General features: G+C 38.5%; 2 protein-coding genes and 1 pseudogene across 6 annotated transcripts in view; all 3 read left to right on the plus strand.

Moving 5' to 3' along the window:
• Positions 1-8,336: 8,336 nt before the first annotated feature.
• On the plus strand, positions 8,337-41,065 carry LOC131235675 (vacuolar protein sorting-associated protein 55 homolog). 4 transcript variants are annotated; one of them, XM_058232956.1, is made up of 6 exons: positions 8,382-8,414; positions 20,056-20,111; positions 20,196-20,247; positions 32,764-32,803; positions 33,068-33,152; positions 40,630-41,065. In XM_058232956.1, the coding sequence occupies exons 1-6, from the start codon at positions 8,397-8,399 to the stop codon at positions 40,811-40,813; spliced, it is 435 nt and encodes a 144-aa protein (XP_058088939.1). In that variant the 5' UTR covers positions 8,382-8,396; the 3' UTR covers positions 40,814-41,065. The 4 variants fall into 4 exon arrangements, with proteins under 4 accessions (XP_058088941.1, XP_058088939.1, XP_058088940.1 ...); XM_058232958.1 differs by lacking the exon at positions 20,056-20,111 and having other exon boundaries at positions 8,337-8,415; XM_058232957.1 differs by lacking the exon at positions 20,056-20,111 and having other exon boundaries at positions 8,382-8,418; positions 20,198-20,247.
• A 5,735-nt stretch (positions 41,066-46,800) lies between these two features.
• Positions 46,801-47,434, plus strand: LOC131235376 (small ribosomal subunit protein uS4y-like; annotated as a pseudogene).
• A 19,687-nt stretch (positions 47,435-67,121) lies between these two features.
• Positions 67,122-72,089, plus strand: part of LOC131235521 (luminal-binding protein 4-like) — a 9,154-nt gene continuing 4,186 nt past the window's right edge. The window contains exons 1-2 of one of the 2 annotated variants that reach the window (XR_009166187.1): positions 68,943-69,253; positions 70,414-70,498. Coding sequence is in view for 1 of the 2 variants with exons in the window: in XM_058232716.1 (XP_058088699.1) it covers positions 67,211-67,464 (254 nt within the window). In the remaining variant the exon portion in view is untranslated. Of the gene's footprint in view, positions 67,465-68,942; positions 69,254-70,413; positions 70,499-72,089 lie in introns of those variants that run through there. The other variant, XM_058232716.1, reaches the window with a different exon arrangement.

The raw sequence follows: 72,089 nt of genomic DNA on the forward strand, positions 1-72,089 counted from the left end.
ATTGGCTAATCCCCCTGCCACCAGCCATTGGATGTTGGTCGGTGCTCTATGGGCCCCACCATAATGTATGTGTTTCATCCATGCCATCCATCTATTGTAATAGATCATTTTATGGTATGAAAGAAAATTGTAGGATATCTCAATCTCAAGTGAACCCCATTACAAGAATCTGTGTTGAATGAACGTTGACCATTAAAAACGTTTTGGTGGCCATAACTGAGTCATCGATCAAGCTGATATTTATTTTTTCCTTTCATCTGGATTTGTATGACCTAATCAACAATTTGGATGGAAAATAAACAGTTCAGTGGGCCTTAGGAGGATTTTAATGGCGGATATCCAATCATTATTCTTTTATTGTGGTGTAGTACACCTAAGATTTATATCCATATCATTTTTTCTATCAATCCCTAAGGTGACCTGTAACACTGGATGAACGGAATGGATGAAACACATATCGCGGTGGGACCCACAGAGCACCGACCACCGGCCACGTGGCTGGTGTCAGGGGGAGTAGCCAATCCGTCTCTATTTGCTTCATTGCATGTAAAACTTATAAATTCCTGCACATACCACAGCGGTTGGTATTTGGTGCTCCTTAGGCCACCATGATCTATCTGTTTCGTCCATTCCGTTGATCTATTGGTACATATTATTTTAGGGCTTCATCATAAAATTTAGAGGGATATAATTATCATGTGGACCACATCATTGGTAGTAAATAGTGTTTGGATTTCTACCATTAAAATTCTCCTATTCACGAACATCACGACGGAACTGCTAGGATCGTTCGTCTATAACTAGGTTTTGAGATTCACAACAAAGCAAAAAAAACAATTGATCTGCTAAGAAGATGAAGAAATGTAGCAAACCGCAACTTGTTTTACCTGTTCAAAAGAAAAAAGATAAGTACAATGCATTCCTAATTAAAAACGAAGAAGACAATATCATACATCGTTGTTATCCGGATAGACAGGAACACATACCAGGTACTCAATGAGAGGGAAAGCTGATTGTTGAAACGGACAGACATAAGTCTTTATAAACATTACGCAGTTGCAGGTATATTGATTTGTTAGTCCTGTGGAACACCTAGTGATTTCAACCCATCCATTTGCTGTTATAGGTGCCTATGATGGCTATGGAAGATAGCTAGTGACATTGCCAGACGGGGATTGATATGTAGTTGTAATGACGAAAACGGTCCATGTGATCTCAGATATGGCCTACCATACATGTGTTTGATATAATCCACGCCGACCAGTTTTTCCGTAATAAGGATTAAGCCGTTCAATCCAAAAATGAAGTTTCCACCACTATAAAGTGGATCACAATACAGAGAAACCCATTATACGCCACTGCCACCATTGAAGGAGATGATAGACCCAACTCCTACATCGCGAAATCGTCCGGGTCAACCCATAAGATCAGCCACCTGGTGTGATGGATGGTGCGGATCTCCTGTGTTGATCATGGTGAACCCCACGTGGTGCTTCGGAATACCCCACACGGTTGCATATGTGATTTACTTCCAATTGCAGATTGGTTTCACATCACTTCACGCCTGTGTGCAGGAAGAAATCCTGCAAGAAATCCCCCTTAAAATTCAAACGACGATAATTCCCTGATAGGGGTAATTCCAACAATTTCACCTGTGCATTGAGAAATCAAACAGCCCCTTAAAACATTCACAAATCTCATGCACTTGGCTTGTGGGTCCAAGTTGATCAATTCGAGATGTGATCTCAGCTCGATGTCCCACGATGGATGTCAAGCCTACTAAGATGAGCATATTTATATAATATTGGGTTTAGTGGCCCACTAACAAGCGGTATAGAGTTTGTTTGTATAATTGGAGCATTTTTGAAATGAATTGGGTAACAAGATTTGTTGCGTGCAATGATTATGGTTTATATTAGCTAAGTTCACAGTGTGACCTATTCGCAACTAGCAAAAATGACGATTTAATCATAATCATCCTAAACCATTGGTTCTTAGGCTAAAAGGATAAACATGTTAGTTTGGTTTGTTAATAATTAAGATATGACCCCTAATTGTCTCGACTTTTGGTAGGTCTTTATTTAGTTACGGTTGTCTTTATTAGTTAGTGATAGATCAGCTAGATTTGAGCTATATGTGAACAAATTATGTGGCTAAACTCAATGTTTAAGTGATCGGGTGGATTCATTGGCTTCCTATAGTTGATTAATCAGATTTGTGCAGTTCTTTACTGCTACTATCCGTATATAGGCTAACATCGAGTGTTAATGGTCAGTAAGTTATAACATAAGTTAATTATAATGAAAAATTTTAAGAATTTTTGGAAATCAAAAATAGCGAAAATCTGGGACATTACATCGTTACTTATTAGACTTGGTGAACGGGTTAGCTAACTTCCCAAACACCAAATCTGGCTCATGGAGGAGGTTTTCTTTTTTTTTTTTTTTTTTAAAAAATAAAAAATAAAAAAATGGTTAATCTGATTCAACGAGCTACAATTATGCACATGGTATCAATGCATACATCAAAGAGACGATCATGTCCTTACAATGACGATCATCTAATATAACCATATACATCATCTCACATCATACATAAAGAAGTACAATCATCTCAACAATAATGAAGGAAATACTAGCAAAGCTCCACCAACTTATGCATGTACCCTTCTATTGAACGTTTCCTTAAAAAGGTATGAAATATCGGTTTGAGCAAACCATGACTCAATGAGTTCACGACATGCTAGGAGTAAAACATGTCTTATCAGGGTGCTCTCATAAAACATCCAAAACTAACATATGTACATGTTATCAACAAGGCATGTTATCATAGGTGAGCATGTTATCAATCAAGCATGTTATTATAGCTAGACATATCATCATTGATGCACAGGTTGCATGGATAAGAAGATTACCATAAACGTGTACATTATCATGATCAGGCAGGTTTTCATGAGTGAGTACATCACCAATCACATGAATTGTCACAGGTGGACATGTTATCATGAACATATCATTGTAGATGAACATATTACCATAGATAGTCAGTTTATCTATGAACATATTTTCACAAATAGATGTACTACCATAGTTTATTAGATGACCATGTTATTAATGTTAAGCATACTACTCAAACAAGTAACCATGAGTTATGAAAGTAGCAAGTCACCATGTGCAAGATGATTAAATTCTATATTATAGTATAAGGCATGATATAGAAAAGAAATGACAAAGCTGGCATATGGTGTAGTTGGGATGGTAGTGCACATTTTCGTAAGTCGTGAGATCCATTACAAGGAACTTCTATCCAAACTAGTCTGTTACCCGATTTGGATAGGTAGACTCAATGCGGTAAACTCGCGATCTCAGGTTAGTCCCATACCCAATTGAAATCGTAGTTGTTACAAAAGTACACATGATAATCTAGTTGCGCACCACCAGCCCGAGTGGATAGTGGATGAATGAATGCATGAGTCAAATGCTGAACATCCCTCCTCTAGACTAATACATCTCCACATTGTGTAATACATCTCCTCAAGAATCACAAAGATATAACACATGTGTAATCCGATATCTTCACACAAGTATGTGACACAAGTGTGAGACCCTAATTTATTTCACCCTCCTGGCCTCAATAGTCGAAATACTACCCACCTTGACTGGACACATGATGGTAGGTAGGTCATCACACCTCTTCCCTTGCCGGTCCCAACAATGGAAATAACTCTTGCACATATCCTATTGTGCTCACCCCCACTAGACATACGATGGAAGAAGACCTAATTGACCAATCTTAGTGGCTTCATTGGAGGATAGGCGTCTCCAATCATGGGGTTGAAGCCCGCGGTGGCAATGACGCACCCTTCTAAAAAACTTTTTCGGCAATGTCAATGGGTTAGCTATCCCGAGGCCTCACATATGTCATCAACTTGCCCCCCATGTGGCCATCATATATATATATATATATATATATATATCAATCACCAACCAATAGGGGTGTACATTGAGTCGAACCGAGTCAAGCTGGCCTTAACTCGACTTGGCTCAGCCACTGGCTGAGCTTAGCTCTCACTCGGCTCAGCTCGGTCATTAAGCCTGACTGGCCAGCTCGGCTTGGTTCGGTCAGCAGCTCGGGTCGAGTTCACTATTGAGGCATTTCCACAAACACCTGAACTACAACTTTAAAATCCCACTATTTTACAAATAGAGACAATGGTTTTACAGGTATTTTTTCAAATACCTTCTAAGCAACATAAAAAACTAAGAAAAACAAAAAGAAAAAGGGTATTCGTTTCATGTACATACCTTCCTTGCCACCAACCACATTTTGTTAAGTCATTTTATCAAATAGTCAGTGAGCAACATCAATGGCAAAGTAACTGAGTCACCAAACTGGTTCGATCCGAGATCGATTCGAGCTAGATTCGATCCGAGTCGAGTCGATCTGGGGCCTACTTGAACTCGGCTTGAACTCGTTTTCGAGCTCTAAAAATCAGCTCGACTCGGTTTGAACTTAGCTTCAAACTGAGTCGAATCAAGCTTTTTCGAGTCGAGTCGAGCGAGCTAACCGAGCTAGCTCGGTTCATGTACACCCCTACCAACCAACCACCAACTCCTCTGGACTTCATCCAGGTCTATTAACCACTAAGCGGACCCAATAACTGCCACATAAACACCTAACCATGTAGTACATCCCAAAATCATAATAGTATGTCCATACCCTAACTCCTTTGGATCTCGTCCAGGTTTGTGAACCATCATGGAGCCCAATTATCATGCATCTCCAAAACTCATGCAAGCATGCTATGGATCCTCTACAAATTGCCAAAAAAATTTACGTTACCAAGTTAGGGTGCATTTTTAGAATGTGCAACATCGACATAAGATAATAGACTCACAAGTCATAAGCCATCATCCATATGAATATCAATTTGGACCCTTAAACTCATCTTAATACGGCCAGATCACGACCCTATTACCCATAAGCAATGGGCCTTGGCTTGGGCCCAACTTATGTTAAATCATAGGTCCCATGGAACCCTAAACCCTGAACCCCATTGTGTATAACCTACACATTTCATTCCACCTCCATCACGCATTGGCTGCACAATAAATAAAATGAATATTGTATGTGTAAGCCGCACATAGACATCATCATACTACCACTATGTATCATTATACACTCGTGTATGTGTATGCCATTATAATTTCATCATACCATTACCATGCATCACATACCATCTTGGGAAAGTAATGTGGGCCCACCACGACCTGTGAATGATATTCACCATTTCCATCAGTTTTTTCAAACTCACGTTATGACATGAGTCCGAAGCAGACCCAAAACTCAAGTTCACCGTGCCAAGAAACAGCAAGGGGATAGAAACACCAACCATTCAAATCATTATGGGCCCACCATGATATTTATATGCCATCCAAACCGTTCAAGAGGTTGCTGCTGGAAACAGTAGGGATGAAAATTCCATCCATTCAAACCATGATGGCCTACCATGATATTTATATGCCATCCCAAACTGTCTGGGATGAACTGAAAATACAAAATACTATCCTGATCTTGAAGTTTTGCCCCACCAAAGGTTGCAATGGTGGGCGTTTTCATCATCTCCACCGTTTTCTGTGGCATGGCCCACTTAAATTTTAGATCTGCTTCATTTTTCGAATCATCCCCTAACATGGGCTTCCAAAACTGATGGATGGAGTGGATGTCACACAAACATCGTGGTGGGTCACTACTAACGTAGCTTTCGCTACATGAATTCATGGGGCAGGTGATGATGTATGCCTGATGTGGGCCATGAGGTGTATTGTTTAAGGCCAAAATTAGGCCGTTTAAGATCTCTGAAAGCGGTGGCGACCATCCGATCAAAGTTCTTGATCTTCGAAATATAGGCCCACTGAAACCGGCTTTAACTTGGTCCCGAGCATTGCACAAGAATTTTGCGTAGCAGCACATTCAAATCCTGCTAGATCTAACGAACGGTCCAGATCAAGCAATTGGTTGTCCAAGTTGCCGGATGTGATCTTAGGGACACCTGGACATACAAATCTACAGATCCAGATTGTTCATTATATCCAGCAAGCATTTTGTGGGCCATATATAAGCAATCCATAAGCATTTTATCATCTCTTTTTTTAGAGCCATCCGTTTTCCAAGGGTTTTTTAGAGCCATTCGTTTCCCAAGCAATGAGATGGTCAGGATCGCCTGATAGAACACTTAATTTGTATAAATAGTCTTGCCAGTCCATTTTATAATGCACTAATCATATGATTATAACCATTCCATCAATGTGATTTTACATATTAGCCATGAAATGTGTTCTAGACCTGATGGACGGTCCAGATCAATCATTTGGCTGTGGGTGTCAACGGCCAGGTTAAGGCCGGGCCAAGCTATGTAGAAGCCTGCCTGCATTTTTTTTAAAATTTTTTTAATACGAAAGCCCATACCTGAATCGGGCCTGTGACAACCCAAAAAAGTCCAACCTGAGCCCATTCCGAAATACTAGTGCAGGCCCCGGCGCGAGCCTCAGTTCAAACTCGAGCTCAAAAGAAAATTTCTAAAACAGAGGGACTTTTTGTTGGGCCCACCTCTACCTCTGGCTTATCATATCCCATCCCTTCATTTGGTGGGCCTGTTGGAGAGAGAGAGAGAGAGAGAGAGAGAGAGAGACCTCTACAATGACCAAGGACGCTGCAGTAAGGTCGTGGGTTGGTTGTGGGAGATAAAAGAAACATGGGAATGGTGGGTGTGATGTGAGAAGAATAGGGTGAAGACATGGAATGGTAGGTTGGAGGTTTGAGAGAACAAATGAAGGTGAAATTGTGAGAGGAAGCTCAAACTCGTGTTTCTTTTAATAGGAAAGCCCCATTGGTTTGGTTGTCAGGACGGGTGAGCCATACCATGGTGTTTTTATGAAATCTAATGATCACCAATGTCACCCTATGCTATGCCTAGGTCCCATAAATCAACCCCCTTCATTTTTAAGGTGGACCATATGATTGGAAATAATATACATGGCAACATTCACCCTCCAAACTATTTCCTTTGTGTGACTTATCTAAATAACGAATGGTCCTAATGTTTGAACAGGATGTATAAATTTTGGCGTGACATCTAATAGTTGAAGTGTATTTTATATAATTATCATGGTGAAGCCTATAACTATTAAGTGTAGACGTCTCCCTTCTAAATGTTTCCCTTACTGTGGCCCACTAGAATCACCAGCTATTTTGATTTTTTTATTTACATAAACGTAGAGTGGAATTCAAAAATCCGATAATCAGAGTGGATTCCATCTACCATTTTAGATTTGACCCCTAAAAATTGAGATTGGACATACCTCCGGTAGTAGTTGAATACGAACGAGCGGACCGGGGGCTTTTCGATTTATTAGCAAGCTCAGCCTGATTTAAAATCGGGCTTCGAATTTAAGACCGAGGTCGGCCCTGCGATTCAAAGTCCCAACCTACTCCTAGTCAGGCCTAGGAGCCCGACGGGCCAACTCGGCCCATTAACACACTCCTCCCCCCAACTCCTCCCAAAGAATTTTAAGGTCACGATGAACTAGCCAAAATGCATGGGCTGATCAAGACCGTTGATGTACATAAAGCTACCGTGGATTGGGAGATGCTCTAAAAGTACTTCAGATCAGAGGTTCTTAACCCCATTGATCATTGGTCCACAGATTGATGGTTAATGGAAATAAAAGTAAGGTCTAGAAAAAATACCAAATATTCTATGTCCATGATTCTCTAATATGGAAAAATATTTTAGTTGTTCCTGTTTACACTGGGTCCACTAGATTAACGGTCCTGATCGAAGAACCATGGTCTGAAGTTGCACGGATTGGGTGCATCAGGATACAGCAGGAGAATATATTGTACACAACCCGCATGAAATTTGACCAGTGGTCCTCACTTTCCAGCAATCCAGACCATTGTCCTATTGGGTCCCACCATGGCTGTAGCGTGTACCGAAAATCTTTCAGATGGAAAAGAATCGAGGGACCAATCAGGGCCTTCCTATAGTTGAACGCGGACTATTGCTGTCTTTCTCTTCTAACCGTTCGATCTGCTGGATCCAAACATAAAGGTAACTATCACGCTACCGATCGAGTAGATATTTGAGAGTAGTACATCAATGGCGGTGCAAAATAAACTAACGGTTCCGATTAATTAACCATGGTCGCAATTGTCCAAACTGAAAATGCGTGTGTAAAGACGCAGGACACGTGTCATCAATCGAGTAACGGACTCCATTGTAAGTAGAAAAGAAAGCGAGGGCGTTACCGTAAAATACTCTATTCCTTCCCCTCTTCGACTTTCTCATTCCCATTTCATTCTCTGCGAGCTTTTTCTCCTTCGAAGTCGCAGAGATGGCGATGACGATCGAAGGTACTCTCTCTCTCTCTCTCTCTCTCTCTCTCTCTCTCTCTCTATTTTCAATTGCGAATTTTCAAATCTTCATTCGGAAATCAGGAAACGTGCGTTTAGTTTCCCGCCCGTCTCTACTGGACGGCGGGAGTCATGCGCGCATCCACCTTCGGTGCGCACACAATCATTTACCAGTTCGAAAATTGCATAAATATAATTGGGTATTATCTCTCTCGTTATTCACATCTTGATTCTAAAACGCGCGTTGGGATTCCCGCCTATCTTTATTAGACGGTGTGGGGATGTGTGCGCACCCACACTGTGCGCATTCAACCTTTTCAGTATTCGGAAATTGATTAATAATTAGAATTTGGTATTTATTCAAACTTACATCGCTATTTTGGAATTCCCGCAGCTTCCTTTTCTTGGGCCAGTTTGGGAGTACGGGCACGTTTCCCTCAAAAAGATACATTTCCATGTGAATGTAATTTCAAGGAGGAAATTGTAGAAATGGAAAACCAATTTCATTGTTGGGCTTTTTTTTTTTTGGTTGTCTTCCTTCCCAATTCCATGGAAAGTCTGATGTCTTTTTCGTTTTGGCAACATCAGCTCCATATCAACTGGTTGTGATTTTTGAGATATGTGGAAATGAATCACTCGAAATCGGGAAAAAGAATTGTTGGTGGGCATCCAAGATTTTCACTAATAATGACTAAGGGGTCAAATGGGGCAAGTAGTAAATGATTTACTAGCAAATCATTTACTACTTGTGTTTGGATGCTCCATTTTGCTTGTAAATCATTTACTACTTGTAAATGATTTACTAGCAAAGCCCCCTTCTCATTTACCAGCTAAAAGGTGAGTTTTCTTTTTCTAGTAAATGAGGAGATGGCAATGGCTCTAATTTTTTTGAATGAAAGCCTATAAAGCAGATTTCATTTACCATTTACATGCTATCCGTAAATCATTTACAACTTAAAGACAAGATCCGTGAAATGATGGATCTTGTCTTCAACAGTGAATTGTGGAGCTTTTCTCTAATGTATTCTTACATCTTAATTGGTTGAGATACCAAGTTGAACAATGAACTAATTGGAATGTTTTTAAGGATGCTTGCGTTCATGTTGACCTATATGTATTATTGTATTGGTGGTTGGGATTAACTTCAACTAAAAGACTTGTACTTGTGGCTTTTCTTTGTCATGTATCTTGATTTCAAGCTGTGTTTTTTCAGGGTTTCATTATGTGATTTTAAGCGCAAAAGGTTTATTTGATGCTTTATATAATAATGAAAACTTATTAATAGATTTTTTTTTTTTTTTACATGCGCACACACCCCACACACTCATGCTGGTGGAATTTCACCACCTATGGGTACTCGAACCCTTGACCGGGAGTTGAACCTCCTGAGAGTCTATCACCCGGGCAAGAGTAAGGACCCAACTTATTAATAGACTTGTTTTTGAAGGCGTCACCAGGAACTTCACCTTTCTGACTTTGTCTTCAAAACATGACAAGGTTTTTGCTTTGAGGGGAACATTATTTGGAAGTCGGAATGCTTTTTTGGGTTTAAGCTTGCATTGTAAATATACAATGTATCCATGTTGACTTGAAATTGATGACTGGCCACAATTTTGAAAACTTTTTTTTTTTTCCTTGAGTTGCTAGAGTTTAGAATTTTGGGCAAATCTTTTTAGACTTATTATCATCTCAATCTCTTGGCAATGTTATTCTTTCATTTGCAGTCAAGTTTTTCAACTTGAAGTTTTGACAATGATTTCATCAAAATCTTTAAACTAATGATATAACCACATTTAGCTTGATTTTTATTAAAATAATGTCCAACAATGTGTGGTAATAAGATATCTCACAATCATCTACTGAGGAATGATAGAATAATGAATATTTGATTGTCCTATTTTTAGATTTTATGAATATTATTTCTGATTATTTCTACACTTTGTGCTAAAGGGTATAAAAATCCTACGATTTTACAAATTGCAACGTACGATTTCAATCCTCTTGCGATTTTGTTGTCTAGTTTGACTTCAACATTGTCCTTTAAAGATCTTCAAAATCTTCACTAAATGAAGACCTCAAATAATTAAAGCTAGAACTAGGCAAAGGATCCCTATCTCTTATAAATCTCTAAGCACAACTTAACATGTGGGGTGTGCCGATGGGCCGTTAGACTCTCAAATTGGGCTTTTTGGGCCATATCTTCATTTCATGCTTCTTGTGATCGTTCATGGTTGCATTCTTCAGTCAGGCATGCTGCTCTCCAATTGGCTTATTATAGCTAAGTGGCCAACTTGACTTCTTGCTTTGTGCATTGGCTGCTTGGCTTCCCTTACTAGGCTGGTACTTCAACACCATATCAGACTCCTCCAAGTAGTCATGCCAATGTGCTTGCTCTAGTATGTCATTCTTATACTCCCTAGGGAATCTCCTTGTACTCCTCAAGAAGTAGCTTGCCTATCACAATTAAGGTATCCCAAAACAGTTATGTAACAATCGTTATGCAACGATAATGGTGGTAACCACTATGTGTTATGGGTCGTAATGGCTACAATGATTGTTATAGACAAATTGACCCGTAAGGCTTATAATGGTCCATAACGGTTCGTTACTGGGTTGAAATAGGTTTTTTCAAAAAAAGAAAAGAAGAAGAAAAGAAGAGAAGTTGTAACGGTTGTTCTATAATGGTAATAGCATTGGCCATTATTGCCACCATTATCTTTATGGAATACCTTGATCACAATCCCCTTCTCTTTCAACTTCAAGGCTGCCACATTCTCTATCTTTTGGGGAATTGGTTCCTCCATCACAACACCCTTGTCTTTTACTTTTGGGCTTCATGTGTGGTCTTGTCCTCTTGAGACCCACGATTAGCCACAAGGTTTAGACACTATGAACCTTGGCTTTCCATATGCATACGAGAGGGCCACTAAGTCCCTCATCCATATTGTAGGTCACCTCTAGAAAGGGCATTGAAATCACCTTACCTGCACATTGGAAATCCATGCCAAGAATGTTTGGGACTTAGTTTAGTGAAGCAACAAATAGACTTGCCTTGCTACCTTACATACTGATGCATAGTTCCACATCCATGGCCGCACACCTTTAATGGTTCTGGCTTTTAAGTTTTGAGTTAGTCGTCTTAATCCAACTGGAGTCATTCACAACCACTAGACCTAATCATTTCCTCCCTTGAGACAAAGTTATAAGTCACCCTTGTGACCATTGTGGCTCGAGTGTGCTTCTCATTGATGTATACGTCCATGTACATGATGTACCGTTAAATGAGTTTGCCTAACTTGTTTTCCAAATGTGTTAAGTAGTTGAATTGCCCACATCCTCGCCTCCTCAACCTCATCTTTAGCTCAAATCGAATTTAAGGCTCATCTTACCCTTGCCAATGGTTACAGTCAAGTGTGAAGCAGCTCGGGCTTCTCTCCTTTCTCTTTGGCTTGCCCCTACCTTCTTGTGACCTCCTTAAGTCTTTCCCTTGGCTGGACTGTGCCTCTCCCATGGCATTTCTTTGTTGTAGTGATTGGCAAAGTTGGACTCGAAGGTGTTATTGGCCCTAGCGAAGCTCCTCTCCATGAGCTGCTTGAGCATCGGTAATTTAGATGCTAGATCTTGCACCATAAAATTGCAATTCCTACTCTACCCATGGCTGAAGGCCATTCGTGAATAAGAGCTTGTCCATCTCTATCATGTCCATGATATCCAACATCAATGTTGTGAATTGCTTCACATAGTCCCAAATTGATGTAGTATGTAGGAGTCCTCTTAAGACTCTTCCTCGTTAAGTACTCCATGATCCGAGGAAAGAATTGCACCTTCAACTCCTCGAGCTCTTCCTAAGTCTTGATGGTGTAGGAACCTTTCTTAATGTTGCCATGTCTCCTTCGGGACTATAGTATCACATTATCAAAGAAGTAGACAATTGTTATATGTACTTTGGCCACTTTGTCCTCCAACATAGAAGCTCAAAAGTACTACTTCATTTGCCACGAGATTCTCCAGCTCCTTCGCGTCCCTTGCCCCATAAAAGCACTTAGGGTCAAACCTTGAGCCTAGTGACTTCCCTCAGAGTAGGTCCAGTGTTGGCCATGGCCCTCTCTAAGATGATGACTAGTTTGTAGCTCCTCAATTTCCTTCCTTGATGACTCGGACCCTACAATTTGGGCCTCAGGCACCTCAATTGTACTCACCATGTTGTCTCTTCTACCTACCCGATTGCTTTGGCATGAAATTGTTGGGTGCTCTCCAAGGTTCTGAATCTTTCATGTCCTTTGACCGTGGCAAGCTCTAACACACCAATGGGATCCTCTAGCGCACCAAAGTTCGTTCTCACCAAGGTATCCCAAATCGGTTATGTTTCGGCCGTCACGGCCGATACGTAACGGTAATGGCATCAACCGTTATGCGATTCGGCCCCGAAACGGGGCACCTCTATTTTTTGGGTTCGTAACGGCCGTTACGGGACCGTAATGGCCGTTACGGTACCGTAACAAACGTTATGGTCCATAACTCTAAAGAAAAATGCAAAAAAAAAAATGGTAAAAAAAAAAAGAAAAAAAAACATACCATTTTTTTTCTTTTCTTCTTCTTCTTCTTCTTCTTCTCCTTCTTCTTCTTCTTCCTCTTCCTCTTCTTCTTCTTCTCACCCTGCTGCGGGTGCGGCCCGGGCCTCCTCCTCCTCCCTCTCTCTCTCTCTCTCTCTCTCTCTCTCTCTCTCTCTCTCCCCCTCTTCTTTCCCTCCTTTTCTTTTCGGTTTCCCTGTCTCCCTTTTTTTTCTTTTGAAATCGGAAGCAGATTGACTGGTGTACCACTCACCAGTATAGCTGCTGCAGGTACGTGTCATGCTAAGACGAGCACTGACACTCCTCGAGCTTCGAGTTGTACGAATGGTTCAAAGGAGGTCAAAGTTACAAGGGCTCCACAGTGATGTATTTATTATATCTACATCGTTCATCTATTTTTAAATATCATTTTAGAGCATTAGCCAAAAAATGAATCGTATCCAAAGATCGTCTGGACCACACCAAAAATAGCAGTGGAGATGATGATTTTCACCGTTAAAAAATTCGTAGGCCCACCATAACGTTTATTTTCCATCCAATCTGTTCAAAAGGTCAAAAAGACATGAATGAAGAGGAAAAACAAATTTCATATTGATCCAAAAGTTCTGTGATCCCAAAAAGGGTTTCAATGGTAGACGTTAATCCCCCACTGCTTTTTGCAGTGTGGTCCACTTGATAATTAGATTTGTATTATTTTTCGTGTCAAGCCTTAAGACGAGCTTGTCAAATGAATGGACGGTTTGGATGTAACACATACCTCATGATCAGACCCACATGACTTGCTTGCGTCAAATGAATGGACTGCGTACGAGTTACGCAGCACGTCGCACAATTTAATAAAATGTACACGTGCCACATGGGCCCCACCATGATGTATGTATTTTATCCATGCCGTCCATCCATTTTGCCACATCATTTTAGGTTATGATTCAAAAAATTAGTAAGATCCAAATCTCAGGTGGACCACAACATAGGAAACAGTGGTTATAGAATGCTCACCATAAAAAATTTCTTAGGGTCCACTGTAATGTTTATTTTCCATCTAACTTGTTAATAGGGTCACACTGACGTGGATGAAGGGAAAACACACATGTCAGCTTGATCTAAAACTTTTGTAGCCCCAATAAATTTTTAATGATAGTCGTTTAATTATTGTTGTTTCTTATGGTGTGGTCCACCTGAGCTTTGGAACTGCCTCATTTTTGGGCTCATGCCCTAAAATTATTTGGCAAAATGGATGGACGGTGTGGATATAACACATTCATCACGAGTGGGGTCCAATAAACTTTGACACTCGTGTGCTACACTTTACAATCCGAGTCCTACCTAATTCGGGCCCTTAAAAAATTGTACACGAGACATGTATTAACTTAAAATTTACCAATTAAATTATGGATTGTAATTGGTAACTCAAAATGCCAAAATCAAATTGTTTGAATAGTTTTAATTGTTAATTTGTGGACACTTATTTTTTAAAATAGGGCCTTTTGATTTTTATTTTTTTTCGTGATTCACTATCCAATAAATGTCCACCAATTCACAAGTGGGATGATGCCAATAAATTGCATGAATTTGAGGCTGATTTGGGGCATGGATTGGTCCTCCAAGTCAGCCCCAAATTGGCAACGCGATCTACCTGAATTTAATTTCATTTTTTAAAAGAACTATTGGGAGAAATGATATCAAATTGTTAAGTATATAAATTAGATATTTAGAAAATTAAATATATGAATTTTGTAGTCAAATTCAGGTTATCTGGTTCATAAATTCATCAGACAGTCCGATACAACTTCTCACCAAAGAGTGGACCGTTAAACCACCATAAATATGTTCCAATTTATAAATGAATGCATATTTGGAATGCTAAGAATATTCCAGATTTAATCCATATTTTTTTGGTTAAAAAAAAATTTGCACCGTTACGGGCCGTTACGCCCCCATATCGCCGTTACACCCCCGTATCCGTATCGGTATCGGAGGGCACCGTTACACTAACCGATACCAATACGAGATACCTTGGTACTCACCTTTGAGTTATTGGACCCATCCCTCTTGTAGTGGTTGGATGGATCATGCCTCTTCTCAACATTCTTGTTCTCAAACACCTCCCATGTTGACATAATGTTTGCTGAATAGACTAGGCTCTTGTACCAATTGTGACAAACATACTAACTCAACTCCCTCTCTTGTACGACACCTATGCAACTCCCAATTCTACTCAAGTCAACCTAACTCCTACTTGCACTATTTAGTATTATGTCTCAAGGACTTAGTGAGATTGCTACAAAACATAATGGTTCACCAATAAAGTGGATGAGAATGTACTTAATGAGAGAAGATTACAACTTTGAGAGTTGAGTCCCAAATGAGGGGGATTCCCCTATATATAGACCTAAGAACTCTCTAGACTGTTTACATTATTGGCTTGTATTGTGCCACGTGGTATTCATATAATGACCAAGAATTCTCTAGACTCTTCCACCTAATCCTAGCCAGTGTTTTTAGTATCATGTGATATCACCAATATATCTCATGATGTATCTTTTATTCCACTTGGGCGATACAAAACACTAGCTTGAATATCCATTTTTCATGGTATTGTGCAATATATCACACGATATCATGATATATCATGGATATCGCGATATCGTGCGATATATTCACACTTCCCCTTGATAAATTCTTAATGTATCGTGCGATATATCGATACTGAGTGCAATATCGAAAGGGATAAAAGGAAACTGAATTGTTTTGTATGGAAAATCCACAAAAATTAACAAAAATTGATTTTTTTTTTTTTTCAAAAAAAAAAAAACTTCTTCCTAGTACATCGTTAAGCGATTTCAACCAATCCACTCTAGTTTATTGGAAGAAAATCTTTGAAAGTTCTTCGAAATTGTGATTGGAAGCTTCTTGAGGCTAGATTTTAAAATGTGTGTATTTTTTAGTTTTGATTTTTTTTTTTTAAATTTTTTATTTTTTGTTTTGTTTTGTTTTTATATGTTGTAAATAGCGTCAAAATGGTAAGAAATCCATGAATCTTCATGTTTTGCATGAAGAATTATGGATTAGGAGCTTTGATTTTCAGATTTGGGAGAAATGGGCAGACTTGTAGAAAATTAGGAACAAATAATTTTTTTTTTTTTTTTCCATATCGGTTGCAATATTAGTGTCCAAACACGAAATCAAACATGTTTATGACTTAGGCCGTGTTTGTTAATGCTGAATTTTTGCACTTAACACGGAATGGGAAAAATTTTCCGTGTTTAGTGGTATTTGTTAACGCATTATTAACGCGGAAGACGGAAAGCGCTAAGTGGTTTCTCACTGAATTCTTTCGGTGATAGGAGTCTAGCTTAATGGTGAACGCGGAATACGCTCCGTGATTTTTCATTAAACAAAAATTTTTTCTTCCAAAAGTATCCCTTCCCAAGTTACTACGGCAACCTTTAACCTGTGAAACTTCTTTATGCCCCACCATGATTTATGTGTTTGATCCACACTGTCCATCAACTTTTTCAGATAATTTAAGGTGTGATCCAATAAAAGAAGTAGGTCCAATGATTTATTGGACCATAAGGTGGGGATTGAACGTCCACCGTTAAAAAACTTCTTAAGAGCTGGAGAAGTTTCAGATCAAGCCGATATTTGTGCTTACACTTCATCCATGTATACATGACCTAATGAATAGGTTGGATGGTAAAAAAAACATCTCAGTGGCCCTTAGAAAGGTTTCAACAATGGATGTATACAAGAATTTTTTAACGGTGAAAATCATTATCCCGCTGCTATTTTTGGTGTGGTCCACTTGAGCATTTGATCCGCATCATTTTTGTGTTCATGCTTTAAAATAATATGAGAAAATGGATTGATGGTTTGGATGTACAGATACATCACGGTGGGCCCACCCACAAAACTGCCCGTTCGGAGCTAGGGACGGGTGGGGGCAGTACGCAATCCGCGTCCTGGACAGAAGACGGGAACGGATTGGTTACTCCCACTGCCACCTGCCAATGGCTGCTGATCGGTGCTATGTGGGCCCCACCATGATGTATATGTTTCATCCATGCCATCCATCTATTTTTATATATCATGTTATGGTATTAAAGAAAAAATGAACTATATATCAATTTCAGGTGGACCACATTACAAGAAATAGTGTTGAATGAACATTGACCATTAAAAACGTTTTAAGGGCCATAAAAGTTTTGGATAAGATTGATATTTATTGTTTCCCTTCATCTGGGTCTTTATGAACTAATCAACAGATTGGATGTCAAATAAACAGTACAGTGGGCCTTAGAAGGATTTTAATGGTGGATATCCATTCATTTTTTGTTCCTGTGGTGTAGCCCACCTAAGATTTATATCCCTATCATTTTTTGTAACAAGCCCTAAAATTATCTATAAAAATGGATGAGCAGAATGGATGAAACACGTATATCATAGTGGGGCCCACAGAGCACCACCCACCAGCCGGCTGGTGTAGCGTGGAGTAGCCAATCTGTCTCCAAGTCAGGGATGGGATTGGAAGTGGATTGGCTGGTGTATTGACGTCAACAAGTTACTTGGGTCGCATCATGATGTATTTGTTATATCCAAACCGTCCATTCATCTTGTGAGCTTGTAGTAAGACTTGAGCCAAAAAATAAAATAGATCTAAAGATAAATTGGACCACAGTACTGCAAAAAGCAGTAGGGGATTTAACGTCTACCATTGAAACCCTTTTGGGGTCACAAAAGTTTCGGATCAATATAAAATTTGTTTTTCCTCTTTATTCATATAGTTTTGACCTTATGAATAGATTAGGTGCAAAATAAACGTTACAGTGGGCCTGCAAATTTTTTAACGGTGAAAATCATTACCCGCTGCTATTTTTGGTGTGGCCCATTTGAGTTTTGGATATGATTCATTTTTTTGGAAAATGCTCTAAAATAATCTCGAAAAATTTATAAACGGTGTAGATATTATAAATACATTATTATGGGCCCATGTAACTTTGATCTCCTTTGATTCCTAAAACTGAGACCTCAAGGAGTGTCTTGCACACAACACATATCTACACCAGCGATATAGCTGGTGTGTGATACGGAAACGGATTGGCTACTCCCCATCCTGGTGGGTGATGGTCAGTGCTATGTGGCCCCATCATGAATGTATTTCATCCATTTTTACATATCATTTTTTTTTCTCTATCCAAAAAATAAGATGGGTATAAATCTCAGGTGGACCCCACCACAGGAAAATAATAGTGATTGGATATCCACCATTAAAATCCTCCTAGGGCCCACCGTACTGTTTATTTGACATCCAATATGTAGATTAGTTCATACATGTGCCCAGATGAAGTGAAAAAACAAAAATCAACTTCATTCAAAACTTTTATGGCCCCCAAAATGTTTTCAATGGACAAAGCTCATTCAACATTATTTTCTGCATATATCCCGACAGATAAACAAACACCTTATAGAGGAAGAGGAAGGGGTGACACATAATTCAAGGGTCCTTATGGATGCTGAGCTTGATCCAACAAAGAAATTTCTGTTGCCTCCTCCTATATATATATATATATATATATATATATATATAGCTTGGTAAAATTATAACTTGAAATTTTGCTAAAATGTCATTTGTTTTTATGTAGATAAATATTATCTGGTTGATGCTGCTTACACTCACAATATTTCCAAACAAGAAATAGGGGCAAATGTGTCAAATTAACATATTTCAGACATTTCAGATATTTGTTAACAAACAAATTGTTTCAAATTCAGTACTTAATTTTCAGACTTCAGCCATAATTACCAAACAAGTTTTTTGACTTCAGATTTAACAAACGGGGCCTTAATCTACATGTTCTTGGCAATTTGGGGATTTTTTGAATTTTTTAAAATTAAAAATACTAAAAATAAACCATTTTTTCTCTGAAATCCACAATTATATTTCTAGTCTCTCTTTTTTTTTTTTTTTTTTTTTTTTTAAAAAAAAAAAAAAACTTTTTTTGCTTTTGAATGTAATGCTTGTGTTTCTATACATGTCTTTTTTACATTTATAAATTTTATGAATTGTCTTTGAATATAGTTGCATTAATTCAGTTAGACAGTGCATAGATTAGAACCCTATACAAAGGAAACCTATTGTGTGCACTTGTTTTTTGTGATTTTTTGATTTCTAAGTGTGTGTTGGTGTCTTTTGTAATGATCCTTGAAGTTCCATTGGAAAATTCGACCAATTTTCCAATGTTTCTCCATGTTTCCCAACAACAGTGATAAATTATGTGATATAACGTATATATACACCCTGTGATAATCAATATGTATCCGTATCCCAAGGGTGCAATACATTATTTGATAATGAAATCTAAAACATTGATCCTAGCTCCCAAAACTTGCTAGAGAACTTTAGAACCTTCTAGAGAGAGTTCTCATCATAACTCTAACATGTTCTAGCCATCTTTAGGAATCTCTACACATCTCCACCGAACTCTAGCATACTCTGGAAGTCTCTATGCATTATGTACAAGCTTCTCATTGTACAAGTAGAGCAAGAAATGGCTAATTTATGAGTCAGCCTCCATGCCTGTTACAAGTGGCCTATTGTCACGTGTAGTCAACCAGTCATGTTAAGGGCCCTATGTTGCTTCAGCACCAATCGTTACTAACCTTGACATGCTATCATGTGTGATGATGACATGATGGTACTTGCTCAAACTGAACCTTTCAGTTTAATTAATTATCCTCAGATTTGGAGTTTGGGCTGCCCTGTCTTTTTCATATTAACCATCTGTAGATGTGCCACTAACTGCAGTGCGGGCCCTGTGCTTGCCCGCGACCCACCCATGCAAATTAGCCAGCATTCTATACAAGTGTGACCTGCATTCAACAATTCATACTGTTAATTTGTTGGGTTAGCAATTCATACTATTAACTCTCCCTTTCTCTCTGTTGTGAAGATTGATTTAACTGGTTTGTTAATTGGGAATTTAAATAGCTATATCAATGGGCAATCATGTATTCCTATTTGCAGATGTACACTCTCTGATGTTTGTTCTTACTTGTTTATGTTTATGTTTTTATGCGTTGGTACATTGGGTTCGGGATCATCACTTATGCATGCTCAACAGTGTAAGTTAAGAATTTAATTATGTTAATTGAATGTTAGTTGCAGACTGAATTGAAACTTTCTAATAAAACTGCCTTATTCTGCAGACTTGCTGGACTTGCATTTATGTTCTCTGCTAGCATTCTGTTGCAAATCCTGGTACGCTTTGCTAACCAGTCTTGATTTATGTTCTAATGATTTAGATGCTCATGAGCTATGGGACGAAAAGTTTTATCCATGTCGAACTTATGTATGCGTGCTACGTTTACAGCTTTGGCATATTCTTAAGCTGTGAGCCTGTGACTGTCTGGAACTGTTTCTTAGTAGCTAATTGGTGATGTTTCCAAAGATGATTTTCCTCCCTATTGAGAGCTGTATATACTTCTACTTTTAAAATTGTCTTTACACGACCTGACTTTTGTGTCCGTTAAATTGCCCATATGAATGTGGTGTGCACTTTACTATTCTTCTTGTGTTTTGCGTTTTGCTCAATTCTTAAAAGGACTTTAAAGTGTGATTTATTTCTCAAGAGGTGATGTTTAAGAAAACACTCATTTAGCTAGTGTTCTCCTTTCTTAGTTATTATGACTTTTAGAAATTCTTATTCTCCTAATGAAGAATCGCAAGGCTTTTTGTATGTCGTTCAATATTATGCGATTTACAATTAGGATTTGTTCAACTTTAAGCTGCTGTCTGAACTAGAAGAATAGGTGATGCTGTTGCTCGAGGTTTTAACTAGTTCTCATATTCTCTTTTTGTTATTGCTCATTCTCTTCTCAGTAGCATAAAAGAAACATGCATCACATATGCACTGGCATTGTAGATGTTTTATATGTAGAAGCTTCCTTGAGCATTCTCCATCCCTTTCAGAATGAATATCTTTGTGACGGATGGATAACCTTTGGATGCTGGTCCATGGTTGAAATCTTAGCTGCACAATCCTTCTAATCAGATGCTGCTCCTGCTTCGAACCGCACTTCGGAATCGCGCTCCCCCTTCTGCTTCCAAGTCATTTATATTTAACATTTTAAAACAGATGCTTCCCTGCTCCTGCACCCAAATCTGTTGCCGCTTCCCTTCATGCTTCATGCAACTATAGTGGAAACCACATGTGGGTTTTCTTAGGAGCAGCTCCTAAGGATGGTTGGTGGTTATTTGGATGCTCACGAAATGGGTTCCGATAGATGGAGATATTGATATGAAGGAACCTAAAGCTGCTAGTTTATAAGCTTTGTTGGCGGCGGCTTTTTTACCTTAAGGAAAATAGCAGATCCTTCGAAAGGAAAGAGTTCAGCCTTGAGGGGTCATATGTAGGAAATCTTGGGAGTGGAAGAACTTTGATCTCTAACATTCTGATGACAGCAAATTGATTATGTTGAACGCTTTGATGCATAGAAAAGGAAACTCATATCCAGATTCAACTTAGCTTAATTGGAAATTTTGACTTGGGAAAGCCATCTTGTTTGAAGGTAGCATGATGCCTATATATTTGTTTGTATTTATTTATCTCTTCTTAACATGATTATTATTATTATTATTATTATTATTATTATTATTATTATTCATTTATAAGTTGCTGTAAGCAGCAGCAGCAGCAACATTATCTTAATCTCAAGTGTTTATTAGAGATCAAGATCTCTAATAAATAATTGCTATTAACTAAAATGGGATGAACTCATTTTTGGCATGTAAAAAATGGGGCCTGAGGGTTGAGTAAAAGGTGTAGAGATGGATGTGGGGGGTCAAGTTGGGTCTTCTGAAGGGCTTGGAATAGACAGAGGTTGAGTTTCCCTACACGTTTCCCCAGACATCACTCCTTTACAAGCAGGGACTTTATAAGCTTTAGATTGATTCTTCAATGAAAGGAGAGGGTGACTTGTATTGTAGATGGATGATTGAGATTGAATAGTAATGAGTGGTATTGGCGAGGTTTGGTATGGGTGGTAGCGAGTTGGGTTGGGTTTGCCTGCAGATCAACTGATCCGACCCTAGTCTAAGGTGGGTCTGGGAGAAGATAATTGGGTAGCAGGTTGGGTTTGGGCTAGAAAATGTGGCCCATTTAAGTAAATGGGTAGGGCTCATGTTGAACCTGACCTGACCTGATCCACTCCAATAGGTTATCAATGGCCTTGACCCAACCCAACCTGAAACCTGAAACAAAATAATAGAAGACAAATGTAGATAAACTGATACATGTGTGGAGGTATGTATATACTTGTGTACCCATGTATCCACTAATTGGGCCACATTGTGCATACCTTTAGCGCTATATTCTGTGCTGAAACCTAAGTTCGGTCATCGGGTAGGAGATAAATCATCCCTCATATGCACCCATTTCCTAATTGGACAGACATATGCCTTCATCTTGGCCACACTGAATTCCAAACGGAGTTATTCACTCATAGGGATTCACCCTAATGGATATGCAGTCCTTTCACATAAATTATTACTCAAATTCATACCTCACAACCAGTCAAATTCATACCTCACAGTCGCTTAAAGCAGTCATTCATATCAAACCTCACCAACACTCATGGAAATCTCTCATGACCTCACCATCACTCATAATATGGCCTCATCATCATTCTTTGAATGCCACTCTCATACAGCCTCACAACCACTTAAACAATCCGCACTTTCACTCACATCCCTTCCTCTGTCTGATGTTATAATAAATGAAATAAACCTTCCAAAACTAACTTGTTTTTCCAAAATTTTTCATGAATAAAGCAACTTGCACTTTCCAAAAATAACAATATCGCAATAATTTTCAAATATAGAACTTTCAAAAAATAGTCATACATAGCAAAGTGATTTCTAACTATAAGGAAAAATAACACGTTATAAGAATTTTCCAAATATAAATATTTCAAAAAATAACATAGAAGCATTTTGGACTTAGAACCGCTTACCAATACATTTCCACAAGTGTATGGGGGACGCCCATCAGGGTCCTTTGTGTACACCTCACGATGGGTTTCCTTTTTGAACTTCTTTTTTGAAACTACCATTGTATTTATCTTAATTGCTCGATCCTTGTCCTTCATACTATTTCAGAAAACTTACTATAAATAACATTCCTAAATGGAATTTTTTCCTACCATCAACAGCATCCTTGATTTTCCCTAACACTTCTCTAACTTATTCTAGGTTTACTCAAGTGTATCAACACTCCCCAGTGTGTGACCCTAAGGTTCATGTTGTATCTTATGTTTTATTTGATTTACACATATGGACCATTTTATGACTTAGGCTTGCTTGGGTTAAGTGATGGAGTTTTAGGACCAATTCTAACTTCTAAGGACCAAACTATCTACTTAAGATTCAAACCTACCTAAGTCACACTCTAGGGTTTTAGGTCAATGTCTTGGGCCAATAGCGTATCTTAATTCAAAGTCCAATATATATATATATATATATAGTTTGGTTGAACCAAGCCTTGTATGAAGCAATAATTTTGGTCACCAAAAGCCCAATCGCTGAAACCCTAGGCCCAAAATTGGTGTCTAGTATTTAATCGTACTGGTATTATAAATATCCATTTAATTTGTACGATTATTCACACTAGAAAACATGGTTAGGACTAATGGGAACATATTGATGGATCCTAATTGGTTTGTAAGGTCCTTTAGACTTACTGTCAACTTAGGCCTAAATACGACTTTTAATGTAGTGGCCTTGACAGCAGGCCCATTGGGCTTTCACATGGTCTTTACTTATGGAAGTATTATTCTTCCATTATGTTCAAATGTCTCCAATGCAATGGGTAACTTTAATGTTCCATAGCTATGACAAATATACCAATACAATGATGCCACTAAGTTATCACAAAGGTTAACTAGTCATAGGCCAAATTATATTAAAATTTCATAACTCGGCCTAAAATTTGGATTGATGGGCTTCCAAGAATGACATCAAGCCCATAAATGATTTTATTTCCAGCGGCTAAGTTAATCAGGCCCAAAATATCATTTAGGTTGTTTGAGTCGATTTTAGGTCATACATACAAAGGTTTTGGTATAATTTCCTTATGGCCCAAGATGGTGCTTCTTTTGGCCCATGAATCAACTTGATTGAAGGCCAAGATGACGGAACTAATTTGACACCAACCGGACCTCTTGTCAGCCTAATGGATCTGATTTTGAGCAAGTATAGACATGTTATTATATATACGAGATGTCATGCTAAAAAATGTATTAAAAGAAAATTGGTCCACTAACTCTTGGTGATTATAGGGAGGTCTTTAATGAGCCCCACTTTCACAAAATCTCATGGCCACAAGGCCTTTCGGACAGTCACATGTCCAAGAGCCAACTGGGCTCGAATCGGTTGTTAAGACCGGTCCTATGGTGGAATCGTGTGGGTGTCCACATGCAGCACTGGACCCCTATCCTAGGGCCATTCATACATTAAAAAAGCAAGGATGGTAGGCCCTGCAAGTTTCTCCAACATGTCAGCAAATTATGCAAAGTTATCACTATTATGTCTCAAGTCACATGTACAAGAATTTATCATTAACGGTCCAGATTTGAGTTTAGCCTATACTACACTTATGATTAGAGTAAGGAAATGAATTTTCAAATATGAAAAGAGATCATAGCATGGGACATATGGATGGTCAGATCTAACCAAACTCGTGGCCCATCATAAGGCAACATTTGGGTGTGATCTTTGGCCGTCCATAGATCTTTTGATTTGTGTTTGTTCTTAGACCCAGAGATATGCCTTTCTAACGGTTTAAATGGCATCTGATTAATGCCTAATGTGGGCCATTTTAAGATCATATTTAATGGTTGGATATGTCCATCATAACCGGTCCAACAGTTGGTAAGTTCACACGTTCAAAGATGTTCATGGTGCAACATAATATAGAGACTTGCTAGCAGGCTGTAATAATTGATTTTGTGACAGTAAATAGGTCTGAATTTTGATCCATTCCCAGGCCATTTTCTATCCCAAAAAGATATTTATCAATGGTTTAGATCAACCCTCCTTGGAGACCCATTTGGACGGTCCAAATTTGGCCGTCCAATGATCTCAATTTGGGCATTATTTTCTAGATCATTCCATGGTCCAGATTGCTCCAAAAATTGGGATTTTCCATGGACACCAACGCATCAGAAAATGGTGTTTTCAAGATGGTTTAGGGATTGCCAGACTTTAATTAAAAACTATAAGCAAGTTTAGGCGTCCACCTTTTATATGGTTGGATTGGATCAACGGTTCCAAAGTGGATTTCATCCCTTGGAATGGCAGCCACTAGTTTATCGAGATGTCCAAAATCATACAGGGAAGGAACTTAAGGAGAGGTGAAATAATAAAACAAACAAATAAATAAATGTAAACAATACACACATTGCTTACCTCTCAACGTGAAACACCTCCCACCTTTTCCTAAACTCCTCTCTCTCTCTCTCTCTCTCTCTCTCTCTCTCTCTCTCATCCAGCCCCTCTTTGGGTGCGTGAGCTCTTTAAAACAGCCCTAAGAGAGATCTTGTGGGGTGTAGCATAGGTGTAGTTTACTATCTTTAATATATAGAGCTTATCTCCTCCCCAATCAAAGCTAGTGATTTGATTTTGGCCATACTAAGTAAGTGTTGATTCTTCGGGACAAAAATTCTGTAAAAAGCATAATTGCACGCTAGGGGATTCGATCCCACAACCTACACTCCCCAAGCAAGCTTTCTTAACATAGAGTGGAAAGTTTATATATTTTTGTAAGAGTCTTAGAATGAAATGTGTATTTGGAAACCTTGGTTACTCTCTCCATTATCAAGCTTCTAAATCACTTGTCCTCATGACAATGTAGGTATAAGTAGGGAAACATGCTATGTGATGAACAATTATACATCATGTACTCTCCTATAAGCAAAAGAATCATTATAGAAATCAAACGGTGAATTTTATAAGTTAATCAAGAGAACTGGATTGGATCGTCTGTAAATGTTCATTTATAGCAGTTTTCCCCCCAAATTTACTAGGTTCACTTCTAAAGTAGCAAGTTACAATGAATGTTCCATATATGTTCCTCAAACATGTTAGTAATAACCAGTATCTCGAAATTACTGTTCTTGCATGTGATCCAAAAATAGTAGGCATTCTAAAAATGGAAAGTATCCAAATATGGCAAGTTATGAAAAGAAAAAATTTCCCAATTTTTCTAGGATATTACGTTCTACCCTTAAGAAAATTTCGTCTTTGAAATTTCACTTACCTAATCAACGAACAGGCGTGGATATTTTTCCCTTATCTCTTCCTTGCGTTCCCAAGATGCCTCTTCCTCTCCATGATGCCCCCATTGGACTTTCACTAAAGGTATGACTTTTTTCTTGAGGGTCCACTCCTTTCTGTCCATAACACGCATCAATTTCTTTATATATGAGGCATTTGCATAAATCTCTAGAGGTTTCCAATCAATAACATGTGATTCGTCCTGTTCATACTGCCTCAGCATAGACACGTGAAATATATTGTGCACTGACGACAAATGAGGTCGTAGGGCCAACCTGTATGCGACAGGCCCTATCCTATCCAGATTCTCGAAAGGTCCAATAAATCTGGGTGCCAGCTTTCCTTTCTTCCCGAACCTCATCACTCCTTTCATTGGTGATACTTTTAGGAATACATGATCGCCACTTCAAATTTTTGCTTTCTCTTGCGGTTGTCGGCATAGCTCTTCCGTTCTTTGATAATAGCCACCTTTTCAGATGCTACTTGAACCAAATCAGGACCCAAAAGGGTTCCCTCTCCTACTCCTGTCCAACAACTCGGTGATCTACATGGCCTCCCATACAATGCTTCATGGGGGGCCATTCTAATACTCGCCTGATAACTGTTATTATATGCAAATTCAATAAGAGGTAAGTATTGATCCAAACTTCCTTTAACACGCAAGCGCGAAGCATATCTTCCAAAATTTGGTTAACTCTTTCCGTTTGCCCGTCTGTCCGAGGGTGAAAAGTGGCTACTGTAATCTAATACGACTCTCATGGCCTTTTGAAAACTCTGCTAGAATTTTGACATAAACCTAGAATCTTAATTAGACTCTATAGATACAGGTACTCCATACAATTTCACTACCTCATTGATAAATAATATGGCTAGCTCATCCAATGAAGATGTAGCATGAATATGGTATGAAGAAATACGTGGACTTAGTCAATCGGTCGACAATCACCTAGATGGCGTCATGACCTTTACTTGTCCGAGGTAATCCATTGATAAAATCCATCGTAATATATTCCCATTTCCACTTTGGAATCTCAAAGGATTGCAATTCTCTTGCGGGTCTTGGATGCTCTGTTTCGACCTGCTGGCATGTGAGGCATTGAAATATATATTTCCGTAATTTCTTTCTTCATGTCTAAGGGTGAAAGGTGGCTACTGTATCTAATACGACTCTCATGGCCTTCTGAAAACTCTGCTAGAATTTTGACATAAACCTGGAATCTTAATTAGACACTATAGATACAGGTACTCCATACAATTTCACTATCTCATTGATAAATAATATGGCTAGCTCATCCAATAAAGATGTAGCATGAATATGGTAGAAAGAAATACGCGGACTTAGTCAATCGGTCGACAATCACCCAGATGGCGTCATGACCTTTACTTGTCCGAGGTAATCCATTGATAAAATCCATCGTAATATATTCCCATTTCCACTTTGGAATCTCAAAGGACTGCAATTCTCCTGCTGGTCTTTGATGCTCTGTCTCGACCTGCTTGCATGTGAGGCATCGAAATATATATTCCGTAATTTCTTTCTTCATGTTCGGCCACCAATACTGCCTTCACATATCTTGGTACATCTTGTTTCCTCTAGGGCGCACTAAATATTTGGTCTGATGAGCTTCATCCATGACTTCATTATTTAATTCTTCAATATTTGGAATGCATAATCGTCCCTGAAATCTCAAACCTTCATCTGTACCAACCTGCTGTTCTGACTTTCTTTCTTTAATGCCATGTCTACCAGCTCTTGGATCCACGGATCCTGCCGCTGTGCTTCTAGAACCTTGCTCACCAAAGTCAACTGTACCACGACACTAGCTAAACATCCACGTATCCTTTGTGGCTTCTCCTGAATATTAAAATCCTTTAATGCATTAAGCATTTTCCAAAATTGAGTCCTCATCTACGCCGCGACTCCCTGTGACATTTGGCTTAGGGCATCTGCTATTACGTTCGCCTTCCCAGGATGATACCGTAAGTCGAAGTCATAATCTTTTAAGAATTCCATCCATCAGCTTTGCCTTATGTTCAACTCCCTCTGAGAGGAGATACTTTAAACTCTTATGATTTGAGAAGAGCCTGAATCTCTCCTCCATAGAGATAGTGTCTCCAAAATCTTTAGCGCAAAAACGATAACTGCCAACTCTAAATCATGAGTAGGGTAGTTTTGCTTATGCACTTTTAGCTTCCTGGATGCATAAGCTATAACTTTACCCTGTTGCATGAGCACACAACCTAACCCTTGATGAGAATCATCACTATAAATCACGAAGCTTTCTCCACCGGAAGGTATGGTCAAAATGGGCGTCGACGTCAACTTCTTCTTTAATTCTACGAAAGCCTTTTCACACTCCTCGCTCCAAATGAATTTCATGTCCTTCGTGGTTAAGTGAGTCATTGGAGCGGCAATACGAGAAAATCCTCCTATAAACCTCCTATAATATTCGGCTAGACCTAAGAAACTATGGATTTTGGACACATTAGATGGTCTTGCCCACTTCCACACAACTTCTACCTTCAATGGGTCCATCGTAACACAGTCTTTTGAAATAACATGATCCAATAATTTTGCTTTCTCCTGTTAAAATTCACACTTCTTTGCTTTAATATATAATTTGTGCTCCCTCAATGTCTGAAGTACTACCCGGAGATGTTGCTCGTGCTCTTCCTCCATCTTGGAATAGACAAGAATACCATCAATGAACACTACCACAAATTGGTCCAAGTACTGTTTGAACACGTTGTTCATCAAATTCATAAATACTGCAAGTGCATTTATTTGACCAAATGGCATCACCAAAAATTCATAGTGCCCATATTGTGTATGAAAAGCTGTTTTGGGGACATCTTTTTCCTTGATTCACAACTGGTGATATCCTGACTGTAAATCTATTTTAGAGAAATGCCTGGCTTCTTTCAATTGTTCAAACAGATCATCAATTTTGGGCAACGGATATTTATTCTTGATAGTCACTTTGTTCAATTGCCTGTAATCAATGCACAGCCTCAACGATCCATCCCTTTTCACAAACAACACTGGGGGTCCCCACGGTGATATATTGGGTCTAATAAAGCCTTGATTCAATAATTCTTCAATCTGATATTTCAGCTCCTTCAACTCTATAGGTGCCATCTGGTACGGAGCCATCAATATGGGTGTTGTCTCAAGTACCAGGTCAATCTTGAAATCTACCTTTCATTTAGGCTGTAATCCCTGTATCTCCTGGAAAACATCCTGGAATTCGCACACTACACGAATTTGCTTAACGCCTACCTTCGGCTGCTCTTCCATAGTTGACGCCAACATATCCTCCAAAGGTCTATTCCTTCGCATGCCCTTAAATTGAAAAAGAGGCTGGCCCGGAATATGGAATGCTACCATTTTCTTGTGGCAATATACCTTTGCATGGTATGCTGCTAACCAATCCATTCCTAAGATGACTTCAAAGTCCTTCATGTCCATAGCAATGAATTCTCTGGGAAGTTCAATTTCTCCAATTCTAATGGGACAAGCTTTGCATATCTGATTTAAGGTTTGAGATTTTCCTAATGGTGTGGCAACTATGATTTCTTCTTCTAGGTTTTCAGGAGTTTAACCTAATGTGTGAACACAGTCCCTTGATATAAAAGAATGTAAAGCTCTCAAGTTAAATAACACTCTAACAGTAGATGAATAGGTAATAAGAGTACCTTCCACGACTTTGTTTGGCGCATTCTCTACCCTTGGAGCTAAGGCGAAGACTCGTCCCTGAGCTGTCTACTACTGCAGTGCTAGTCCTCCATTTCTAGCTTGCTGAATCTGAGGTGCTGGGCTATCTTGCTGAGGTTGTTGCTACTGCAGTCTTCCTGGACGGTTTTGGTTCTGATATCCACTGGGTCGGTGCAGCTGCTGCCCTCCTGGTCTTTGTTGGAAATTTCCCGGCTGTTGCTGAAAGTTTCCCAGCCTCTACTGGTAGTTCCCTTGCCTTTGCTGGTAGTTTCCCAGTCTTTGCTGGTAATTCGCTGGCCTCTGCTGGTGCTGATATCCACTGGGCCTTTGCTGATAATGCTGCCTCTGGTTCTGCAGTTGTTTTTGGAGATGCGGCTGAATCAAGAGGTTACAAGTATGCATTGTATGCCCCTCCTTGTTGCAATTGAAACACCAGCCTCAGAAACTGTGTTGCCTGTGCTTGAGCTGCGGGTCTAGCTAGCGGCTGATTCCTTTGTGAATTGGCTTGAGTTAGAGCTGTGTTAAATGTGAACCTTCCCTTTCCCTTCTGATCTCCCCTCAGGTCTCGGCCATTCCAGGACTCCTGATTATCCTTTTCAATTATTTGTGCCCTCTGTGGTGTGTGAGTATGAATGTTATGCTGGTCTGGAAGAGTATGTTATAAATCCTAAAAGGGACTAGACTGTCGTGCGCATTTGTTATATCTACTAAGCAACGGCAAAACATCTGTGTGGATGTGAAATACATGTATGCAATAGAATTAGCAAACATGTAACCGTGTTTCTCAAAATGTGTGATAAGTACCAATAATTGCTTTCTTCTAGACAGTTGTGTGGTTATAGCAAATTGTATGTGTTGTCATGGATTGGTCGTAGGCACGTAGCCACCCTATAATTTTGAGTTTCTTTCTTTCTTTTGTTTTATTTTTCCTAGTGCAGTAAATAGGAGTGGAAACATAGTGTATTTGTGGAGAATGAGAATGTCCCTTCTGCTTATTGCACAAAATATAAATTTCGTTTTTTTATTTTTATTTTTATTTTTTTTTAAATTTTTTACTTGGTTATGAGCTCTTGAACGCGCCATATCAATTTTTTAAATTTGCTTGATCTATTTGATTGTGTTTTTTTTTTTTTTTTTGATTTGTAGTCTTTGAGATTCCAAAATGTAAGTCTAGATTGACTGAATCATGGGCACCATTGTGGGTATAAAAATGACATTTATTGGATGATTTTTAACTGTATGATTTCGCCATTGTATTTGTCAATTCTTGTTTTAACCATATATTTTAAGGGAAGGAATTGGGTGGTCAGGATCAAGTAGTCAGTGTAATTTTTGGGCTACTCTCCAAATTGAGGAGCAGGATTTGGACATTCTGGTTTGATGTGATGTATACCATGATTATGGTGGATGAATTGCCACCATTTAGTAAAGAGACTGGATCTAGCGTCTTTCCAATAACATTTAGTACATGTTATTGAACTTTATAATAGATAAGATTGGTGAATGTGTATCTCAATCTGAATTGACAAACAAAGAAGTGCCTCATGGACGGGTCAATGATACTGTCAATGGGCTATTTTCCCAACTGTTGCCCTCACTTTTCTTGACCGCTCAATAATGGTGATGGATAGTAATAAACTTCGACCATTGTGTGTTTTTGGGTCAGAGCTCATTCAAGAGGTGGTCCACCAATGAAATGGTCAGAATCCATCAGTGCCGGGCTGGATGACATTTACTAAATGGTATCTCAAAAATGTTGATATAGTCTGAAGATCAAACTTCCTAGAAAGTGAGGGAGGTCCCTGTTGCATCGAGGCCCAAATCTCCAAAGTCCAACCTGTTCCTAGATGAATGGATATAATTGGGCAAACTACTTTAATTGGTAGTCTGTGAAGTACCATCCTTTTACCTTTTTCTTTTTGCATCCATTTACATCCACTCTACCACGCTTTGAGCTACACCTCTTTTTTGGTAAAACTTGCAGTCCTTGGAGATGGCATCTCCATTACCTTTTTCTCTAGGGTCCTCCATGCAAATCATACCCTGGTTTGAATACTGGCAGTTTCTGAAAAACTTGGGTACAGATACGTGCATTGTTGTCCTTCCAATATATGAGAATGCTATTACTAATGGTAATTTGAGGCTGATATCAGTAGATAAGTTGTTAACAAAACAGTCCAAACATTCGTAACTACATGGTATTCAATTGTTTATTATTTCATATGTATTCACACACACACACACACACACACACACACACACACACACACATTCATGCAAGCATGCATGCACACGCACGAACACAAACAAACAAACAACATGACAATGTTGGTTCAAGCCCGTAGCTCAATGGTAGACGGGGTGGATTTCAATATTGAGGTCTCGGGTTTGAACCCACACGCATGCCCACCCATGTTCACACACACACACACACACAATGTAACACAAATATATTATATTATATTGAAAAGTTTGTTTAAATAGTTAATAAAACAGTAGGATACAACTAAAACTCTATCCATGTTTTGTATCTTGCTATATTACTTACCCAAATTCACGTTGTATCCTCTGGATGCTCGTTCTCCATCTTTTCAAGCAATAATAATAAGAAAAAAAGTCTTCTGGATCCTGTTTGTTCATGGCTATACAGGTATCTGGTCATTGATGCAAACTACCTTTGCACATTCTGGGTCCCACATAAGATATACTTACAATCTGTTTTATTGCAGGCTTGTGCTATATACAACAATTGGTGGCCAATGTTATCAGGTTCTGATGAATCAAAACTCGCTCTTTGCAAAGAAGGAAAAAAAAAGGAACAAAAACTCGCTAAAACCAAATCAACTTGTCTTAATTGACTCGGTTTTTGATTTGGACATTATGACTCAGTTTCAGCCATTTAGTTGGTCTTGGAAAGGGCTGAGTTGTAACTTTTTTCCTCGGTGAAATGCACTTCAAGTATAAGAGGGCTTTGGTGATTGTTATAAAAATGTTGATTATATAATGGCTGACATGATTGCATTGCTTCCACAGCTCTCATGTATGTGTTGGTCCCGATGCCATGTCTATTCTTCGGTGGTGGCTCCACTCAATTCTTAACTAGCAGAGATGGTGGGGGGTGAGTTTGTACATTGAAGCTCTTTCCTTTTTCATGATTTATTTTTAAATTGTCTAAAATATCTTTGAGAGTTGAAACTGCTAGCTCTGAAGCTTATCAGTCCAGTGTTCGGGAACTCGTACATGACTTGGCCTTTGCCTTTAGGTTTTTGAGTTTGCCTAAGATGGTTAATGAGAAACTCGCAGATTCTTGTGAAGATGTGGTTTAGTTGTTGAGGAACTTGGTGTGTGCAAAATCCATGTTGTTCATTTGCTGGCCTCCCATTTGCGTGCCTTGGCCCAAAAATTGGTAGCTCGGTTTGTTGGGGATAATGCGCACTGTGAGGGTGTTCCGTGTATATGAGGGTATTCTTGTAATTTGTAATTCTAGAATCTTCCTAGGTATTCTTTTAGATAGCCTAGAGAAGATTTCTAGGAATGAACTTGCTATGAAACTTATTACTATGGAACTCCGGGAGAGAGTGATTGAGCAAAGATTAACACATGAAATGAATGTATTGAGAAGTCAGTTTGGATTTATGTCACGAAGGTTGGCCATTGAGGCTATTTTCCTGCTTAGATAGCTTATGGAGAAATATAGGGAGAGGAGGAAGGATCTCCACCTGGATCTTTATTTAGAGAAAGCATATGATAGGGTCCCTAGAGATAATTTGGTGGGTGTTGGGAAAGAAAGGAGTCTCAAGAGAATATATTGACATGACTAAGGGTAAGTACGAGGGAGAGCAAAGATTTGACCACTAGTGGATAGACAAGTGAATTTCCAATTACCGTAGGCCTATACCAGGGCTCAACATTGAGCTAGTATATTTTTGCATAGGTTATGGACAAGTTAATCAGGGATTTATAGGAAGAGATTCTGCAGTGTATGTTGTTTGTAGATGAAATAGTTAAGGAGAGGAGGGAGAGCTAAACATAAAGCTAGAACTGTAGGGTGATGCTTTAGATCTAAAGGTTTTAAAGTCAGTTAGACTAAAACATGGTATATGGAATGCAATTTTAGTAACAATAAGAGTGGGCAAAAGGAATTAGTTGAGATTGCTGACCAAGAAGTATCCAAAATGGTCATTTTCGATATCTGGGGTCAACAATTCTTGAAAGCTGAGAGATTGAGAATGATGTTGATCATATAATTTAGAGCTGGGTTGATGGAGTGGAGATGTGCCTCTTTAGTTTTATGTGATTGCCACATACCAATCAAACTGAAGGGGAGATTTTATAGAACTATAAGACCAACCGTGCTTTGTGGGGAGGAATGTTGGGCAGTCAAGGCACAACATATTTATGGGATAAGTGTAGCTGAAATGAGGATGTTGAGATGGATGTGTGGAAAGATGTGGAAGAATAGAGTTAGAAATGAACGTGTTCAAGGCAATTTAGGAGTAGCACCAATAGGTAAAACAAAGATAAGGAAAGTAGACTTTAATGGCTTTGACTCAAATCTCTCTTTTAAGACCCTCACCTTAGTATAGGAATTAAAAGAAAAAAGGGAAGAAAAAAATCAAAATGAAGCGAAGAACCCATCTCTTCTGCTTTCCCAATCTCATTGCTTGTTTTGTTTGATTGACTAGCTCTAGATTGCTTTCTTTGCAAAAGCTAACTTGTTCCTATTCTCCGGGCTATGTCAATGGCTCTATTTCCCCGCTTATTTCTTTCTTTTCTAAAACCTATGATTCTTCCTCAATATCTAACTCAACATATTACTTGTGTGTTAGCTTGGTTGGCTTTGACACTTCCACATGCATTTCTCGTGAAATGTCCTTCTCTGAAGCTCCAAAGTCTTCTGCAATTAATTTGAAGTCTCAACTCTGAACGTGGAAGCGTCACGACTCCATCTCTTCTTAAGCAAACTTCATTCTGTATGTGATGCTTTGGCCAATACTCAGCAACCAATTCCCAACGAGGACAAATTTCTCTATGCCCTTGATGGTCTTGGACTGGAATATGACTCTTTTGCCACTCCTGTCAATATCCATGCCGTGTTTCAACTACAACCTTTCTTTAATTGGGAAAGCTCATTAATCCTCTCCTATAAATCCAGTGATGATCTCTTCTTTAATTTTTGGCTCAATGAGGTGACGGATCTCATGGTGGATTTTTTCACTGTGGTGGAGGTTGGTTTAGTTGTAGTGATGTCTGAGGTGGTCATAATGGATGATCCTATTTTGACACTCCCTAATGTCAGTAGGGTTTGCTCATTTTATGGCTGGACTACTAGGACTGACTTCCTTGCTATCCACTCTTCTGGATTCCCTCCCCCATTTCAGCCATCTTGAACTTTGTCAATCTAGTCGTGGACATTTCTAGATCTATGCACAACAGGAATTTACCATCTCATCTGCTATAATCTCATGCTGATAGAATATAACTCTACCTTCCTCAACGATGCTATAATTCTTGAAATCTTGTTGGACTCGAATGGTATTTGGACATAGGAGCATGCATCACATGATCTATCTTTCCCTGCCTCAAATCACAGTACTGATTGCATCATGGTTGGTGATGGCATTCGCTTGTTCTTTCCCATGTTGGTGATGCGACTCTTCGCTGATCAACTGTTTAACATGGACCTTATGTTCATATCTGTCCACTTTTGCGGTTATGACTTACAGAGATGATGTTATGTCGACAAACCTGCAGATTGGAGAACTGCTGCATTTTGTGTTTATCTAGGCAAAATCTCATCTCTTGCAGTGCAAACTACTGCATATTGTATTTATCCAGTAAAAAATCTCATCTCTTGCAGTGCCGAGAGCCAACCCACCATTTCTTGATATAGAGCTAAAGCTGAATAATGGTCTCTAGCTTCCAAAGCAGCTGACCCCACCTGAATGTGTTGTATTCTGTGGCTTGGGTACCTCTCAGCTCTTATCATTTTGTTTTGTCACAATATTAGTTCGACATAAATGGCTTTGAGTTAAATCTTTCATGAGCTCACCAAAGACAGAAAGATTGACAACCACTTTGTTTGAGAGAAAAATCTGTTAGTCAAATGAATGTGCCTTGTCTGACCTCTCAACAAAAGCTTGCTCACTCACATCTTTGCCAAAGCTTGTGAAGAGACTGTTTTTAGTGGATCAAGAGCAAGGTGACCATTGTATCTCTGGAGACGCTCAAACCTGAGGACGGAATGTTAAGGGAATTTGTATTGTGTGAGAGAGACCATGCCCACCCTTTCAGGTGTTGTGACCGGGTTGACACCTTAACATGGGCTGGTACAGGTGTATGGTGTGGCCCATATCCAAGGCGGGCCCTACATGATGGACGGCCCACATCAAGGTGTGCCCCACATGATGGATGGCCCACATCAAAGGTCGACCGTAATGATGAGTGGCTCATATCCAAGGCGGGCCTTGCATGATAGACGATCCACATCAGAGGTGGGGCCAACATGATGGATGGTCCACATTAAAGGTGGGTTCCACATGATGGTTGGTGGATATTGAAGGTGGGCCCCACATTATGGACAATAAAGGTGAGCCCTATATAATGAATGATGCGCATTAAAGATCAGGCCATAAAAATGAATGGCCCACATCCAAGGTGGGCCCTGTACAATGGACGGTCCACACCAAAGGTGGGGTCCATACAATGAATGGTCCACATCAAAGGTTGGCCCCATATGTTGGATGGTGGATGTAAGGGGGACCAAACAAACTTGAGGGATAATTACTTACCATGTTGGAAACCAAACATGCTTTTCAACTTTTTGATTGATAAGTATGTTCATTACCAAATGTACTTATCACTGAATTAGTAACCAAGATAAGTTACTTATGGCATAAGTAGCTTATCCAAAGTAACTTACGATCCAAATGCCCCTTCAACGTGAGCCGATATCAATGTTTGGCCTGGATGTTGCAGATTCTTCATGGTGGGCCCCCCACAACCTTTATCACACTGGCTCTCTAACGCAATCTTGTCTTCTGTGTGGGTGAGAAGAAGTGGGTGCGGGCGACTTCCAAGGAGTTGGGACAGAAAATTTCTTCGGGTTTTTTCCCCTCCCAACGACTAATTACAGGGGCAAAAATCTCCAAAAGATACTCGCTTTATATATAGCAGTGTTTTAAATAGCTACGCTGTGTAGCGTGTAGCTTACGCTACGTAGTGTAGCTTAGCCTTAACACTACGTAGCTCATGAAATAGAAGTTCCATGTAGCCTATACTACATGATAATTTGCATACACTACACGCTACATAAAATATGTTACACGCTATGTAGCTCACATTATAAGTTATTTTTCACTACAATATTAAATCAGTTAATGTTTTCAATGATTTGTTACGTTTTTTTTCAATAAAAATTAGCTAATCTTTTCAATGCTTTTAGCAACATAATATAGGTAGCAATATTAAATCAGTAATCCTAAAAAAATATTAAATCAGTTTCGTTGCTCTTTCTTTTACCTTTATACTTAATTATTGCCCTTTCCTATTACTATAGGTTGCATTTGATTGCACCAAATATCATGAAACTTTTAAATTTCATTATTAATCATCCTAATTTGGTGCAAAATATCATGAAATTGGGACAACCAAGCACAACTTTCATAAAAAATATAGAAGGAGCATATAGTTTACGCTACACACTATGTAGCTTACGCCTCGCACTTCAAAGGGGTGAACACCACACTATTCGCTATTTAAAACACTGATATATAGTATAGATAAGTAGATTTCTAGAAATTTCCTAGATAGGCTTGAGAAGTCTGTAAAGTATATACCTTTGTATCTTTTTACTCATTCGATAATTCAACTCATCCAACGGTTTTTCGTGGCCATCAAATTGGTGATGCGGGTGTATATTAAAAGTGGAAGTCTGGTGTTCGAGTGCCAGAACAAACCAAGTTAGAGTCACTTCATCGGCCTGGATATGGCATGCAGAGGGGCAGGGTCACTGGTAACCATAACACTGCTCATCCACTCCATATGTTCCCAGTTACCTGGATTGTGGGTTGCTCTGGTACATAATACAGGAATGGGCGGTACACTATCTCCAATACGTGGTATGCTAGGGGCAGGGTCATGTCGGTTGTTCCGACACTTGGTAATATGAAGTATGCGCAATATAGTAATATATACAAATTGATATTCCATTATTATAATTTACATATGAAGTGGTAAATATTATTACTGTAGATCCTGCATGCATCATATTATGTGCTTCCTATACATGCTCAATATAAATTTACATTGCAGCTTAATCAATGATAAGGGTAGAGAATCATAACCTTCAGAACAGTAAAAATAGCGATCCAAATCACCAATGATCTGGATTGCATGGTTCGGAATGGAAAACATAGTGGTTGATGATCTAGATGACATTGCCACCCGTGAATTGGGGAGGGTTAGATTCCTCCTATCAGTGTCACAAATACTGCCAAAATTTTGAAACTCTAATGATAATAATGCAAAGAATACAGCAAATGATATTATACTACTGCAATATTTTCAAAGTATCGTCAGATTTTTAAATATCACCATTTTATTGTGATATTATTGGACAAAATAGTAAAAGTCAAGGAATTTGTTATATATTTAAACTTGTTATTAATTACAATAAATATTTTTAGTTTTGGCAAGATTTTCCTGATAATATCCCGAGAAAAATCTCAAAATTTGAAAAATCCCGAGATATTTCAGAGAAATTGCTGAGAATGAGATTTGTCACTATGCCTCATCCACGTGGGCCTAAATTCTTATATATAAACTTGGATTGGAATCTGGCTTTCGTACTTGGAGAATGGTCAAAGGCCGTGTTTGGATGCGCTCTCAAATTGAATTGCAGTTGTTAGCCTAATAAAGTGGGAATAACCAGATCATGCTTTCATTAGCATTCATATTGTGGTCTAGGTTCCTTTTGTAGGATATTGATCTAAGGTTTATGATCTTCCAACTGGGAGGTCTTTTGGGCACTTCAATCACAGTGTGACCCATCAGATCAATGACCTGGGTTACTGAACCATGGTTCTTCATGTAGATCTCATGGTTACCAACATTGATATAAGGTTACGCTTTGCATTTTCAGATACTTTGTAATGGAGAACATTGATACTGGGTTACACTACTTGCATACTTTGTAATGGAGAACATTGATACTAGGTTGCATTATTTGCATTTTCAGATACTTTGTAATGGAGAAAATTCCTTCAATTTTGATTTTTTATTTTTATACCCAATATGTGCGAATGCTGCATCGGTATGTGAGTCTTGGTTGTCATCAAATGAGCCAGCTTAGGGCCCGTTTGGACGCACCCTCAAAAGAGCCAAACTCCATTTTGCCTTATCTGTTTGATGCACTTCCTCAAACCCCATCTGGTCCCCACATGTTGAAATCGGTGCTAAAAACCCCAGTTGATGAAAATGTTGACCCCTTCTGCAGAGTCCCAGTTTGCGGAAACCAATTTTGTGTGAGATACTTCCAAATGGGCCCTAAGTGTGTATATGCTGTAGTGCAGAAATCAGGCTGGCTCATCATTGGGTGTGTTTGTATGCACTTTCCAAATCCCTTCTTATCCCTCACTCAGCAAAATAGGGCTGGAAAGGAAAAGCAGGCACGAAAACCCCATTTTGCGTAAGTGCATCCAAAGGAGCCCTAAATGGAACTTCCAATGGTCAATGTACATGTGCCTGACTGATGATCATAAAAGCCTGATTTTTGGGCCACGAGACATACACTTCAGGGCCTACCTGTCAATGGCACTGGATCTTGCGCACTAGTGCTGCATTGGCGCTCTCTCTCTCTCTCTCTCTCTCTCTCTCTCTCTCTCTCTGTGTGTGTATATATATATATATATATATATATATATATATGGGAAAAGGTTCTATCCGGTCGAGCTCATGGGAACTCCCCATGAGGTCGAGCTGTGTGGGCCCCACCATGATGTATGTCGAACATCTACCCCATCAGTTAGATGCATCATTCCATAGTGGGCCCAGGGCTTAAAAATCAAGTCAATCTGTGACTTGTGTGGGCCACACCACATACAAAAGTTGAGAGGGGTTACCCTCCATTAAAACATTCATATCATTTTTTGGGCCCAACAAGATGTGGTTCACAAATCCAGCCCATCCATTATGTGTGTTCCACTTGGATGAGGGGTCAGACCAAGTTTCAGACGCATCCAAATTTCAGTTGGGCCCCACCAAGTGCTTTTATATGTTTTAGGCATGTCTTCACATGATTTTAGATGATATGGTCCACGGAGTTCCGTATATGGTTGATTTTTGGGATATCCCATAATTTAAAGGGACCCATCAAATGCAGTGTTGATGTTCGACATACATCATGGTGGGGCCCACACAGCTCGACCTCATGGGGAGTTCCCATGAGCTCGACCGTATAGAACCTTTTCCTATATATATATATATATATATATATATATATATATATATATATATATATATATATATATATAGTTTTACTCAAAGCATCTTTCTAGCCATAGCTTGCTAACTGTCCCTTGGCTCCCATTTCTCAGCTGGATCAATGCAGCGAAATTCATGACGGGTGCATCAGCTGTGGGGAGCATCGCCATACCTGTTATCTTGAGGCACGCACATCTGATTGAAACAGGAGCCATGTTCATTGAGTTCACATCCTTCTTCATCCTTGTCTGCACGGTCTTGTGTTTTCACGGCGTTAGCCTCGAAGAAGATTGGTAAGAGCAGATAAAGTGCATCTCCGCACTAGAATCTTCTTGTATATCCGAAATATCATTGGAAAAAAAGAAGATGAAACGGAAAATCCTACTGAGATATATCGATTGATATTCATAAATGGAATAATTCTGGGGTGACAGGTTCCCCTTTGAGATTGATGGTCGCAGCCATGATATGCTCATCCATTTTGTAGGAATGTTCTTTAGCAAATTGGACTGTTATGATGCAAATGTAATAGAAGTTCTATGAAGTGTAGCCCCCACCGTGTGGCACGAACCATTGATCTGCTGGCCTCTATGCCTGGGGCATGGACCAAAAAATTGTAGTGGTTGATGACTGTGTGTGTGTGCGCGCCCCCTTACCGTGAGTTTGATTGCAACAAATATTGTAATAAAGTAATATTATATTTGGTGCAACCAAACGCTCTTAACCACATTTATGAACTGCTGATGTGATTGCGTATAAAATATATTTTTTTTAAAATCCACGTTTATGAACTACCGATGTGATTGCTAGTATAATCTGATGCTTTTATATCTGGGTGTCGCCCATCAACAAGGACTGCCAAATAAATGAGCTCGGTTACTGATCTATACTGCGTAGGAGAAAAAAAAAAAAAAAAAAACTTTGATACTCAGGCAGAGTGTAATGGATGATACACAGGCACTAAGAAATTACTTGGAAATCTCATACGTGATAGAAGCAAGTCAATTAGACTGTCAACATTGAACCCTAGTTCTGATGATCGTGAACCAAAAGCTACATATCAGATTAGTGAACGGGTATTGGAACAGTAAAAAATTGAAAAATATCCAGTGGTCATATTTTAACAAACAACTGTCTACCGATAGGTGGTTAGGATCGTTCAACCAATTTGATTTGGTACCTAGCAATAACGGGTCTTTGTTTAATTTTGAATTAATAGCTACCATATGTACAATTTATGAGTGCCTGTGTATCAAGTGTCATACATTTCCCTAGTATCATATAACTCCCTATTGTCTTAGATGTTTGTCGAGTACTTAACGCATGGGCCCCATGGTGGGCTGAGCCTGAACCTAACCCGTCCTGGGCCCAGTCTGATTAGTAATTGGGCGTTAACATAATAAATGGGCCAGTCCTTTCATTTGTTGGGCCTCGATGGAAGATTTTGAATACCTAAGCCTGGGTTTAACAGGTGGTTATTTGCATTGGGATCGGAACTGAAAACTGACTGTCTAGCCCAGCCTGCTGCGGCTGCTATCATGGTCAAGCTTCCTAATTAGGTCTGTTTAATAAAAAAGCAAACAGTTAGAAAATCGCTTGATCAAACTGAAAGAAACGCCACTTGATGTGATTCTGATGTGGATGGAATGGGGTGCACCGAAAATCACGATTATTTTCTGGATTTTAAGTTACTTAAGATAGGCTACTTATTCCACAAGTAGATTATCTTAATTTCTACTAATTAAGAAGATAAGCATGTTTGGCAAACAATATACTTATTAGCTTCTTGTCTTTCATCTCTCATGTTGCTGCTCAACAACTTACGAAAAGTAAAAAAGCAAAAAAGTAGAAAAGCAAACAAAAATAAAAATAAGTTAACTGAAGCGATTATGTACTTTTAAGTAAAAAGGTTACTTATAACTAATCATAAACCATACTTATTTGAAATAAGTTACTTATCTACTGCTGAAAATAAAAAAAAAGTTTACCTAGTGTAATTTTTTTTTTCATTTTAATTTTAATTACTATCTATTAATATCTTTAATTAAATTTTTTTTTTTCTTACTTGTATGCTCTTTTTGCTATACCTTGTCCTCACAACATTCAAAATTATTTAAATTTGATTTAGACCATGGGTTATCAAGTCTTTTCTTAATAAATGTATTGATGTCCTTTTGGATCTTTTCCTTTCCTTCTAGAGTCTTTAATTTGTACCAACTGCTCCCAAATGGTAGAGTTTTTGAGTCTTTGTTGCATGTGACCCAACCACCTAATTATATTTACTCTCATTTGTTACCTTTCAGCATTACTTATAAATTCTCTCATGCATTCATTTCTATTTTTATCATCTATTGTCTTACTACTCATCCATCTCAACATCCTCATTTCTGCTATGCTCATTTTATGAGCATATTGTTCTTTAACCACCTAACGTTCTATCTCATAAATTAATCATATTGTCCGATCATGTATGAGTCAACTCTTATGAGTCTTGACTCATTTATGAACTGATCGGAGTATGAGATCCTTGTGGTTTTTAAACTTCTAGTTTTAAATTTATGAGACTAGATCAGGTCACTGAGTCAACTCTTTTGAGTCTTGGCTTACCCATCGACCATTTGGGGTATGACCTCCTTGTGGTTTTTAAATTTCTAGTTCATATTTACGAGACTAGACCAAGTCGCTGAGTCAACTCTTCTGAGTCTTGACTTACTGATACACTGATCGGAGTATGACCTCCTTGTGGTTTTTAAATTTCTAGTTACATATTTATGACACTAGACTGAGTTACTGAATCAACTCTTCCGAGTGTTGACTCGTTGATCCAACCTAATGGAGTATGAGCTCCTTGTGGTTTTTAAATTACTAGTTTTAAATTTACTCAGACTAGACTAAGTCACTGAGTCAACTTTTCCGGGTATTGACTCATTGATTGATATTGATTTGAGTATGAGGTCCTCGTCCATTTTAAATTCCTATTTTCAAATTTATGAGACTTGACCGAGTCACTGGGTCAACTCTTCCGAGTCTTGAATGATAGATCAATCAATTCAGCCTCCTCGTGGTTTTTGAATAATTCTTTATTTTAAACTTTAGAAAGAGGGGCTATACCATAACACCATTTAAAAAATAGTGGTGTCATTTTAACAATATATTTTTATGGAAATCAGACCATCCAAATTGCAGGCCCACTGTAGATGAGGCATTACCCAAAACATTATACTGAAAAGGTAATCTTAACCTTCTGATTTTGCCTGGAACATTCCTTATTTTACTTTTGGCCACCCATTTGGTAAGCATAAATTGAATGGTTAGAATTGTTTGATTACTGTGGTTTTATGGACGTGATCCGTCTATAATCTGACCCAAAATTTGGATGGCCAAGATAGGTACATGAGTGCCTCATGTGAGAAGTATAAGTGTTCACCATTTCTAAAGTGGTGGTAAACTATCACAGGAGACTTACTGTGCACTGACTTTTGGCACGCGTTTTTGGCAGACGTGTGGGGACATCACATATGTTACATGGATGCGTGAAAATGACATGCTTAGGTGGTGGTGCCAGGAGATACCCAAAAACAGCACACGTGCCGACATCGAAACGCATGTGCAAGATCCGATCCGATCAATGTAGGTGGGACCTATCTGACATGCAGGCCAATCGACTTATCGGTTGGGTCATAGTGGTCCGATGAAAATGGACGGTAAGAAACAAAATAACTACCCTACATTGAACATACACATGTGGCCCACCTGATGAGTGAAGTATACTGAATCTTGTGAAAGTCATTTACCAAAGAGCACTACTTGGTACATGGATAGGTTCCACACACGTGTGACACATTGGCGCATGTGTTCCTGTTCACCTCTCCACTCTCCTCGCGCGAATCTCTCCATAGATAAACACACGTGCCATCATTTTGCGTGTTTGGCCGAGTTACGTACCTCTCTGGTCTTTTGACTATTCTTTAGCATGGGTGCATCATCCAAAACCATTGCTATGACCGGTTCCACTGCGGATGGGATGCACTGAAATTTCTCCGGACAAGAAAACATTCCAAGCCTTCAATACGTGGGCCCAAAAATAGACAATTACAAAAGCATATACAACGACGGTTGAAATTCAACTGAAAAAGGCCAAAAGTCTTATAGCTAGGATCCTCCATCTGGGCCTTTTTTTTTTTTTCTCTTTTGTGGATGGCCATCGACATTGAAGTCAATTATATGGACGGTATGGATTACTCACCTATGGGCCTTATCAGTACGAACTAAAAACCAAAACTTGCGGTACGGTATCTTTGAGGGATCGTAATACCTCGAAAATCAAAGGGTAGTTGTTTTATGATCTAGGCCATTGATCTGATGGCCACCATCATGGATGAACCATGCCAAAAAAACGTCCAGGATTGGAAGGTCCTAATAATCGAATCTATGGTCTTTTCTCCTTGAATGTGGATTGTTTGTGCATTTCTTCTCATTCGTGCATTTGTATGCCAACATTAAAAGGGCCAAAGTTGAGTAATTAAGGAAACATTTTGGTCATGGCCCATCCATGATATGGGTCATCAGATCAATGGCTTGGTTCAACCAACTATCAGCCTCACAATTTCAAAATCTGTGCACAACGGGGAGGATTTTTAAATGCGTGTTGTAAATTTTATTCTCGGGAAGGAGTGATCCTCAGCTTTTGTTTGGCTTGGTTTTCCTTTCCACGTACATTTGAAGAAACCCTCCACAGCTCTCAGAGCTCTTAGGTAGATTGGGACATTATTTGGACTTTTCATTATGTCCCACACCCATTCCACGGGCTACCACATGAATATTCATCAACTGTTGGGCACAACAGCTATACGTTAGGCGCAAAAGTAATTTTAGAATGAATCAAACACATGATGGAGAAATGAAAATTTTGATCAATCACAAATAATGTAAAATCTATGGAGAAATGAAAATTTTGATCAATCACAAATAATATAAAGATTTTACGTGAAAAAATTCTTGTGAAAAAAACCACGCACCAAGTGACAACAGATTCACTGTACATGAACAGTAAGTTACAAGAGATGAACAACTTATAAATAAGAAAATTTCTGTACTATTGTTCCTTATCATGTGGCCCATCTAAGGTGAGGTCTACTCCAATAAAAAATGGATTATATGGGTATATGTTGCATACATCATGATGGGTCCTACGTGCAATGGGCCACCCTCGAACAACTGAAAATGGATGTACAACATGGTTGAAATGCATGCACCACAGTGGGCCTATAACAGGCCACACGCTGTTTGGACTGACCTGATGTTGTGTGGCCCCTTTCATCCAGGCTTATATATAGTGATCTTATCAACAGGTTGAATGGCTAATAACATCATGGTGGGAGCCACGGTCAACGGGTCCCACACAACTCTAGATCAAGTTGATTCTTATGTATTGCAACAATCCAACCCATTGGGTATTATGAACGGTCCGGATGGCGTGCAATCCTCAAAATGGGGCCGACATCATGGGTTCCATAACTACAACACGGAAGGAAAAACAAGGAACCAGAGAAAAGAGAAGTTGATGGGGTGTAGTCACTTGATCAATGGATGAGATGGATGGATTGATGGTGTAAATGGCCCACCAAGATCACTCAACTCTCTTTCTCCTCTCTCTCTCTCTCTCTCTCTCTCTCTCTTAGAGTGAAAATGTGTGAAAAATGATAAGGGATGGGGGATTTGTAGGGAATTAAATAGGGTAGAGGGGTGAGGTTGAGCTAAGGTTAGAATTTTAATTATGGTTACGACTTAAGGTAGGATTATGGTAGTGAATCATGATTAAGCTTAATGGTGGATTTAGAGAGAGCATGGGATCTATGGCATGATGAGATTATGGATAAGGTGTGGTATTGAGATGTGAATGAAGAGTTGACTTCTCTCTCACATGTGATTATGGGAGGCATGGGAGGGTGACATTACACATATGGGTAGAGATTCTTTCACCCATGTGTAGTATGGTGCATGTTAAAAGCATGTGTAGAATGGAATGTACGGCGTCATGCATACATGATACATAAAAGATTCTTCATGGCGTATCTTACCAATGGAGCGTCGCACAGACACATGGGTGGCACCTCCGTGACTGCAACAACAAGGTGGTCGATATGGCAATGGTCTCAGGGTTCCGATTACTCCGATGTGCACTATGCACAACCAGTCTGAGGCCGATCATGGGTGCCGATCATCATATACATGCGTGAGGAAAGCCGTACAGAAGGGACGAAGTCTTATAAGAAGCGGCAACCATGGTGCACGTTAGCTTCCACCGCAACTATGGTAAGACATTCAAGTAGCTATGCTAGCCGTATGAGGAGTGGCTAGACGCGAAGCTAAAGCTGGTGAGAGAGTATGAGCTGAGTTACAAGCATGAGCTGTGGCAGGTGCAGTACGCGCTTAGCCACATCAAGAACACGGTGTGGGAGCTGCTGACACTGGACAAGAAGAACCTGCGACGGATCTTCGAGGGTGAGGCGCTGCTGTAGCGCATGAACTATGCTATGGACTGCTCGACGAGAGCCTAAACAAGCTCGACGAGAGCCTGAACAAGCTCGACTATGTGTTTGCTTTGACCGTTGAGAATTTCCTTGAGCACAGGCTGTAGATATTCGTCTTCAAATCCAGCATGGCCAAGTCCATCCACCATGCTTGAGTCCTTATCAGGTAGAGGCATATCAGGGTTGGTAGGTAGGTCATCAACATTCATTCTTTCATGGTGCAAGTAGATTTACAAAAGCACATTGATTTCTCACTTACTAAACCCCCGAGAGGAGGGCACCTTGGAAGGGTGAAGAGAAGGAATCAGAAAGCTGTTGTTAAGAAAGCTTCTCGTGAAGATGGTGATGAGGAAGACGAGGAATGAGCACCCTTACCTCATTTTGGTCATGGTAGGGGAGTTTTTAATTATTTAATTATTTATTTTTTTAATTTAAATTGTTTTGTGGCATTTTAGAGAGGACCATTGCTTGTCTTTTTGTCTTCTTGATGATTGGGACAAATGATTTTTCTTTTTATTTTTAATGCAAATGGTACAAGATGGTTTATGAAGTTCTAAGTTTTGAGTTTGATAATTGAATGTGTTCTTCGGACTTTAAAAAAAAGAAAAAAAAGAATTTCAAAAAGTTTCACTTTTACCAACTGAGTTTTGAAGGAAGAATGATATTCAAGCATATTGAATATAATTGTAGGGAAAAAGTGTATGTGCATGGACTCTAATATATTATTTTAACCAATTCCAAGTGAGATAAAATCTCAACAACAAGGTGGGCTGATTGATAGATACTTGTTGCATGTTTGGGAGTGGCTGAAAAGTACTAAAAGGAGGAGCTCTTTTGCAAGTGTTGGTGTTTTCGAGAGATTCTCATTTTTCTATGGAGAAAGGTGAGAGCACACTACCTGTAATTTTTATTTTTTCAGAAAAGTGAGAGCACACTTGTAAGTTTGTTAAATTTAAAATATAAACTATACAAAGATTGGAGTGGACCTATTTGATGTTTGAAACCATTCATATGACCGGACCTATGTTTTGTAATCCAAACCCTTCAAATTGTTTCGTCGTAAAACGCGCGCTTTCAGCTCAAAAATGATTTTTTAGAAAAAAAAAATTACTATTTTTAATAATTTCGAATTTTTAATATTTTTTTATTTTTAGAGTTTTAGATTTTATTCCTTTTAGAAATAACTTGTAATCATATTAGGACTCTTCTAGTAAAAGTTTATTTGGAATTTTCTTTTTTTAGAAAATAGGCTTTAAAAGAATTTTATTAGAATTAGGATTTTTATTAGAGTCAGAATTTTTCTATTTTTGGTAATTACGAATTTTGAGTTTTTTTTTTTTTCCTATATTAATGATGTAATAGGGACATACATAGCAGACAATTATCCATTAATAAAATTATGATTTCTAGAATTACTTTTAGTTTCTATCTTTCCTCGTGGATTCGAGGCATATCTGTGAGGAGTCTAGAGAAGCTCATTGGATTCAGAGTAGTTATCCCCTAAGGAAGACGGTGCTCGACCTCAACACGTCATTCCCTGCGTCAATTGGTATCAAAGCGAGACTTTTCCTCGGATCTATGTCTTCTAACGACGGGTCGGACAACAATTTCATGGACAGTGCTCCATGGAATCATCTTTTAACCGCGACGGCTTTCAAAGCGACGTAGCAAGAGGATTAACAAGTCATGTAAGGGCTTTACACTGCCATCGATCGCATGATGGATCGCATAACGGAGGCCTTAGGGCAACTCTATGTTCCTGGTGGTGATTCGCCACCGGCAATTGTTGGAACTCGTAATCGTCCTAATCGCAGGATGGTGCCAGCAGTGAAACATATGATCACTCCTAAGAAAGTGAGATCCAACAACATGATTTCACAACATCTTGGATGAGGCATTGATCAGATAGATTGAGAATTCATGATGATAGTCAATCTTCCTAGCTTTAATGGCCACCTTCATATTGAGGATTTCCTTGATTGACTTTCTAAAGTTGAGCAATTCTTTAAATATATGGAAATCCTTAAAGCAAAGAAGATCAAGCTTGTGGCATATAAGTTGAAGGGCGGAACTTCAGCTTGGTGGGAACAACTTCAACTCGAGCGGATGAGACAGATGAAGGCGCCAATCCGTACATGGTCGCGGATGACGCAATATTGCGCATGCGATTCCTTCCTAGTAACTACAATAAGATAGTATTCCAACAAAACCAAAATTATTAGCAGAATAGTCGATCAGTAAGAGGTTATGTAGAGAGATCCCATTATTTGTTGGAGAGAGATGACCACGTCGAAACAAAGTTGCAACTAGGGATGTACACTAACTGAGTTAGCTCGGTTAGCTCGCTTGACTCGACTAAAAAAAGCTCGATTGAACTCGATTCGAAACTGAGTTCGAGCCGAGTCAAGCTAATTTTTTGAGCTTAAAAAAATTTTGAACTGAGTTTGAGCTTGCCCGAGCTCGACTCAACTCAGATTGAACCCCAACTCGAATTGAACCAGTTTGGTGACTCGGTTACTTTGATATTGATGTTGATCACCAAGTGTTTGATGAAATGACTCAATGAAGTGTCGGCTGGTGGCAAGGAAGGTATGTATATGAAACAAATACTCTTTTTTCTTGATTTTGATGTTGCCTACAAGGTGTTTGATGAAATACCTGTAAAACTGTTACTACTATTTTACATACAATGAGAATTTGAAGGTGTAGTCCATGTGTTCGTGAAAATGCTACACAGGCGAACTCGGCTCGATCTGGCCCGAGTTGTTGACTGAACTGAGCTGAGCTGGCCAGTTAGGCTTGAGGATCGAGACGAGCCGAGTTTGTGCTGGGGTTAGCTAGTGGCCGAGCTGAGTTGAGTTGTGCTAAGCTCGACTCGGTTTGACTCGTGTACACCTCTAGTTGCGATAGGTCATAGGATTCATCAATGACAGACATGTGGCCCTGTGGGAACGAAAAACTAACCTAAGACTTTTAAAGTAAGTCTCTCATAACAGAATATGATTTTGTTAAATAATATGAGAAAACATGAGATGTAGATGCCTTAGTTGAAAAGGAAAAATATATGGAACCTATGAACCTCCCAGAGGACTTGAAACCCGTGTTATAGAAGTTTAAGACGATTGTGCTCGATAAACTTCCTAATAAATTGCCTCTCATACAAGATATACAAAACCAAGTTGATATTGTCTCAGAAGTAGGCTTGCCTAATTGCCCACATTATCAGAAAGAATGTGAGAACTTGAAGACAGGAGTGAAGGAACTGATCGATACTAATCAAGTCAAGGAGAGTATGGGTACGTATTGTGTTGCTCAAGAACCTAATGCAAAGTACACGAAAAAAGTTAATAAATATTGGCGTCAGAAGTTATCTAAAAATCATGAACCAAGTCTCTTGAGTAACTCGAGGATGAGTTTTTTTCAAGTGGATGGGTTTGATGTAGAATGTGTCACAGATACATTTCTAACATGGTTGGGCCAAAATAAGGTGGACCATAAATTGATCATAAATTTTGATTCGGGTATCATTACAGGATGCACAACCTATTAATCTTTACTGAAATGGGTCATCCGAGGTGAACTGACCCACAATGTGGGTCACATCTGTTAGTTTTGTTAGAAAACACGTGCTTTTAGCTCAAAAACGATTTTTTTTTTAAATTACTATTTTCAGCAATTCTGAATTTTTAATATCTTCTTATTTTTAGAGTTTTAGATTTTATTCCTTTTTAGAAATAACTTGTAATCATATTAGTACTCTTCTAGTAAAGGTTTATTTAGAATTTTTATTTTTAGAAATTAGGCTTTAAAAGAGTTTTATTAGAATTAGGATTTTTATTAGAGTTAGAATTTTTTATTTTTGGTAATTATGAATTTTGAGTTTTTTTTTTCTATATTAATGATGTAATAGGGACATACATGGCAGACAATCATCCATTAATAAAATTTTGATTTCTAGAATTACTTCTAGTTTCTATCTTTCCTCGTGGATTCGAGGCATCTATGTGAGGAGTCCAGAGAAGCTCTGTAGATTCGGAGTAGTTATCCCCTAAGGAAGATGGTGCTCGACCTCAACACGTCCTTTCTTGTGTCAGGGGATAACTACATTTATAGAAAAGAGACATTTTTACAAGACTTATAATGAGAAAGAAAAGTTCAAATGAGACTATTAGCATTACAAATAGTTAAACTTGAATATCAGACAAGATCGGATACACATGGCTGAAAAGTGTTGAGCTTCGGTTTGGTTCTCGGTTCTTGTAAATGGGGAGGCTAATGGTTTCTTCAAATCTTTTAGGGGCTTGCGTCAAGGAGACCCCCTCTCCCCTTCTCTCTTTATTATTGCAGTAGAGGTGCTCAGTTGAGGGCTCACAAATCTGATGGAAAAGGGTCTGGCGATGCCTTTCAAATTATGTAGAGGTTGCCCCCAAACTTCTCATCTACTTTACGCAGATGATACACTAATTTTCCTAAATGGTGGGCTTAAATCTGTCAAGGCAATGAAGATATTTCTGGACTCTTATCAAGAAGGGTCAAGCTATAAATTACAGGAAAAGCTCTTTTATTTGTGCTTCCAATAAACCAACAGGGAGAATTAGGGCCGTCGAAATTGCGCTAGGAATTGGGAGAGCATCAGGTACTTTCAACTACTCGGGGGTTCCTTTGTTTAGTGGACAACAAAATGCAGTCATCTTCCACCCTCTTCTGGAGAAAATAGAAGCAAGAATCATAGGGTGGCAGGCTAAACTCCTTTCTCAGGCTGGGAGAACAGTCCTTATTCAACACATACTTGGTAGCATTCCGGTCCACAAACTTGCGGCTGCTCACATTCCAACGCAAGTCATTTCAAATTTGGAAAACAGATTTGCTCATTTTTTCTGGGGCTGGTCAGAGGGTAAAAGAAAACATCATCGGAAAAGTTGGAATTCGATTTCTCAACCAAGAGAGGAAGGTGGTCTTGGTATTAAGAGACTAGCGGATGTCATGCAAGCTTTTCGGATGAAGATGGCCTAGGAGATCACCAACCAGAGGAATAATAGCCTATGAAATAATTTCATGAGGGCCAAATATGCTCTAGACGTCAATCATCTTCGTCCCCTCATCAACCTAGCACACGCCTCATCTATGTGGAAAAAAATCCTACACCTCATCCCCTAGGTTGAAGCAGCTGCTCAGATTCAGGTTGGAGAGCAACCTTTGGTCATCTAATTGGACGGGATTGGGTCCTCTTCATTCAATCGATGGGTACTAGATTCTTGAAGATATTCAGCACCTCAAAATTAATGATCTTTTGAACTTGTCCGGCCCATGCCCACCTTCAGTCGCGCAACGACACATCCCCCAGCACGTGATGTAGTTCATTTTCCAGGCGGGACTTTGTCTAGGCTCGGGGCCAGATATTTATTTATGACCGTTCACTCCATCCGGATCTTTCACTGTGAAATCTACGTGGAATTTGAATAGAGCCCGGGATAACCAAGCAGAGTGGTTCAAGAAAATTTGGCATCAAGATATCCCGCCTAAGATGTCTCAGCTAGTTTGGAAAGCTCTATCAAAAGTCGTCCCTGTCGATGCTGCAGTTCAAAGTAAAGGTATTCAACTGGCCTTTAGATGTTACTGCTGTGATATGTCCCCACCCTCAGGCCACCCAAAACATGATACGGAGACTCTTTTACACCTGTTCATGGAAGGGGACCTGGCTACAGCTATTTGACAACATTTTGCTATGAATCTGGGATTCCATTTGCAGCATGCTTTATCGGTAGAACAGAGGCTCCATCAGTGGTGGGCCTGCCATGCGATTCAGAAGGAAGACTCCATCTCTCAAAAACACCTCCCATGCCACATCCTGTGGGAGATTTAGATTGGTAGAAACAGGGTAAAATATGATGGGGTGCACCCTTCCCTTCACAAGATTCTGTTTGCAATTTGCTGGAAAGCTAAATTCCCTGTCAGCTTCTTTCCTCAGGTAAGGCATAGATCCCCTTCGATGCAAGCTCCTGTGTCTTTCCTAAATGCACCAGTTACTCATGGTACGTCCCAGCTCCCTAGCCCTCTTGGATTTCGGAACTTCTCTATCGCATATCTCTGCTGCTACGGAGATAGTTAAGTCGTATCGGCCGCCACCAGGATGGGTAAAAATTAATGTAGATGGATCGGCTCTGGGGAACCCAGGCCTACCAGGTGGTGGGGGGATTTGCCGAGGAGACAAAGGAAATTTTATCTTTGCTTTTACCACTAGGTATGGTCACGGATCCAATGTCCATGCGAAACTACGGGCTTTTCACGATAGCATCTATTGTTGTCTGTCCAAAGGCTTGAAGAAGGTGATTATCGAATCGGATTATCTACTGCTTATAAACCTCATTTCGGGAGAGGTAAGCCCAGGATGGAAATGGTGAGCTTGGATTTCCAGAATCAAAACTCTTATGGCGTTAGCTGAGGTTAAGATTGCCCATATCTTTAGAGAAGGCAATGCGCCAGCATATTCTTTAGCTCGAATGGGTAGTACGAACCAAAGCTTCATGACCTTTGATGACATTCAAAGTCTTCCTCCTAGGACCAGGGGTATGATCTTCCTTGATAAATTAAGTTAGGGAGCGATCAGAAAAGCTCATTCTCCGTAGTCGGCGGGTGCTTTCCCCATTTGGCTGCCTTCTTTTGTTTTTGGTTTTTCTTGCTCATGTTACATGATAGGTGTGGCCCGTATCTTTTTGTTAGGACAAACCTGAAGGGCTGTAAATTTCATGTGATTAATGATATTTTGGCATGAGCCTTTAAAAAAAAAGAAAAAAGAAGAAGAAGTTAAACTTGAATATTATGTTAGCTTTGAATAAATTAGGTAATTAGATATAAGTTAGTTCTAATTAAGGGGGAATTAGATTTTCATTATTTGAGTCAGGAAGGCTAAGTAGATTTCTTAGTTTCCCAGCTGAATTAGGAGTTTTAAGAGAATTTGTAACTATGAGATGGCATGCACAGTTAGTGAGTTGAGATCAAATGAAGTTTTATTATTATTAGTTTTATTTCTTGTACATATCAAGGCTAGTTCACGTGCAAATAACTATGTTGTCTGCGGATTCAAGTTGCTGAAAGTAGGGTTTTCATAGCCTTCATATAGAGTTTTTTAATGCACAATTTAAGAAGAAGTTTGCTATGTTGAAGTTTCAATGCTTAAGTCTGACCTATTAAAAAAATGGTCTCAAGTCCAACTAGTTGGAGCATAATTTATGGTGCATCCAGCAAGTAACTTCCAACTTATCATTTCTATGCAATATCCAACCCTTTGTACACAAACAATCCCATCCACTCATCAGGTGGGCCAGAAACACCATAAAAAAGCAATATCTGGCCATTGACAAACAACAAAATAGAAGTGGAGTCCACTCGGTGAGTGGACGTGTCTGATTTTCGCACAAATGATTTGCAAGATGCATAAAACCTATTAGACGGGTGACGGGTTGGATATCATACACACATGAATGTTAGAAGTTATCTTTTGGGTGGACGGACGACAATTAAGGGTCCAAACGGTTGGCCTTGAGACTTTCTCATAAAAAATAATATAAGAAGAATGATTAATTGAACTTTTATAATAGTATTATAGTACTGTAGAAATGTGACTCATGTGATTCCGCTTGACTGTTACCTTAAATCTTTTTTTTTTTTTTTCCTGCATATTTTGACCATCCAAGTAGTTTGTCGGTATGATGTTCAGGCCATGGAATATATTGAAACTGCAGGACCCAACCAAAGTATGGTTTGGATCACATCACACGTATCAAGTTACACATGTGCAACCTGATGAAAAAAGTACTGTAATCATGACATTTTATTGCTTGAAACATTGGGATTTTGGCGGGAGAAATGATGACCTGCCACAATTGTGGCACTGTACCATCTTTTCCCGCCAATCTACCACTTGTGTATGACATCAGTACTCCCAAAATGGTAGCCCTACAATCACCTAGCACAAAAATCAGGCCAGTCCACTCATCAAGCGTGCTGAACTGTGGGAATTAGTGGACAACCATCTGATTTAACATACAGATGTGGACCCAGCTAGTAATTGGAACAACCTGATTTTCGATAAGGGCGATCATCATATTTAACGTCAGGGCCTATCACTTCCATGGCATTGATTTACTAGACAAGTGGCATGCTGGATTGAAAGATGATAAGCACTACAAGTTGTGGCCCCGTTTTTGCCTGTAGGTGATCATTTCTGTTTTTGGCACTTCTAAGGTATTTTTATGTAAACAAGGGTGGCAATGAGTCAGGTAACCCAATGAGTACTCATGCGCGGCGGGAGGTGGACCAGGTATGGGCTTCACTAAATGTCGGGTGTGTGTTTGGGTTTGGGTATTAATTTGAGCCTGATTGATACTTGGGGCCAGGTGTGGCGCTCCCCTGATCTTCTACCGGAACTTAGCTGAAACCTGATTATTTGATAATAAATGTTTTATAATTTTATAAAGGTCTAGTGTTGTATATGTTGTATTTTAAGTTATTTTTTTAATTAAATTAGTGTTTCAAAATATCCGTTGGGATAGGCCGTGGCCATAGGTGCACACGTGCCATACGTAAGTGTCTTTTCACATCAGTTCGAAGGGTTGCACCCTTTCATATATATATATATATATATTAAAAGGTTGTATCTTCTCAAACTTGATGGTCACACCAATTGGGTTTAAATCCAATAGTCACAATCCTTTTTGAAAGGGTGTCTTCTCAAAGTCTATAAATAGACTTCTACTTTTTGGTTTTAAGATGCATTAGAAAATCATGTTTTCTCTTAAAAAATGTATTTCAGTATTTTTTAGTTCGGGTGAAGACTACAAGTGGTTCAAGCATGTGTACAGTGAGTGCATTACTGGGACCAGGTCATAGTTGTTATATCTTGGAGGTTGATTGCTTTGGAAACGTACTGCACTTGCGAAGTTGTCTAAGAGGAGCAAATTCGATTTCAAGTCGAGTGACTCACGTCATGCTTTGACTTTTACAAACCGATAAAATTTCTATTTTCTCATTTTAATTTTAATTTTATTTTATCTAAATAGTTTTCCAAGCTCCACATACCAACAATCTTGAAATCTAATTTGAGATTGGACAAGTATTTAGAAATATATTAGTGTAGCTAGGTGCACCATGGCCACACATACTTAGGTTTAGTGTGAAATGGTTCACATGTTATGTGGATAGGGCCATCAATTGACTCTTGCAAGTTTGGTAGTGGCTTATTATTGGGATTTGTGCTGTGAAATTAAATCACACAGATATGAATCTAGGATAGCAATTTAATGTCACCAAACAAACACAAGAGAACACAAAGATTTAGCATGAAAAACCTTTTCGGGAAAAAACCACGGCACAAAGCGACAAAATTTCACTATGAAAATAGAAATTACAAAGAGAGAGGACTTATCCGATTCGAACAACCTTAAATCTCACCCTTGTTACACCCTTTGAAATCCTAAAACCCTTTTAGGAACCCTTGGAACCCCTTTAGAAAGCCTTAACATGCCTGAGAATGGCCCTAGGGACTCCTATTTATAGATAGAGAAACCCTACTTACGCACCTCCCTAGAAACCGTCTCAAATTTACGTAGTCCGCGCATAGTTCGTGCACTATCTGCGTAACCCTCGACTAGTCAAAGGAGGGCTTCGACTGGTCGAGTATCCCAAAAATTCCAAATACATCATTGTTGGACTTCGAGTCGAATGGGCTTCGACCAGTCGAAGGGACCTTCGACTAGTCGAGCCAGTCCCTCAACTGGTCGAGTAGCATGGATAAACAGATTTAAGACATCTGTTTTGACAATAATCTCCACCATGTCTTTAATCTTCAACTGTGTAGTTATTTGACATATTCTCTTATCTTTGTATTGCATCATGACTTCAATTAATGTTTCTCGTGCACACTCCATCCTTCTTTTACGCCATCACTAAGCCTAGAAAAGTTGCACAGAACTTGAACTTCTCTATAGAAACGACCTTGGTGAGCATGTCTGTTAGATTCACGCTGGTGTAAATCTTCTCCAGTGTTACGCCTCCTTCCTCAAGCATCTGTGGGATGAAGTAGTGATGAACATTAATGTATTTAGTACGTGAGTGATAAATAAAATTTTTAGCCAAATTGATAGTGCTCTCGCTATCACAGTTAACCGGCACAACCTCCTGATGAAGTCCCAACTGATTTATCATGCCTCTTAACCAAATGCCTTCCTTAAATGCTTCCGTCATTGTCATATATTCTGCTTCGGTTATGGAAAGATGTACCACGGACTGAAGCTTTGACATCCAACTGATTGCTCCACTTAGTAGTATAAACGAGTATACTGAAGTAGACTTTCTGAAATCCACTGCCTGCGTAGTCGGAATCCACATACCTAACTAATTTTGTCATTGTTTTCTCAAAAGTCAAGACATAGTCTTTCGTACCTCGAATGTATCGAAGTAGCCATTTCACCACTTCCTAATGTTGCTTGCCGGGGTTTGACATGTATTTGCTCACAACACCGACTGCTTGTGAAATATCTGGTCTCGTATAGACCATGACATATATTAAATTACCAATTGCATTCGAATAAGGCACATGAGACATATCCTGCTTTTCCTCATCTATTTTGGGACATGTTCTAATGAAAACTTGAGGAGAGACGTGTATGGAACGCTCTCCGGCTTTGCCTAGTTTATCACATCCTTGATCAATACCTATACAAGGTATTTTACCTGTGATTACCAAAACCTGCTCCTCTTTCAGTCTTAATGCCGAGAACCATCTTTGCAGCCCCCCGATCCTTCATCTTGAATGTCCCACTTAACTGAGTTTTTAGTACATTGATTTCAGACAAGTTATGATTGACGATCTACATGTCATCAACATACAATTCCTGACTCACCATAAAGGAATCAAATGGTGAATTAAATTTTATACCACTGCTTAAGCGACAGGTCGTACCACAATTTCTTGCAAACTCTTTTTCTCAACCCTTTTAATTTCGAACTGCTCTGGTTGCTTTATGTAGATTTGCTCTTCCAATTTCCCTTGTAGAAGCTTAGACTCCATATCCATTCTTTCCAGCTCAAGATCGTATTGGCCAACCAGCACCAATACGATTCTTATAGACACCTGCTATACTGTCAGCGCGAATATCTCTAAGAAGTCGATCCCTTCTTTTTGAGTATAACCCTTCGCTACTAGCCTCGCTTTGTATCTATGCTATATCCCCTTGAAGATCCACCTGCATCTAACCACTTTTCGGTCCATTGGAAGCTTCACCAGCTCCCATCTGTCGGTCTGGTACAACAAATCATCTAAATAGAAGACGGATCCCTCTCATCTGTAATGAGAGCATATGCGATATTGGAGTCGACCATGTACCTCATTGATAACCTGTGATTTATGCGGTGTGATTCTTCTCACAGGTGGCTGCCCACTTGCTTCGTATCTCTATCCGTGTGTCACATCCTTCCTGCCTTGCTCGCTTATGTGGCCATGCCTAGTATGTCACACACGTGCAAATGTGGAATTTGTTATAGCCACTGCAGATTCACCTTTTAAAGTACTCCCGATCAACCTGTAAAGATTACCAAATCATCGCGCTTTCATGATTACCCGTGCCCCCTTAGATACTTTAAGAGCACCATCAATACCTATAAACTTGTAGCCTATTACCTCAAGTACACCAAGAGAAATCAAATTCTTCTTCAAATCAGGAACGTGCTTGACATCAATCAAGGTACACTCCACCCCATCAAACATCTTCATGCGCACTGTACCAACAGCCACAACATTACAGGCAATGCAATTGCTTATAAATATCTGTCCACTATAGCACTCCCTGAAGCTGGTGAAACAACTCTGATGAGGAGTCATGTGAAAGGATGCCCCTGTGTCTAGAATCCACTTGCCTCTACGATCATCGTATGGCCGTTTGATCGTAAACATCGACAAAACATCACCATCACATCTACTTGATCCATCTAATGTGGCAGCACTGGCCTCCTTGTATGAAGCCTCAGAGTCTTCTCTCTTAGAATTAGGATTTGTACAATCCTTTTTCACATGTCCTCTCATCCCACAGTTCCAGCACTTTAACTTCCCTTTGCCCTTTCCCTTGGATTTGGATCTAAAACTTGAAGATCCTGTACTTTGTTCAAAATTCCTGCCCTTCGTAAACAGTGCATCAGAAGATATCCCCATGTTACCGTTAAGCTTTCTCATGGCCTTCCCTTGAAGGGTTGAGATAATGCTGTCAGCACTCAGGATTTTATTTATGATGCACATTATGTCCTTAAATGGCTCATACAATGTCGGAAGAGAATTCAATAACATACATGCTTATTCTTCATCTTTCATCACTTCCTCTATATCCTGTAATTTGCAAACCAATTTATTAAAGTTGCTGATGTGAGTCTCCAGATCTCCATCCTCTGTCATCTTGAAGTTATATCATTGACGCTTCAAGTGTAGGCGATTTTCAGAGAATTTTTTTGCATAGACATCCTCTAACTTCGCCCTTAAATTAACCGCAGTTTTCTCCCTCAAAACATTATAGAGAACCTCATCCGTGAGACATAAATGGATTGAGGATAAGGCCTTCTTATTAAGGTTATTCCATTCATCATTAGTCATGTTAGACTTTCTCGCCTCAAGAGCACTATCCTCACCTTGCTTGGTTAAGGAACTGATCATCTTGATCTTCCATAACTCAAAGTTATTTTTCCCTGAGTACTTCTCAATATCACAGCTAGTACTTCCCATTATCGCTAATCATGTAGATTCAGATCTGTGCCCCAACGATTTCTCTGATACCACTTGTTGGGATTTGTGTTGCGGAATCACACAGATATGGATCTAGGATAACAATCCAATGGCACCAAGCAAACACAAGAGAACACAAAGATTTAATTTGAAAAACCCTTTCTGGAAAAAAACTATGGTACAAAGTGACAAAATTCCACTATGAAAATAGAAATTACAAAGAGAGAGGACTTACCCGATTCAAACAACCTCGAATCTCACCCTTGCTACACCATTTGAAACCCTAAAACCCTTTTAAGAACCCTTGGAACTTCTTTAGAAAGCCTTAGCATGCCTGAGAATGGCCCTAGGGACTCCTATTTATAGATGGGGAAACCCCACTTACGCACCTCCCTAGAAACTGCCTCAAATTTACGCAGTCCGCGCATAAACCACGCACCGTCTGCGTAACCCTTGACTAGTCGAAGGAGGGCTTCGACTGGTCGAGCCAAACCCTCGACTGGTCGAGCGTCTTGGAAATCGTAAATACATCACTGCTGGACTTCAAGTTAAAAGGGCTTTGACTAGTCGAAGGGACCTTCGACTAGTCAAGCCAGTCTCTCGACTGGTTGAGCAGCACGGATAGACAGATTTAAGACATCTGTTTTGACAAAATCTATTATTTAAAAAGAAAAATGATTGGTCAAGATCATACACATGCTCACCTATACAATAGATTTTCAATAGTACGGTAATGTTATGCTTTCCTAATGCATGGATCAGTATTAGGTAACACACCAAATTGTGGCAAGTCATACACCTTAAAACGTGGTATGCATCTCATAGATAGGGCAATTCATCCTACCCTTAAATTGAAAATAAAATAAAAATGGTGGGTACATAATTGGTCTTTACTTGGCATAACAAAAAAATAATTTTTTTTTAATGAAAGAAGGAAAGGTGGGATTGTATCTGTGGAAGTTAACATGTGTGTATTAACAATATATGCATTAAAAAAATTACATTGATAAATCAATCTGATTATTTAACCAGTTTGTGACCATAAAGCCAAACCATTGATTCATATGATACAACCATAATCCTCTTTCTATGATGTAAATGTCTTTCTGGAAGTCAAAATAGGATTTTATTCTTTATTTTACACACATCTTTATTGTCCTCTCCTCCAGTCACTACAAGAAATCCCACCATTAGCGACAAAAATTTTCGTCGCTAAAAGCTAAATTTTCGTAGCTAAAAAGTTTTAGCGACTAAAATTTTCGTTGCTAAAAGACCGAAGCAAATGGTTTTTAGCGACGAAAAATTTTAATCATCGCCAAATAGAAGCTTTTTAGCGATGAAAATTTTCGTCGCTAACAATTTTTTTGCAAAACTTTTAGCAACGAATATTTTCGTTGCTAAAAAATGAATGCTAAACTTTTAGCTACGAACATTTTCGTTGCTAAACATATTTTGCAAAACTTTTAGCTACGTAAATTTTCGTTGCTAAAAATATTTGTAGCTAAAAGTAAACCTTTCAAAAAAATTATTTACAGCCTTTAGCGACGAAAATTTTCATTGCCAAAAGTCTCATCCACGGTTTTTAGCTACAAAAATTTTCATAGCTAAAAGTAAACCTTTCGAAAAACTTGTTTACAGCCTTTAGCGACAAAAATTTTCATCGCTAAAAGTGTCATCCACGTTTTTTAGCTATGAAAATTTTCATAGCTAAAAGTAAACCTATTGAATTATTTGAAAAATTGTTTACATCCTTTAGCAACGAAAATTTTCATCGCTAAAAGTCTCATCCACATTTTTTAGCTATGAAAATTTTCGTAGCTAAAAGTAACTTTTCGAATTTGTTAGAAAAACTGAAAACACCCTTTAGCGACGAAAATTTTTGTCGCTAAAACTCTCATCCACATTTTTTAGTTACGAAAATTTTCGTAACTAAAAGTAAACCTATCATTTTTTTTTGAAAAATTGTTTATAGCCTTTAGTAACGAAAATTGTCGTAGCTAAAAGTAGCTTTTCGAATTTGTTAGAAAAATTGAAAACACCCTTTAGTGATGAAAATTTTCGTCGCTAAAAGTCTCATCCACGTTTTTTAGCTACAAAAATTTTTGTAGCTAAAAGTAAACCTATAAAAAATTTTACATCCTTTAGCGACAAAAATTTTCGTCGCTAAAAGTCTCATCCACATTTTTTAGCTACGAAACGTTTCGTAGCTAAAAGTAAACCTATTGATTTTGAAAAACTGAAAACAGCCTTTAGCGACGAAAATTTTCGTCACCAAAAGTCTCATCTACATTGTTTAGTTATGAAAATTTTCGTAGCTAAAAGTAAACCTTTCGATTTTTATTTCAAAAATTGTTTACAGCCTTTAGCGACGAAAATGTTCGTAGCTAAAAGTCTCATCCACGTATTTTAGCTACGAAAATTTTTGTAACTAAAAGTAAACCTTTCGATTTTTTTGAAAATTTGTTTACAGCCTTTAGCGACAAAAAGTTTTGTTGCCAAAAGTCTCATCCACGTTTTTTAGCTACAAAAATTTTCGTAGCTAAAAGTAAACCTTTCGATTTTTTTCAAAAATTGTTTACAGCCTTTAGCGACGAAAATTTTCGTCGCTAAAAGTCTCATCCACGTTTTTTAGCTATGAAAATTTTCGTAGCTAAAAGTAAACCTTTCGATTTTTTTCAAAAATTGTTTACAGCCTTTAGCGACGAAAATTTTCATCGCTAAAAGTCTCATCCACGTTTTTTAGCTACGAAAATTTTCGTAGCTAAAAGTAAACCTTTCAATTTTTTTCAAAAATTGTTTACAGCCTTTAGCGACGAAAATTTTCGTCGCTAAAAGTCTCATCCACGTTTTTTAGTGACGAAAATATTCGTAGCTAAAAGTAAACCTTTGGATTTTTTAAAAAACTGTTCACAACATTTAGCGACGAAAATTTTCGTCGCTAAGAGTCTTATCCACGTTTTTTAGCTACGAAAATTTTCGTACCTAAAACTAACTTTTCGAATTTGTTAGAAAAAACTGAAAACACCCTTTAGTGACGAAAATTTTCGTCGCTAAAAGTCTCATCCACATTTTTTAGTTATTAAAATTTTTGTAGCTAAAAGTAAATTTATCGTATTTTTTTGAAAAATTGTTTATAGCCTTTAGTGATGAAAATTTTCGTTGCTAAAACTCTCATCCACATTTTTTAGCTACGAAAATTTTCGTAGGTAAAAGCAATTTTTAAACTGAAAACACCCTTTAGCGATGAAAATTTTCGTCGCTAAAAGTCCTATCCTTTAGCGATGAAAATTTTCGTCACTAAAAGTCTCATCCACGTTTTTTAGCTACGAAAATTTTCGTAGCTAAAAGTAACTTTTGGAAGTTGTTGAAAAACTGAAAACATCCTTTAGCGACGAAACTTTTCGTTGCTAAAAGTCTCATCCACGTTTTTTAGCTACGACAATTTTCGTAGCTAAAAGTAAACCTATCGTTTTTTTTTTGAAAAATTGTTTACAGCCTTTAGTGACGAAAATTATCATCGCTAAAAGTCTCATCCACGTTTTTTAGCTACGAAAATTTTCGTAGCTAAAAGTAAACCTATAAAATATTTTAAGTCTCATCCACATTTTTTAGCTACGAAAATTTTCGTAGTTAAAAGTAAACCTATCGATTTTTTTGAAAAATTGTTTACAGCATTTAGCGACGAAAATTTTCGTCACTAAAAGTCTCATCCACGTTTTTTCGCTATGAAAATTTTCGTACCTAAAAATAACTTTTCGAATTTATTAGAAAAACTGAAAACACCCTTTAGTGACGAAAATTTTCGTTGCTGAAAGTCTCATCCACATTTTTTAGTTACGAAAATTTTTGTAGCTAAAAGTAAACCTATCATTTTTTTTTGAAAAATTGTTTACAGCCTTTAGTGATGGAAATTTTCGTCGCTAAAAGTCTCATCTACGTTTTTTAGCTATGAAAATTGTCGTAGCTAAAAGTAACTTTTTGAATTTGTTAGAAAAACTGAAAACACCCTTTAGCGATGAAAATTTTCATCACTTAAAGTCTCATCCACGTTTTTTAGCTACGAAAATTTTCGTTGCTAAAAGTAACTTTTCGTATTGTTAGAAAAACTAAAAACACTCTTTAGCGACGAAACTTTTCGTTGCTAAAAGTCTCATCCACATTTTTTAGCTACGAAAATTGTCGTAACTAAAAGTAAACCTATTGTTTTTTTGAAAAATTGTTTACAGCCTTTAGCGATGAAAATTTTCGTCGCTAAAAGTCTCATCCACGTTTTTTAGCTGCGAAAATTTTCGTAGCTAAAAGTAAACATATAAAATTTTTTACAGTCTTTAGAGATGAAAATTTTCATCGCCAAAAGTCTCATCCACTTTTTTTTAGCTACGAAAATTTTCGTAGCTAAACGGAAAGCTATCGATTTTTTTGAAAAATTGTTTACAGCTTTTAGTGACGAAAGTTTCCGTCGCTAAAAGTCTCATCCACGTTTTTTAGCTATGAAAATTTTCGTAGCTAAAAGTAAACCTTTCGATTTGTTTGAAAATTTGTTTTTAGCCTTTAGCGACGAAAATTTTCATCGCTAAAAGTCTCATCCACGTTTTTTAGCTACGAAAATTTTCATACCTAAAAGTAACTTTTCGAATTTGTAAGAAAAACTAAAAACACCCTTTAGCGACGAAAATTTTCGTCGCTAAAGGTGACTTTTAGCTACGAATTTACAATTTCGTCGCTAAAAGTGAAAAGAAGTTTCGTCGATAAAAACCCTCTTTCTTATAGTGAGTGGGTGTTTTGATTGGGATTGTCTATCTAGTGAACCCTGTCATGGAAACATCTCTACCACCGCATCATGCCTTGAATTCATAATCTTCTCTGGGAATAGATGTTCCCAACCAATCTAATTGTGAACAAATGTTGACGGCTAAGAAAGAAATAGAAAGCATGCTCCACATTCATGGGAAGAAAATTACTAGATCCGGAAGGACTTGAATGTCCCAATTATGAGATTTCTTGGGTAATCTTATAAAGAAAGAAAGAAAGACAAAGAAAAGAAAAAAAATGGAAAACCATTTGATAATTTCTATCCTAACCGTTTGATCACGATGCTGTAAATGTCCTTCTTTGTTATTTGCACTTGGATCAATGATCTATATTATACAATCTCAAAATACTCACCGACAATGATTGTAGATGCTACTCAATTTTTTATTTTTTATTTTTTTAAATAGAGATCTTATATGAAAAAGTTTTGTTGATCTCTATGGGCTAGACGTGTGTTGCTGTTTGGATATTTATGATGGAGTTTTTGTTTTTTTAAAAAATCACAAAGAAGATGAGGGATAGTTGTGAGGTATTTATATTTATATCAGTTAGAATTATCTATCCTAACTGCTCATGGATTTATTCTCTCATGAGTTTGTTCTCTTAGACAACCTTTTACTACTTTAGCAGAGCACCGTTGTTCATACACATGCAATCTATAATTCTATATGCTAGATGTCTTTGAACAATCTAATTCGGGCTTAACTTTTGGTGATCAAGACTATTCATCTAATGTGCCGGACCATGCATAATTTGTGTCACCAACATATTCCCCCATTGAACATTCTTACATGTCCAACTTGTGGACTGTAAGTGGATGGTTTACTTTCCACATTCTGTCTAAGAAATTCAGATGAGAGATTTTGGAAGATATTTGACCACCACTAATGGTGGGTGGTACAAGAGTGCATGATCTGGATCGTGAAAAGATGAGGCCTTTTATATGTTGGTGGTAGAACAAAATATAACATGTTATTTTGATCAGGTGCATATTGAGGAATTGATTTTTATATGATTGATTTGCATAGAATGAGTAAATATATTAATGTTGATTTTTAAACATGTAGTAAAATGCACGGTTACACACTAAGACATCACTCACACATATTTGTAGCATGACACTATCAAATAAAGAGGCAAAGGATTCAAACCACGTTACTTTTTTGCTATAGATATAAACCTTAGCTATAGTTGCTACGGTTTTAATCCGTAGCTAAAAAGTTGATACACCATTAATAATTAATAGTGTTGTAAGGGGCTCTATGAGGCCTAAAAAAACTATATGTTCTATCTAATCCGTTTATATATATTTGTAAATATTACTTTAGAGGATGAAAATAATTTAGCTGGATCTAAAGCTCAAGTGGACCACATGGTAGGAAACATTGATATTAAATTACTGTTGCTTCTTATGGTGTGGTCCACTTAGGCCTTCAATATACCTGAAAGTTGGTGTTTCTAAGTAAAATAATTTATTAAAATTATGGATTGGAATGGATTAACAAAATACATCATAGTGGGCCCCACAGATCCCCTGATCGCACCTCCTTTGTCCGTCCGTCAAAAAAATTTGCAATTTTTGGCGCACGCTCAAAACAGAGCCGCGCCCAAACGCCTGTATTTCACACACACTCTCTCTCTCCATTCCCTAATCAGAGCTTTTGGAAAGCTCTTCTTGATATTTCACTAGATTAATTCCCCTGACTCTTTCTGCGTGAACACTATTATCAAGGCGTATTCACGGTCGTCCGATACTGGCAATGCTGTGGAGTTCTATTTCGAGATGATACGGAGAAGATTCTTTCCAAATAGCTACACGTTCCACCATTGGTGAGCTCGTGCGCGAAGAAGGGGTGTGCGGATGATGGCGAGAAGTGCCATGGGTAGGCAGTGAAGAATGGGGTCGATGCGGTTGTCCATGTGAGGAATGTTTTGGTGCATATGTATGCGAGCTGTGGGCTCATTGGATGCGCTTGGTAGGTGTATGATGCAATGCCTGTGAGGGATTTGGTTTCTTGGAACTCATTTGTTGATGGGTATGCAAAGATGGGTGACTTGGTTAGTGCTCGCAATTTGTTTGATGTAATGCCGGAGAGAAATGTGGTTTCTTGGAATGTCATGCTTGCAGGGTATTTGAGAGGGGGAAATCTGGGTTGTGGGCTGAAGCTGTTTCGGGAGATGGGAAGGGCGGGAATGAGATCGAGCCATTGCTACTTTGTAGGTAAGCATGTCTTTTCACCATTGCTACTTTAGAACGATACATACCTGTATCGTTTGATAGTCTGTCTGTTTATAGTCTCCAGTTTTCAGCACTTGCTCAGTTGCAGGTTTCATCAAAATGGTTGGTTGAAGTTTCAACTTTCTCATTTATAAAGGTCACAAATCAGGACTAATCATCATCCCTTATTGTCAAACAACGATAGTTTCTTATGATTTACGATCTGATTTTTGATCTGACTATTAAATATTTTTTCGGAACATTAATCATATAAACTCTGTTTTGAGTTTGACTCTTATGATATATGTGATTTTCTATGTGATTTACTCTTATGATCTTGAACATCCACTCATTTGATTTTCCTTATGTGCTCTCCACCATATTTTAACAATGCTCAAAGACAGGCTACCAAGGATGCTGGTGTTATTGCTGGAATGAATGTAGCCAGGATAATCAATGAACCAATAGCTGCAGCCATTGCCTATGGTTTGGAGAAGAAAGGTGGGGAGAAAAACATCCTTGTGTTCGACCTTGGTGGTGGGACATTTGATGTCAGTATCTTGACAATTGATAATGGGATTTTTGAGGTTCTAACCACAAATGGAGACCCATCTTGGAGGTAGGACCCTCACTATTTTCCATTGGTTTTCTAGTTTAGTGGATTAAGAATCATTGAATAAAAAACAGTTCAGCATTCTCCATTTCTCATTAGTGAATGCAACTTGATATAAATCACAAAGATAAAGTCATACCAGTCAGGGAGGCTAATCATTGATTTTTCTTGCACCGTCGTAAACACAAGTTCTGAGAGAACTTGACCTTGCATGACTAGATGAAAACACAATCAATAAGTCAGCCCCTTTATCCAAATTGATACATAAAACATGCAAGCAATCAAAATCCCGTAGAATTTTAATATGAAGTTCCATAAAGAGGCAATGATATGCCAAAATCAAAACAGTTCTACTTTGATGGCACAAAATTTTCCACAGAAACAGTTATGATTTGTTCTATATGTATTGGCAAGAGGCCACTATAGATAAAGATTTGTGCATCAGGTGAGGCCAATGCATGGATGACATGGGCTCAACTACATGTACAAAAACATTGCATGGTTTAAAAGAGAAGTTGCCTAGGTCCACATTCAACATGTGAGTGGACCAGCTTGCTTCTTAGCGAGGTCATCTAAGTTGTGTGACCAACCTGATGGATGGCTCGGGCATCCCTTGTGGCATGTGGACTTAGTGGAACCGTGACCAACCGGCATTTCTTCTAAAGTAATTGATTTTGAGAACACCCATTTCAAATTTATGGATTTGAAAAACTGTAAGAATGTGGCTGTAGGAAAAATGGGGTGTTTACTAGTGATATGCAATGGAATTGCTTCAAGGTTCAGGTATATTTGATATGCATTGGAGCTTGTATATGGTTGGATGCCACTCAGATCTTGGATTTATCAGGAAACCTATTTTCTGAAAAAATTCTGTTCGACATTGGGGTTTTTAGTAACTTAAAGCTGTTGAATATGTCTGGGAATTCTCTTGTGGGTGCGGTTCCAGCAAGCATTAGGGAATTGAAAGCAATGAAGATGGCTCGACAACGAGGATGGAAAGAAGGGACTGTTAGAATCTCGATGTTGAGAAGAGAACTTCAGGAAATGTAAGGATCAGATTCCAAGCAAAAATATAATTGCAAATGGTCTTCATGTTCCGGCACTACGTGATTTGGCAGTCATTGAAAAGGAGTTAGGCTGATCAAATTCTTGTTGGGCCATGCTTCAAAAAAGGCTTGAGGTTGTTTACACATGTTTTTGGTCATGGATCCATCCGATTGCTACATCATTTGGATAGATCGACTGGGTCATGGTTGCATTTGTCCTATTGGAATTTGATTCATTGTTATTCAGTTAGAAGCTTGATGCAGCTTATTTATGCATATGCGTTTCAGATTATAAGATCTTTCTGCTTATTCCTTCGTAAGGAGTAAGGACACTCATTTCAAGCAATGGTTACATCTAGGTAGCTTGATTTTACAGTAGAATATGGAACATAATATTTGCCTTTTGATTGACTTGTTTTTATTTTACTTCATGAATAATGTATCCACTAGATGCATCTAAATGTGAACTAGTTGAAAAAAAATAAAATAATAAAATAAAATTACACAAAAAAAAGTTGTTTGGAAGATGATATTTAAACCCAGCTTGATTGATTTGCATACACCTGTTCTCCATTTTGGGAATTGGAAAGCTACTCGTGTTTATTTTCTTGCTGTTTAGTCCCGATTCCTCTCTCTCACTCTCTCTCTCAAATTCTATTTTTTAATTACTGTTTTGCATTGTACGAGGGATGATGATTCGGAGGAGCTAGAGAAACGCAATGTATTGTTAATGGGTCCAACTGGCTCAGGTATGGCCTCTTCTTTATAAAGGCATGGCAGTGTTGGTTGTGTGCTAATTCATTTATCTATCACATTATTCTTGGTGCTTGCCTTACGGATCCGTGAATTTTTGCCTTCACGTGGACTGAGGTTCATGATCTTGCTTACATACTGTAATATTAATTGTAAGGACATGGAAGACATTGCTTGCAAAAACATTAGCTCACTTTGTGAATGTGCCATTTGTCATTGCATATGCAACAACGTTCACACAGGCAAGTTCATTTCTCATTTTCTCATTAGCTTCGTACATCTACAAAATCACTCTTTCAACTGTTTGTTGGCATGCTGATTTTTGTAGGATTGCATTTTATATGGTTTTGACTCATTGTTGCGAACTCAGCTGGTTGACTTGGGACTCACCCAAATCAACTCACAACAGCCATATTCTGAGTCAACTTTCATTTGCATTGACTTGGTATTACTTGGCTGGCTCATGTCAACAGAACTCAACTGTCATTCGGTTTTCTACTTGAATATACAGGGCTGAGGCACAGCACATTGCACGACTTGCCCTGGTATTTTAGTGACTAGGCCTGGTTATTTTGGTGACTTGGCCACATTGCAACTCTCTCTCTCTCTCTCTCTCTCTCTCTCTCTCTCTGTCTGTCTACCTTGTGCATTCTTGTGGGACCTTCTTTGTGTACATGTGCCAGATCCTTTCGGTTCGTTAGGCAGGGTGCATTATTCATACATGTAAGCCTATTTGGGCCATCAATATGATGTGCTCTTTGTTGATGGCTGACGCATATAAATGCTACCGGATTGGAAGATCATAGTAGTCCACTCTTTTGGTCAACAGTCTAAATCACAAAAGTTATGGGCCGTACATTTATGGAATCTAAGAGGCAAGTGAGTTTGGATTTCTTTTTTCATTGATTTAGTATCTCTTGGATTGCTTTATTTGGATTAGACTACTGTGTTTTTTAATATATTGGTATGTCTCATTGTCCTTCAATAAGTTAATATATCGAGATTTCTTTCCCATCATCATTTACATTTTTCTTCTTAATCGATACTTGGAAGTTAATATAATCATTTACTCTGTTTTACAATCTTTAAAATCTTTATTTGTACGTCTGTGCCCATATGTATTGTCGGAGAAACTAAAAAACCTACTCATTCTTAGATTGCATTGTTGAATATGCATCCATTATTTAAAGAAAGGGCGACATTCCAAGCACTCACACTTTCTTTCCTTGCTAGCTAAATTGGTGAGTCTTCTTTCCTTCATACTATATGATCCATTGATGAAGTGGCCTGGCTATTTGGACAAGCTCATGTTTATATATTATCTCGAAATTGATGAAGTAAATCCGGAAGTGCGTTGGAGCTATCTGGATGTTGAGAGGGAGTCCCTGGAAGGTGGGAACCGCTGTTATGACTATGATGAAGCTGTCCATTTCTTATGGATAGCATTAGAAGGGCCTGGCCAATTGGAGCAGGCCGTGTTATATCTGTAATTGCAGGGACCACACCCTTAACTTAAACCACACCCTTAACCTATAACCTAAACCTAAACCTTAACCTATAACCTATAACCTATAACCTATAACCTAAACCTAAACCTAACCTATAACCTAAACCTAAACCTTAACCTAACCTAAACCTAAAACCTGAACCTAAACCTAAACTAAAACCTATAACCTTAACCTAAAACCTAAAACCTAAAACCTAAACCTAAACCTAAAACCTAAATGTATTCTCAAATCCATAAACCTAAACCTACACCTAATCCTAATCTCAACTACTTAACCTAAACCTAAACCTAAACTTGAAAATCCAAACCTAAACCCGATCCTGAACCCGAGCCTGATTTCCTAAACCTAAATCTTAACCTATTCTCAATTCCCTAAAGCTATAACCTATACCTAAACCTAACCTAAACCTATAACCTAAACCTAACTTAAACCTAAACCTAAACCTAAACCTTAACTTAAGCCTAAACCTATAACCTTAACCTAAACCTAAACCTATAACCTAAACCTTAACCTATTACCTATAACCTATAACCTAAACTTATAACCGATAACTTAACCTTAACCTAAACCTATAACCTAAAACCTAAACCTAAACCTAAAACTTAAATGTATTCTCAAATCCCTAAACCTAAACCTAAACCTACACCTAATCCTAATCTCAACTCCCAAACCTAAACTGGAAAACCCAAACCTAAACCCGATCCCGAACCCGAACCCGATTTCCTAAACCTAAACCTTAACCTATTCTCAATTCCCTAAAGCTATAACCTATAACCTAAACCTAAACATAACCTAAACCTATAACCATAACCTAAACCTAAACCTAAACCAAAACCTATAACCTTAACCTATAACCTAAAACCTAAACCTAAACCTAAAACCTAAATGTATTCTCAAATCCCTAAACCTAAACCTACACCTAATCCTAATCTCAACTCCCTAACCTAAACCTAAACTTAAACTTGAAAACCCAAACCTAAACCCGATCCCAAACCCGAACCTGATTTCCTAAACTTAAACCTTAACCTATTCTCAATTCCCTAAAGCTATAACCTATAACCTACACCTAAACCTAACCTAAACCTATAACCTTAACCTAAACCTAAAACTTAAACCTAAACCTAAAACCTAAATGTATTCTCAAATCCTTAAACCTAAACCTACACCTAATCCTAATCTCAACTACTTAACCTAAACCTAAACTTAAAAACCCAAACCTAAACCTAATCCCGAACCCAAACCCGATTTTCTAAACCTAAACCTTAACCTATTCTCAATTCCCTAAAACTATAACCTATAACCTATAACCTAAACCTAAATCTAA

This window comes from Magnolia sinica, chromosome 19, assembly GCF_029962835.1.
Source record: "Magnolia sinica isolate HGM2019 chromosome 19, MsV1, whole genome shotgun sequence".
Classification (NCBI taxonomy): Eukaryota; Viridiplantae; Streptophyta; class Magnoliopsida; order Magnoliales; family Magnoliaceae; genus Magnolia; species Magnolia sinica.

Coding starts and splice junctions, on each gene's coding strand:
- LOC131235675 (XM_058232956.1), top strand. Junction 32,804..33,067: donor TTGGTGGCCAATGTTATCAG/GTTCTGATGAAT, acceptor TTGCTTCCACAG/CTCTCATGTATGTGTTGGTC. Junction 33,153..40,629: donor ACTAGCAGAGATGGTGGGGG/GTGAGTTTGTAC, acceptor CCCATTTCTCAG/CTGGATCAATGCAGCGAAAT.